This window comes from Manis pentadactyla, chromosome 16 (assembly GCF_030020395.1).
Source record: "Manis pentadactyla isolate mManPen7 chromosome 16, mManPen7.hap1, whole genome shotgun sequence".
Classification (NCBI taxonomy): domain Eukaryota; kingdom Metazoa; phylum Chordata; class Mammalia; order Pholidota; family Manidae; genus Manis; species Manis pentadactyla.
Window position 1 is genome coordinate 25,297,917 of NC_080034.1, and position 72,089 is coordinate 25,370,005.

At 42.3% G+C, this 72,089-nt stretch overlaps 1 long non-coding RNA gene across 2 annotated transcripts; it reads left to right on the forward strand.

Annotated features, from left to right (window-relative positions):
- Nucleotides 1-11,935: 11,935 nt before the first annotated feature.
- Nucleotides 11,936-45,037, forward strand: LOC118933292 (uncharacterized). 2 transcript variants are annotated; one of them, XR_008994367.1, is made up of 5 exons: nt 11,936-12,176; nt 23,574-23,693; nt 39,125-39,246; nt 39,395-39,484; nt 42,986-45,037. It is a non-coding gene; the product is annotated as an uncharacterized LOC118933292 (long non-coding RNA). The 2 variants fall into 2 exon arrangements; XR_008994368.1 differs by lacking the exons at nt 11,936-12,176; nt 23,574-23,693 and adding an exon at nt 36,444-37,926.
- Nucleotides 45,038-72,089: the final 27,052 nt, after the last annotated feature.

Below are 72,089 nucleotides of genomic sequence, written 5' to 3' on the forward strand. Positions count from 1 at the left end.
CCAAATGCATGAGTAAGAAATAAATGAAAAAAAAAAAAAGACTAGGCTTATTTGACAACCAAACAGAACCTCCAGAAAGGAAAATTAGATTGAATAAAAATAAAAAATTATTGCATTTTAAAGGGTGCATTCACAATCTTGTCCTTTAGAGAAAAACAATGCCAGTCCCTGCTGTAGAGGCACATGCACAGGAGACCCTTGGGCAGCTGGAGGGGTCAGCCTGAGGTTGAAGATGCAGGAAGATGCCCAATAGGCAGGGCTGACCACTGTAGAGTGGAGGGCGCCCCTGGACAGAAGCTTGGCCCTCACAGTATAAAGGAGGCTGGTTTTCAATGAAGCTGGAAATATACCTTGAATGACCCCTAGAGGAAGGTTGGAATCCAGAGGCCTTGTCTTCTTAACGTTTATGTACGGGCTGTGGGAAGTACATCTTAGCTGTCCTGGAGCTTCAAGAGTTTAATGCATGAGTGTGGGGAGGTCTGGGGCAGAAAGATATTATTGGTCCATACATGTAATTACTAAGCAATTGTGGGTGGTGGTCTGCAAATAGAACAAATTAGGAAGGAAAGGGAGAAAGGGGGTTTCTTTGCCTGAATCGTGCATCTCAGTTCCATATCCTCAGGTGCTCTCTGATTGTCACAGGTAGATCAAGGCTGGGTGCTTTTTTATGGCCACTGACTCTGCGCAGGTGGGCCTCAAAACTCTATTTCTGAATACCAGTGCTGACGTGATTACCCTGGGGCTAGTGAGAGGGCAAGGAGGCTGGCAAGAAGCCCTGAGATGCCCCCTGGGTGGTATAACCTGCAGGAAGCCAATAATGGAGGTGATCTGGGGACAGCCAAACAAAAGGCTCTCTATGCCGCAGGGTTTTCCACTGAAGATGGACACAACGCCTGGCCTGTCCAAGGATCCCTTAGTGTTTGTGTTCATCCCTCCCCTGTCCTTCAGAATGGGTCAACAAGGACAGAATCGAAAAACAAGGAACTTGGCTGTGAGCAACCATTTTCTGAGCCTCTGTTATATGCCAGGTGCTTTACACATCAATCTGACAGAGTAAATATTAGCTTCCCTATTCTGTAGATGAGGAAACGGAGGCCCAGATAGAAGCATTAAGAACTGTGTTCAGGGCCACAGAGTGAGTTCGCAGTGAACCCTGGTCTCACTCTAATAGGTAGGCCTCATTCCCACACTTAGCTCTTTCTTCCCTACCAACCAGGGACAGCCAAGAGCCACACAGAGGAGGTAACCCTGCTTCTCTGGGAAGAACAGAAGGGAAAACAGAAACTTAAGTCCTGCTTCCCTGTCTCCCCTCATGCCTTTGTCTGACGCCCAGGGTCACTCTGCTAAGGGGAGTACTTGGCCTCCAAACGTCGTTAGTGACCTATCATGGCTCTTTTTGGCTGACATGTCACCTCCATCCTTAGTGTAACAAATGGATGAAATGAGAAGAAAAAAAAGTTCTGTTATCTGGAAATTGTTATGGCGATAAGCGGTCACATGCTGGGAGTGGAGAGTGCAGACAGTCCGCTGAGATTTTCTGCTGGGATAGGTGAACTAGGTGGTTAGCCGTGGGGAAAGCCAGGAGCACCTAACCCTGACGCTGAAGGGGTCGATCACCAGCACAGAATGGGAGGAGCGTTTTGTGGGAGGAACTGAGAGTCCATCAACATGAAAACTCTTAGGTAAGGCGGCTAGTGTGTGGGGACAGACTTACAGGCTTCCTGGTTATCTTGAAAGCTAGGCCTCAGTCTCACCTTCTACTGGAGACACCAAAACCACAATGAGAATTCTAGTGAAGGGGAGAGGGAAGGGAGAGGGAGAACACTGTGATAGTTAATTTTATGCATCAGCTTGACTGGGCCAGAGACTCCTGGGTATCTGGTTAAATATTATTCCGGGTGTGTCTGTGAGGGTGTTTCTAAATGATATAAACACTTGAATTGATAAACTGAGTAGGGTAGATTGCCCTCCCCCTTGTGGGTGGGCCTCATCCAACCCGCTGGAGGCCTGAATAGAACAAAAAGATGGAGTAGAGGAGGATTCATGCTCTCTCTGACTGACCGTCTTGGAGCTGGGACACTGGACTCCTGCCTTCAGACTAGGATTCCCACTAGAAGTGTATCCTTGGCTCTCCTGTGTTGCCAGCTCACCAACTGTAGATAATGGAACTTCTCAACTGCCATAATTGTGTGAGCCAGTTCCTTATAATAAATCTCTTTTTATGCATATTACGTGTGTGTGTGTGTACATACGTATATATATGTATATATAACCATACACAATATCAACTTAAAAATGGAATGAAGAGTTGAACCTTAAGACCGTAACCATAAAACTCCTAGAAGAAAACATAGTGGGTAAGCTTCTTGACACTGGTCTTGGGTTTGACACCAAAAACAAAGGCAACAAAGGCAAAAATAATCAAGTGGGACTCCAGCAAGCCAAAAAACTGCAGCGCAGCAAAGGAACCATCAATAAAATGAAAAGGCGACCTATAGAATGGGGGAAAAATATTTGCAAATCATATATCTGATAAATGTTAATATCCAAAAAACCCCCCACCAGATACAAGAGAAAGTGCTCCACATTACTAATCATCAGGGAAATGCAAATCAAAACCACAGTGAGATATCACCTCACACCACTTGTTAGGATGGCTGTCATTAAAAAAGTAAGAAAGAAAGTGCAGCAAGGATGTAGAGAAAAGGAAACCCTCATGGACTGTTGGTGGGTATGAAAATTGGTGCAGCCACTATGGAAACAGAATGGAGATTCCTCAAAAAATTAAAAACAGAAGTACTGTAAAATCCAGCAATCCCACTTCTGGGTATATACACCAAGTAAACAAAAACGCTCTTTCAAAGAGATATCTGCACACTCATGTCTATTGCTGTATTATTTACAATAGCCAAGACATGGAAACCACCTAAGTGTTCATCTACGGATGAATGGATAAAGACAGTGTTGTATATATCAATGGATCAGTCAGTCATGAAAAAGAAGGAAATCATGCCAGTTATAATAGAACATAACTATGGAATCTGAAAAAACTGACCTCCCAGACATGAGGACAGGTTGGTGGTTGTCTGAGTTGGGGGATGAGAGGTGGGGGTTAAATGGGTGAAGGTGGTTCAAAGGTACGAGCTTCCAGTTACAAGTTCTGGGGTTGTAATGCATTACATGGTGACTGTAGTTAACAATACTATATTGGATATTTGAAAGTTGCTAAGAGAGTAAATCTTAAAAGTTCTCATCATGAGAAAAAAAAAATTTGTTAACTGTGTGGTGATCAATGTTAACTAAACTTATTGCAAGAATTTATAATTTAATGTATATAATGTATAATAACTTATTATGTAAATTATATACATATACATATGTCAAATCACTATGGTCTGTATCTTAAACTAATACCATGTTACATCAATTACATCTATATTATACCACACACACACACACACACACACACACACACACAGTTGTGCATAGAGACAGCCCTGGGAAAGACCAGGAAGAAGCAACTCTTGGCTCTGCAAGTTGAAGCCTGGTAATTTAATGGCGAATGCTGGAAGTAAGGGACACAGGTCCAGCTTCATGAGTATGCAGCCTGTGCTGTAGGCTCTGCCCTCCAGAGCATCTGCTCTTGGCTTCGTGCCCTGCTGTTGCAGTCTTGAAGTCATTAATAAGGTTTGAACCTGGGGCCTCACCTTTTCATGTTGGAAATTGCATGACCAGCTCTGAATGGACAGGCATGGTTGTGTTCCTTGGAAAATGTTAGTGATTGGGGTGTGACAGTGATGACTGTTGCAACATAAAAGCCCAGACAGTGTTCCCCAAATTCCCCCAAGTTTCCGCCACCCATGACTAAGGAGGGACTCAGATTTCTGCTTAAACAGTTACACTAAGGAAAGGGAGAAAGTGCTGATTACATTAAATGGAAGCGGCTTGCCTCATTCTGGGCCCTCAGGCTAAGTTTCATGACCTTTTGTAACAAAGACCCTTCCTCTCCAGGGAGAGAACACGCACCTACAGTGGATGATCTCCCCAAGGCACCAGTCCGTGAGTCAAGGGGCTGCCCTCAGGGCTCCAGGGCTGGGCTTGGCCAAACTGCGCATGTCAGTGCCAGAAGCTTGCAACTGCTCACGGCTTCCTTGGGGGACGATTTCCAGCACATTGTAGCCAGTATCCTAAGCATATTTCACTTTTTGTAAACCTGTCCCCCCTTTCTCTAACAAGTCCAACACTCTCCAAATGACAAAACTTTCCAACTTGCAGTTGCTTTTCAGGTGATTGGTAAAAGCCAGTAGTGGGTAAAGCCTGGGAAATGACACCCTTTGACAGCCACCTTGCTGCCTTAATTTAGGCAACTACTGCTTCTGCAATTCCCCGTGGCCTGCAACATAGAAGGTTTTAGTCAACAGACTGTCTTCTCCCCACTCACAACACACACATGCACATACACATGTGCATTAGCAACTTCAGTATTCCTCCCTCTTCTTAAAAGAGCCCCACATTTCTTTGGGAGATTTTCCTTCCCTATTCCATGTGGTCTGCTTGGGATCAGTGACACCGCGGTGCATTGTCATCCCAAAGATAGTGCCACAAAGGGTTTGTCCATTACTTCAGGTTTCCGGGACGCCCAGAACTGCTTTCCTTCCCATCCTTCTGAATATTCAGTGCTATTTTTTAGCCTGTGAGCTATCCAGGGCCTAATATCAAACTTCTCTTTTGCTTACATTTTTCAGGGTCAATTTATGATGTTTCTGAACAAAGACACCCGTTGATATGGGAGGGAATACCAGTCTGGACAGCCTGGACCTTCTCTACCCAGTTTCCTTAAAAGGGATATCACAATCACTTCCCTCAACGGTGTACTGGAATTCCCTTAGGATGGAAAATAGATGACATAAGATATTAAAAGCTTGCTGCAGTTAATAACACCTAATTTGTACAATAGGAATTCAGGTCATATAAGCAGCAAAACATCTTAATTTGCTATGTGATTTCTCAGATATTTGGTACCATTAAGGTGGCTAGTAGAATACATGGAAGAGTTTTCAGCCTGAGTTTGTAAAGCAAAAAGAGAGTATCCAGGCCTCCTGGTGACTGCCAGCTCCAGCAGAGTGGGTGGTAGGAATTACTATTACTGCAAGCAGGGTGCATAGCCCGTTCAGAGGATTGTTAGTGACTCCATGCTAAGAGGAAAGGATGGGGAGCATAGAAGCTCACAATCAAATGGCATATGATTTTTTTGACTTGGAGACAATTCTGTGATCTATTATTATTAATAGGTAGGAAAAAAATGAAAATGGCATTTATTAAATGTATAAGTAGTACAAAATATGTTAATGTGATTAATAGGAAGCCCAGAGCAAAATTTAAAATGATCTGGACTGAGTTGGTATTCCTTTGAAAGAAAGGGTCTAAGGAAATTAATCATTCATTATTTAGGGAATAAGGAAGATAGCATATTATAATAGAAAGGGTAGGGACTTTGGAGCCAGATGGGCTTGCATGCAAGCCCAGCCGTACTACTATCATGACTACCACCAGCACCACTACCACGATGGTGGATCCTGGCCAGTGGCATTGGTTAGGAATGCTTTTGGGCTGCAAGCAACAGAAACATCATATAAAAGTTCCTAAACCACAAATGGATGTTTTGTTACCTCTCCTAACAAGAGGTCTGGTGGTTCCAATGTATGTCTAATACTTCAGAGACCATGCATGTTAGGGTTTATCTCTGGGCTCTCTATTCTGTGATTGTTGCCTTACCTTACCTCTGTGACCAGAAGTAGCAATCAGTGTTCAGAACACAGATCTGATATTTGAAGGACAGAGTCCTTTTTGCCCATCTTGGGGCTCCCATAGGTTGTGTGCAAGCTTCTCTGGGGCTGGGGGTGGGGGTTAGTTAGCTACTATAGTGCTAAGAGCTGAAATTGAATGAAATTTACCATAGTTTACCTTTCCCTGTTTTCATCTAGATGTTGCAAGCCTTCAGTAGACTGCAGAGTAACAAAATAGTTGCATTAGATAGATTCTTTGAGGGCAATTTTTATTTAGGTGAGGAGTCATGTTTCTGGTATTTCCTATTCCACAGTTTTCCTAGAATCTCCTAGGTTGGTGCTTTTAACATAATTGTCATAAAGAGGATTTGTATGTCAATTTTTCCCATAGGGATTTATTCTGTCTTCTAGATCACTGTGTATTAGTGCTTTGGAAACTGGAGAGTGATGAATTCTAAAAACAACACTTACAGTGACATGACAGTGTGTGCTCAATAGACATGAATGTTACTATGAAGTGCAATTGTGATTATACTCAGAATTCCCACCTTTGGCCACAGTCTCAATGATTTTATAAGTTTCCCCACACCAGCATTATAACTATTTGTCCTTATGTAGCAGACATTGTGAAATAGAACAAAAAGAGTCACACAGAATTTAGTTTGAGATTGGAGAGGCTGTATAGGAAAAAGAAAAATGCCCTTAAGATTTTGAGAAAATTAAGACCACCTCCTTTCTCATCCTTCCTCACAAGTTTCCCACCTATTGGGGCAGGTTGGAGTTCAAGAAATAAATCATGCATTGATGTGGACTGAGGAGTGTCTGAAAAAGTCTTTGCAGAAGTTTGGGGGAATGGTCCTTTTGGCTGTCATAATAATTTCTCCCCTTTTGAAGTATTGTTTCGCCATCCTGCATGTTAGGGAGCCTAGACGCAACAGGAAAATGTTCCTACATCCCTTCAAAATAGACTTTCAACTTGTGACAAAAGGAACAAAATGTCTTCCTTTCCTCTCCCACTTCAAAGTCTTCTATCTCAAGAACAAGAGCCTGATATCTTTGCTTTTCCTAACTCCCCTACTCTGACATTTTTTTGCAAACTCCTGGAGTTCTCTTCTGCAATTATCCCATGTGAAGTTATTTATCTCACTTAATAGTCAATTTGGTTTATTCAGGAAGAATGCTCCCCTGAGCTCTGTTGGTAATCTATTCCAGTGCTGAGTTACTACTGCAATCTCTAAAATACCTTAATTTTTCATGCAGTTGCAGTCACCTCTCCCTCTGCTTAAAACCCTTCCATGTCTTCCCATTGCTCTTGAGCTAAAGTCCGAAGTCCTTAATATGGCCTCGGAGGCCCTGCGTGATTCTGTCTTTCCAGCCTCATTTTGGGCCTTTGTACACTACCCCTGCTCGGCCCTTTCACTCTCAGGCCTTTAGTCTATTTCCTCCTCCTGGAACTACCTCATCTTCTATTCCTAAGTATTTCCTGTTCTTTTTTGCTCTTATCCCTGTTAATTACCAACAATGGTGATTGCTACATCCTGTAGTAGAAGTGTGTTTAGTTTTGTAAGAAACTGCCAAAATGTCTTTCAAAGTGACCATACCATTTTGCATTCCTACCAGCAATGAATGAGAGTTCCTGTTGATCTACATCCTCCAAGCCAGCATTTGGCGTGTTCATCAGTGTTGCAACAGACCTCTCAGCTCACAGCTATGACCCTATGGAGGATCCCTAACAGCTCACAGCTATGACCATATGGGAAATCCCTAACAACCAGCTGATGGGTGAGGCAAAGACCTGAGCTTGATCCAAGGAGGTGGAGGCTGTGATGTGCAAGCCCAAGTCACAGTCCCACCAGGGGAGTTAACCTGCTCATCAGGAGGAAGCACGGCTCCTGTTACGCAGTGGGGGCAGGGAGAACAATTTGTCACCCAAGTGACTCACTGGGGTGCCTCTTGATACTCCCTGTCCAGTGGCAAATGAGTGCAGCAGCCATAGTCTGATAAAGGCAGGATGACCAGGGGTGAGAGTCCTTGGGAATGACAATATAGGTGATGCCACTGAGTAAGGCAAGACCCAGAAGTACTCGACAAGACGGAGACTCCAATCTACATGGTTGAAGGAGGAGGAGACGATGAGCATCAGTCCTGACCTGAAACCAGCAGCAGTGCCCGGGGCTCACCCTCCTTTTCCAAGTTCCCCTCACAGGAATCTCCACTTGCACCTCAGTCCACCCTGGAATCCTAGAGCAGATGCTTCCAGAACTTAGAGTAGTGGATCCAAGTGGGATATAGAGCATCCTAGTGTATGCTGTGAGGCACTGCCTAGATCCCCTATCAGCCCTGAAGGGCTTTAGTCCTCCACCTGCGGGGGTCGCTGTGTGCTCATAACCTCAGCTGTCAGCCCTTTGCAACATTTACTTTGGCCAAAGAGATTTGCCTCCCCCAAGGCCACATGCCTCTTTTCTGCTGCAGCCCACATCCAAAGACGGAAGGATAGTGTCATTGAAGAACACTGGTTTCTTAGCAATTGTTGTGTCCTCAAAACACAGGAAATATTTGCACATGATAGTTTATTAATACATTTCTGTTTATTTGAACTGGAAGCTAGTAAGGAATGAATGTCTGAAGCCTTTAAGGTTAATACTAAAGCAAGGCGCCAGCTAGCGGGACAGGGAGGCCTCCAGGCTTGCAGCTGGCCTTGGGGCAGGGACAGGTTGAGGCTAATAAGCCCAACGCTCTCTACCAACAGCCTTCAAATCAATTCCCCTCTCCTCTCTCAAACCTTACAGCTCTTGTTGCATATGCTATAAAATGAATGACCTATTCTCATTTTATTTGCTCACTCATGTTTCATTTGTGATCATCTTTTTCCGTAAAAGCATATAAGCTCTTTCAGTGTAAAGGCCAGTGTTTAAACATCTCTATTTTTCTACAGCAACTGGCATGGTACTAAGAATTTAGAAGGTGCACATTTGCCAGTCAGCTGACCTGTAACCCAGCTAATGGGTACAGTTTATACCCCCCAGTTCCAGGTATGGTGGCAAAGTGGTTTTCACTTTAACTTGCTGGGTATCTATCATGTGGAGGAACACTGAGGGAGAAATGTGCCACAGCTGAAAGGGAAAAAACCAGCACTATTAATCCCAAAGTTGTCATACTTCTCTTAGTCTCTCTCAGTCTCCCTGTTTGAATTTCCTCACAAGGAGTTCAACATTTCTTTGTTCCCTTTCTAGATGTGGAATTAGTCACCATTAATGTTTTTGTTTGTTTGGTTTATTTAGCAGAACTATCTCCCATGTTCCTAGAATCATGAGATCTTGGCAGAACACACTCAATTTTGGAAAAAAAAAAAAGGAAGGGTTTCCTTTTCTATTTGCTTCCCAGGCTTTTGAAATTGATTCCATGCATACTATTTGGTTGTTGTTTTTAAAATCCCTGGTTTCTGCAAATAGGGATAAGACTCAGGGAATTTTTAAGGCAGAAATCTGGCGTTCCCTGTGTTTTCTGGTTGTAAGCTTTTCATTTATAGTCCATTAAAAATTTATATCACCAACTGTGGCCTGACAGTGTGACAATTATACTTTCTTCAGTTTGCTCCATGTTTTAAGGCCATTTTCTGCTCATGTAAGATATAATAGAATGAATGAGGTGTGCCTTTGCCCAAATCTCCAGGCTTGTCAGCTAGGGAAATAATTTTTATCAGTGATTAAGTGAAATAAACCAATTTAACGAGGAAGCAACTAGCATCTACATTTCTCTAAATACCTCAAATGAAAAACAAATACTCTGGACTTTAAAAGATAAAAATCTTTGTTTATCTTCATTTTTTTTTTTTGCTGTGTACCTCTGAGAAGACGGGCCTTAGTCATAAATTTAATTTTACTATATAGTAGGAACTTGGGGATAAAAAATTTCTGGATTCAAGTCACACTTCTGCTAGATACTCTTTGCTTGTTCTCTTATTGGCTCAATTTGTTATTTGTAAAACCAAAACAAAAAAGATGACATTAAAAGGTTGTGAAAATTGAGTAAAACCTTAAATCATCTGGCACAGAGCCCGGGCGCAGAGCGGGAACTAGGGAAATGTCAGGTGCTTATTTCCTATCCTTCTTTTTAGGGATGCTATGAAGAAGGAATCAGTAATGGTGATGATAGGATGACATCGGCCTTAGTCTGCTTGGGCTGCCATAACAAAATACCACAGACTGAGTGGTTCAAACAACAAACATTTATTTCTCACAGTTCTGGAGGCAGGGAAGGCCAGTCAGTTGCCGGCAAAGGCCCTCTTCCTGGCTTATTCTGTATCCTCCTATGGTCTCTCTTCCTCTTATTATAGGACACTAATCCCATCATGGGGGCCCCATCCTCTCAACCCCATCTAAACATAAGTGCCTCCCAAAGGCCCTGCCTCTAAACACCATCCCAGTGGGGGGAGATGGCAGCAAGCCACAGTGGCTAGCTCTGCAGCTGCCCACCAGCAGGTGGGATAGAGATGGGTTCCTGGCAACAATAGTCCCCTCCTTCCTTCCACAGATATTCACATTTCAATCAGATTTTAACTGTAGAAAAATGATAAGAAAAGGGGAAAGTGAAAAAACTAGCTGTGATATAACATAGGTATTAGATAGGGTCCCAGCAGCTGGAAGTTCACAATGTGAGATGAGACCTAAGTAATTAAGCAGTGAAGAAGAAAGATGTATGAATTAGGGATGGAATGCTGGTGGCAGAAAAGTCAAGGCAACTGTAATTCTAAGTTCACTGTTAAAAGTAGAGTGGTGTGGTTGAAAGTCCACAGAATTGGAAAGAAAAGAGATGCTATCTCAGCCTGCCATGTAGTAGACTTACGCGACTGCTAAGATTCTCTGTGAAATGAGGTTAACGCTGCTCTACAGGGTTGTTCAGGGGACTGAATGAGATGGAGCATGTGGTACAACTTAGGATTTTTGGTTGCAGGCAACAGAATCCAGTTTGGGCCATGTTAGGCTGAGAAATAACTTACTGGAGAATGGATAGCCAAGAGAATCTCCATCAGGCCTAGAGACTTTATACAGTCAGAGATGCTTAAGACTGGAAAGAGGATCTGGTCTGGGGGCTGCAGGACTGGCCCCTCTCTCAGTGCTGGGACACTGGAAGCTACTGCTAGAATCCCTTGTGACCACTGCCACCATCCTCACCAGAATGGAATCTGCCTGGTACCTGCTCTTTTATGTCATCAGCTTCCAACGCACAGTCTGAAGCAAGATGTTCTGACGGCAGCACTAAGTCAGGCCAGGCCCTCGCTGCAGAGAAGCCTAGGAAGGAATGACCCGTGTCTATAGGGAGGAATTCTCCAACCATAAAGGATGTTAAAAAAAGCTAGGAGACAGGAAAACCTCCAACAAATTGACTACATATGTGTATGTCTTAGGTTTATGTTTATTTGAGAGCAAGGTCTTCCATTTGTCAGTGAGGAGGGCACAGCAGGAGGATGAAGGGGCCCTGGTCACGGCTGTGGGCTGGGGAAACCACTAAATGTGGGGCAGTGTTTCTGGAGCGCACTGATAGGGGAAGTTGAGTTTGACTCTAGTTGATGGGATTCGTTAACCTCAATGTTTATCTCTGGTGAGAGTCTGGTGAGCTAGCTTTTCAGGGCAAGCAGAGGCAGCCTTCCGATTAAGTCCATTAAATAATTCAGCTTGTTTTTTTATCATCAGCCTAGACCCTCCTCCCATTCTTTTTGTGAACATTGCAGTATAATTCATAAATGGTGCATTGGTATGTCAGTCTTGTCATACAAAAATACTCACTTAGAATCCAGGCCCTTCCCCTGTAACAAGCAGCTGGTCAAAAACTATTCTCCAGGAAAAGAAAGAGAAACACCTGACATCTACCTGTGGTGCCTGCTTGCAGGAAAAGCAAATCAACTTTTCTTCTCATTCATTTTGCTGCGTATGAAGAGGTTTCACAAGCTGGCCTGCCTTTGCAGTGAGCAGAGAAAAAAGCATAATTCCCGTGGGCATAACCGAGTGAGTTTTCCTTTTTCTCTTATAGTTGCTGACTGAAGCAACTGATGGCTTTTGGTTCCTACTTAACCTCATTTTTTCCCTCTACCAGCCCTCTGAACTTCCCCGTGCCCTGTTTGAAAATTCAGGAGTCAGCATAATTCTGCTTGTGGATCTGGAGCCAAAGTAAAGTTTGTGTGGTGAGTGTTGCCACTGTACCCTCAGATCTGGGCTCTGTCTTGGCACCAAGCTGGCATTTGACATGTGTCTCGAACAAATGACAAAGAGGCAGTGTGACCCAACACTGCAATTCCCAGATGCCAGGCTCTCCCAGAGGACAGTGAACCGGGTCACTGTTCCTGAGCTGGACACTTGGAGGAAAGCTTGGATTTCTTTGGAGCCCTAGCAGGTGGGTAATGGCCGAAGCAGGGGAAGGGGATAGAGGGGAGGAAGCTTTACCGGCCGCTGTGAGTAAGGCAGCGTCTCGTGGGTACAGGATAAGCCCCCAAGCCTCTCCGTCAGGCAGACCCAGACAGGCTGACTGGCATCACCGGCTCCTGTCCTGCCAGGCCCCCCACGGACCGCATCTCTCTTCCCTGATTTCCTTGACCCGTACGCTGCCACCATGCTCTTTCAAACAAGGTTTCAGCTGCTAACATTAAAAAATGTGCAAGCAGGTAACTGATTCGCGCTTTCCTGGGGTAACTGTGCCGGGTGAGGGGCCCCTCTTGCTGGATTTCCTTTATGAAGAATGGTGAGAATCCTCTCCCAAGCTCTAAAGCTGCTCCTCTGCTCTTCTACATTCTTAGAAGTGCAAAGGGACAGGAAGTCTCTTTATAGTCGTCCTGTGCTCTCTGTGCTCCAAGGGAGCTGAGAAAGCACATGCTGTTGCTCGCAGACCCTTGGGACAGGGTTCTGTTAGACTATTTTTAAACCAGGGCAATAACATCTGTGAACATATCAGTAGCTGCCATGCTGTGGCTGACAGCAGATTCATGGAAACAACACGAGGGCTTCCTAAGAAATGCTGCTAAGACTGTTTTCACATTTGAAGGAGAAGATGGGCCAGGAAAATACTAAATGTAGGTTTAGAGGCCCCTCGTCAAATACTCTTGAGAATGACTGGCTTGGTGTGCTAGTTCGTTAATTTTGGTGTGTATCAGACTCACCAGGCTGGCTTGACAAGACACAGACTGCTCACTGGGCCTCATCCCCGGAGTTTCCTATTCATTAGGTCTGGGTTGGGGTCTAAGAATGTGCATTTCTAACAAGTTCCCATTGGACCAGCTGATACCTTTGGTTGGAGGACCACACTTGGAGAACCAACAGCCTAGTGCATTGTTCCTTCAACCTGCTGTTGGCTACAGAGTGTAACAGGAAGATCCTGGGGCTTGGAACCAGAGAGGCATGAGTTCAAAGCTTGTTCCTATTCCTGATTGCCTGTATGACCTTGAGCAAGCAACTTAACCTTGCTGGAAATCAATTCTCCCATTTGTGTTAGTACACCAGCCTCGGAGGGAATTTATGTAAAGCCCTATGCACAGTGCTTGGCAAATGGTAGGTGTTTGAGAAATACTGATCTGCCTCACCGATCACTCCTTTTCCCTTCTGCCTTATTTATACCACTTGAAAAGTCATAATATGCGGGAATGCTAGGCTAGATGGATGCTTCCAAATCCTGACTATGCATTAGAACCCCTGGGGAAAGATTAAAATTATACATGCTCCTGTTTCACTCTTCACTACCTGAATCAGAACTGGTGGGATGAGCCCACACAACTAGAGACCCTCAGAGCTCCATGGGGGATTCTGAGGTATAGCCTTGCCATCTGGCTAGTGTTGTCTCACCCCAGGATTGCCACCCACCTGCTTGATGACGTCTCCTCATGGTGTTCCTAGCTCCGTCCTGACGGGGGCCTTTGCACAAATCCCTCTGCCTCTTGACTCTTTCCTTGTCTTCTGGCTGCTGAAATCCCATCCTACGCTCTCTTCAGATGGCAGCTCAGTGACCGTCTCCTCAGGGAAGCTTTGATCATCTGGTAAGGGGTGACTATCAGAAGCTTTCATAGACATGTGTACAGCTCCTGCTCCATTTACACTGGATTCCTGTCAGTACCTCTGCTCAACTCCAAAGCTTCAGAAGGATGAAGTGCACGTCTACTTTTTTCCTTACACCTGTGTAGGTGTGTTTCTTGAATTGTGCTCCCCTAGTATTTTGAACTGCCTTCTTAAATGTGCGCAGTGTTCTTCATTCTGAGTCCTGCGTCATCGAGAAAGAACCAGAACTCCCTTGCCTATGTGCTCTAAAGTTGCCCAGGCTCTACCAGTCATACTAGCCTGTGTGAGACTGATTGAGAAGTGACTATGTGAAGAAGCAGGTTCCCTGAGGGATCCATCTCTTGGTCAGGATGTGGTGATGGCATCAAACTTTTAGAGGACAGTAGCGATGAAGGTTCTGGCACCTGATGTCCAGCAACATTGGGACAGTCTGTTGTGTTGATGCTTTTCTTGGAGTTGGCATGTGGTTTCGTTGGGAATTGTTCATGGGTCAGTGGCCTCTGAACCAGATTCTCTGTCCCTCCTGCAGATTTTGGGAGATAGCTGATACGCATTAATTGTTCTTCTGATGAAACTGGCTAGAATGGGGTCGTCACTAAGAACCCTGGCAGTTACAGGCTATCCCTGTTGCCAAGTATAGTGCGAAGCATATAGCAGGAGCTCTGTAATAGTTGTGGGATGGAATAATTTAGTAAGTCTTTACTCTGGGTAGGCACTATGCATAGAAGTTATGGGGATTTATTCTCACAGATTTATTAATCTCGTCTACTCTGGTGGACTGTATAATCCCTTAAGATATTTACTGTCTCTCTTTGGGGAGGATTACATTTGTCTGCTTTACTGATACAGGCTTAGCCATATCTTGCCTTGGCCAGTGAAATCTGAGAAGTGATGTGTATCCCTTCTGAACAGAACTTGAAGAGCCTGCATATGATCTGCTGTGTCCTTTTCTTTTTCCTCTCTGCTAAGAGTCAGGCAATATTCAAAATGGGGGGGCTGCTCTGTTAGTTAGGGTCCTGGAAGAACTGCAACATAGAGCAAGATGAAGCTGACCTGCAATGAACATATAGTGTGATGGAGCTGCAAATCTTTGAGTTGTCCTGTTACTTGTTTCCATGGCATAATTTAATCTGTCCTAATGGATATACTCATTTATAGATGAAGACACTAAAGACAAATGGTAATTGAGATAGGATTTGAAACCAGGCATTTTTGCCTCAGAGCCCATTGTCTCTTAAGTATATGCTAACCTGGTTTAATCAAGAATGCAAAAGAAAAAATTATCACCAATCATGTATATAATTATAAATGAGAAATTAGAAATAACCCACATTCTGAAGATATTTAAAGCATTATTAAACAGCATCTTACAAGACAATGTGCAAATGTACTTGGAGACTTGGATGAAAGGATAATTTTCTAAGTAACAAAATTAACCTCAGAAGATACAAAGACAGGAAACAGAACAACAGCTGCAAAAGAAATTGAAAAGATTATTAAAGATCCATCCACCCACCTTCATGACTCCTACACCTGCTTCCCCCTTGCTGAAAATGTCAGGCCTGGATTGCTACATGGGTGAATTCTTTAAAATTTTTAAGTAACAGATAATTCCAGGGCTATTTAAACTGTTCCAGAGCATTGAGAAATATACAAAGCTTCAAAATTATTTTTAGAAATCCAAAGTAACATTGTACCAACATTTTACAAAAGTAGCACTAAAAGGGAAACCTAGCATCCAGTCTCACTGGAGAATAAAGATGACAAATCCTAAATTAAGTATTAAAAATACATAATTTAGCAAAACTTTAAAATACAGCAAGTGAAATTCCTTTTTGAAAACTAAGGATGGCTCAGTCCTTGACGTATGTTATGATAAATGCCCTATGCTAATACAGATCAAAGAAAAAGTGTATACTCAATCAATGGCCAAAGCCATTTAATTGAGTTCAATATTAGTTCTGATTTAAAAACACAGACAAATATAAACACACAGGAAAACGATAATAAAAATAGATGGACACTATCTTCACCAAACAATAATAAAAAGTATTTAAAACCTGAGTCAGCATTAGGCTTAGGGTGAAAACAGTAGAAACTTTAAAAGACAAGGGTTCCCACTCTCACTATTTGGAGACATTTTTTGTTACAAATATAGTCTATTACAGTTAGATAAAAATATGAATTAGAGATTGAATATAGCAAGAAAACTAAGAAAATAAATTGAAAAACTCTTAAAACAATGAAAACTCTTAAAACTCTTAAAAGTTCTCAAAAATGTATATTTTTACAAAAGTAATAAGGACACACACACACACGGAACATCTATTTCTTCCTAAAATGAAATGAGGGACCAAATTTATCTTCCTAACTGATGAAATGTATGAAACAACAATTTTTGAAACAATGAACATCAGGCAGTGAAAGACAAGGATTCCTGAAAGACAGAAAACAAGTAGTATAAATCCTATGATTGCTCCAACTTTCTGCTTTTAGAGAGTTTCCAGGCTGTAGTAGAGAGTGGGGGATCCAGGCAGAGCTCAGCTGAATGTCTGGTTGAGGAGACTGTTTTTGGAAAGAGATAATTCAGGGAAAAGGAGAAATCTATAATTAAAACCTTCAAAAAGTCAAGAGAAGTTACTGTATCAAGACCAACATCCTAGTGAAGGAGCAGTAAAGACAAGAAGGAATTCTTAGGGACTTAAAATAGAAGAAAAGGAAAATGAAGTTCGGAAGATACAGTTGGAGAAATCTTGAATATAGAACAAAAAGACAAAAAAAAAAACCTGAAAAGTAGAGAGAAATAATGGCACCTCCCATTGGGAAGAAATCAATGGAATTTCCATGGGATACAATTCATTTGCATTTCAATGGCAAGAAATATAGAAGATCAATTTATTAGATATAAGAATTCCAGAAATAGAAACCAGAAAAACTGAGAGGAGGGAGATTAAAATAATACAAGTAAACATCTTACAGTAGAACAATTTGAGTTTTCTGATAAAATCTACTATGGACCCAGTAGATAAAAGAAAAAACACTAATACCAATGTGCTTCATCATGAAATATCCATAATCTGGGAGTAAAGGGAAAAATCCAAAAAGTTTCCAGGAGGAAAATGAAATCATTCCCAGAGGAAGGAGACAAGAAAGAGTATTTGTCTTTTCAGGATGAAAAAGGGAAGCAAACAAGACAATGAGGAAACATATTCACAATTCAAAGGAAATTGTTATTATGTGTGTGGAGGGGGAGTTGAGTTCTATACCCAGCCAAACTATTAAAACAGGGCTAAGAGTACAATAAGGATGTATTTCAAGACTGGCAATGTCTTAAAAAATTTATTCCTTGTGAATTGTTTTTCAAATGATACTGTAGGATGTGCATCTCAAAAACAAGTGACTGAACAAAGAAAAAGAAAAACATAGGATTAGAAATATTGAGCTGGAAGAGAAAGTCCCAGGACTACAGTGGAGCAAATAATTCTCAGCAGAAGAGGAGGAAGGATGGCCCAAGTGAAATTTCTTTAGGAAAAAATTGAATTGGTAGATTTTCTGAGGGAAATGACCACTTATAATAGAGTTCAGTGGGGTTTGCAATTCTATAGGAGGGCTTGGTAGGAATTATCATCAGTATATTTATCTACTCCTATGTATTAGAAAAGTCTTGCTCTAAATTCTTTTTTCTTTTTAAGTCAGATTAGTTATCAATTCTTATTATACTTTTCTAATGTTGAAGGAATATTTTCCAAATGGTAAAATTATGACTCTGATACAAATATAAAGTGAACACATATGAAAGTTTTTATTTTAGCCATCAGTTAATGAAACCAGTAAAATGTTACAACAGATTGAAAGGAGAATCTATAGAACAGACAGGTAAATAGACAATAAGTGACACTGCAGTGAATTTCCTAATAAATGCAAAACTGGCAGCTCCTATTGGGAGAAATCAATGGAATTTCCATGGGACATAATTCATTTACATTTCAATGGCAAGATTCATTTGCATTACTATCAGATTTCTATAATTTTTACAGTTGTAAAGTGGCTCAAAGGCAATTAAAGGCACAGATCCTATAGAATCAGATAACGCTGAAAGCTCCACTAGATAGTGTGTAATATTCCATTGAAAAAACTTCCAGTAATTCTTTTGTCCATTTCAGAGTTTTCTACATTTTTTTCTAACACACCAGTTAAATTTAAAACTGTTTTTATTTAAAAGAACAACAGAGGAAAATATGTGTTAGTAACCTTATTAAAATGATTAAAAAAACTGGGCATTTGACCAGATTTGAGCTAGTGAATCTTATAGCAGTGTATTCAAAGTTCAGGAAGAGTTCTAAGAGGGACAAATTTTTGAGATATATTCCTAAGCCTTTATGACAAGAAGCCTTCTGCAATGAATCCTTATTGCATATTCTAAAAGTATTTGCTCATACCTGAAGATCATGTATTTCAGTTTGTATTGACACCCATCTTTTCCAGAGCAGCCAAATGGTAATAAGAGGAGGGAGAAGATGGTTGCCAAAAAGTTCTGGGAGCAGAGACTAGTTCTTATCCACAGATAACTGTGTGTGAGACACAAAACCCAAGTACAGTGCTTAATACATTTAAGATGGGTATGTAGCCAAACATTTGACTTTCACCATGGAATCTGCTTCTTCCGTCACTCTTTGCCTTTCATCTGGACTTCAGGATCTGTCCTTGGAGACAAAGAAGAACACAGAGTTGATGTATGGGGAGAATGCCTCTTAAAAAGCATCACTCTTTTTGAGTAATGATGATCAAGAATGAGGGAAATTGCTGTGAGACTTGGAGGAGGAGTTATTGCCACTCACATTCCAGTAATGATCAAAACTGATAGCAATTTGAGACTAAATAGGCTATTGGGGGTAATGTGGGGGGGGGGTGACCACAGCTATGCAAAACTTAATTTAACAATATTCTTATTTGTAGAGTGCTATTTCAACAATAGAGAATGCCCTTCATTCCAGAAAATAGAAAATGCCTGTTTCCTATATTACTCCCATGAGAGGTTTCTCTTCAAGGAACCAACCTAGAAGATGTTCTACCCTTATACATGCAGAGTCCTTTTACATTTCTACTAGTCCTCTCTCCTAAAGACAGTTTAGATTTATGAATCAAGTTAAACAAAGACATATGGTAAAGTCCTTTCTTTACCTAGCTTATTGGGGAGGGGTGTGTATGTGTATAAGGATCTGGAGGTCAAGGGAAGGGACTGAACTTGTGTGAAGATCTCACCATGCATCACGCCCATTGTTACGTATCTTATCCTGTGAGATCGGGATTTTTATCCCAATTTAAAAATGAGGGCACCGAGGCAGCTAGTCATCTGATTCAAGGTTCTGGCTGCAAGCTCACTCTTTTTGCTATGCCAAACTGCCTTGCTAGGTGTGTGGTGGTTGGACCTGTGCAAGTCTGGTTCCCAGCTATGAATCCTTTTGGAACTCTTCTCCTTGTTCCAAGTTTTGTTTTCTGTGTTGTACATCCTAATCCTCTAGCTAATCACCTTCTGAATCCCTCTTTGTCCCCACTCCCACCCTCCCCTTTTATATTGTTCTGTTTACGATATTCTACTCAGGCCCTGCTCTTGGTATAGCTTTGAACCTCCTCAAAGGTCTTCTCTGTCCTCTGACTTGTGGCTCTTAGCATCGACTCTACCTTTCATTTGGCATTTGCGTTGTGCTTTCTATTATGTGTTACCTCTCCTACAGTTCAGGTCTTAGTTGGATCCTGAACTAGACTGTAGGACCCTAAGGGCACGGATGTTGTCTTCAGCCTCTTTTAAGGCCTCTACTTCAAGTATAGGACTTTGCAGAGAGTAGGAGCAAAATAAACACTTGCTGTTACAGTCAGGAATGAAACTGTTTGCAATCATATCCTTATCTCATTCTCTCCACTGTTAATATGGAAATAACTATTTGTTTCATCAGAATTCCTATAAGAGGGCTAACTTCTGGTAAATAAAAGTTTTCCAAGACATGAATGAGTAATGGAGGCTTAATTTATTCCAATATTCCCAAGAACAACTTCTTTGCTTTTCCACAGGGGGCTGCCTTTTTACTGTTAGGGAAGTATGTAGGGATCTCTGGGCAGGCTACATGGGAAGGTATTTTATTCAGAGGTGTGTGTACTCCCCTTGTCGAGGAGGCAGCAAGGACCATCTTGCTCAGTCCTGTCACAGCTAACGCCACCACCCTTTCTGTGCCTCTCTGGCCCTTCCCCTCAGTTTCCTGATCCCACTTGGTTCTTCCTACCTACAGTGCTTGCTTCTCTCTGTCCATGCAACATGAAGCCATGTGGGGCTGGCGTGGTCCCTGCACCCTTGCTACCCCTTTCCAGAGTATTCCAAGAAGAGGAGACTCACAGTTTATCTTGACTTTTCCTCTACATGCCTCCAATAATGACTGGCTTGGCTCAGTCACTTCCTAGGTATTTTCCCACAACAGATACCTTTTGGGTAACTGTAAAACCCAGATCAGCCTTTGTTAACCAAGACGATCCACTTCATTAACTTTCATTATGTTCCCGTCATTTCCAATAAATTTCTTTCCAAAATACGACTTACAAGAGACATAACCGCCATCAATTAAGTTTTTTTTCATCTATTAAGTTCCAGGAATTGGATTTCCTCATAAGAGTCATTGCCCAACTTCAGGTCTAAACGATTTAAGACAAAGCTTTTCAATCTGACATGGGTTTTAAGAGAATAGGTCCCAGTTTTCTCTGCAAATAATCTGAGATACATGCTCCACACAGCTTTTTTTGCTCCTACAGAAAGGGAAAATTAGTGATTGAATCTCAGGGCCCTTTTCTCTGGGCTCCACTCCCATACCCCCACCCCCTCAGCAGCAGCTTTTTAAATTAGGCAGTCATTTGCATTTTACAGTCTCAAACCATTCATAGAAATATCCCATTTTGCCTTCTAAAAGCCAAGTAATAATGTAAGAATACTTTGGTAGTGAAATGATATTCAGAGCTCTGATTTAAATAAGGGGGAGGGAAAGCTGTTATTTTCAGATCCATCCTTGGGGGGTGGAGTGGGGAGTGCATCTTTAGGAAATTATGGAAGAGAATTGTCCCATTTAGAAATCATTCAAATTTCTTTCTGACATGTCAAGCTTAATATCAATGGTCCATTTTCCTTTTTCTTTGTGCCGCCCTCAGAATTCTTCCTAAGAAGCTAACTTTAATCTGTTTTGTTTCAAGGCTGTATTAGATTAACCTCTTTTTCTTTCCTTTGGGGATGACTGATGAGCAAGCAGAAATTAAATTTGAAAGATATACTTCTCTGTACAGTGGATTTTCTCAAGCCCACTAGAACTTCCTGGCAGTATGAATGGGATCTCCTGTAAAGCCTTTATTTTGTGCTGTGTTGTGGTGGTCAGGAAGACAGAATTGTTTTGGGCCACACCTTCAATAAAAATACCGGGTGTTATAAATTTGCTCTTCTGTCCCTGCAGGGTGAGATTTCAATGTTCTTGAAGTCTAGAGTCTTGGAAAGAAGACAAAAAACATCCAAAGTCCTGAGGACAAAGGAATTTGACAGGAAACACTTCCAATACTTGTAGAATTCAGGACTAGAAGGGTCCAACTATTAGGTAGACATGAACAGCCAGGGAAGGGCGAGACAAGGTTCAAGGAAAAAACTGCCCAAACTCTGCCCGGGTATGGGGTTGCATATAAGACAATAAAGACTTTGCAGGGAGATAACTTCTTTGGCGATTGGAACCAAGCTAAGCTGGTCCCAACCTGATCCCAACGTGGTTCCATTGAACAAGACTAAGAACCGCTCAAAACACACTTCATCATAATCTCATTAAAATAAAATTGCAGTTTTGCTCCCTACCATGGACTTTTCTGTGTGTATTTTTGGGAAAGACAAGCCACAAGAGGAATGGGTGTATAACTAGAGCTGTCAATCAAATGATCTCACCCTGTTAATCAAAATGTGCCTCCTGGCTAGGTCACAAAAAGTAGATTCTTCCTTAAAAGTTTGGGGCCCTTTTCAACTTGACTCTGGCCCTCTCCTCCCTCCCTTGGAGTGAGTTCAAATAAAACTTTTGCTCTGCTTCGCTATCGTGTCTCTATCTTTCAATTATTTGTTGCCGTGGAGACAGGAACCCTGGAGAACAAACTCAACCTGTAGCACAGGTGTATAATTTAAGTCATTCATGCTAAAGATCAGAAAAAGGAGATGTGAAACTAGTTAGTGGTGAAGCCTGGCAGTATATTCAGGTCTGGTGACATTTCACTGTGCACACTTCCTGTAATGCACCCTCCTCTGAGTGCAGGCACTAGAACGTATGATTCAGTTTCCTTCAGCCTGTTCAAAACTTTAATCAATTATTCCCCCTACAGGATGTTCCCTCAAGGGTCCCCCAATACCATAGTACATTGCTCTCTGACCTCCATTTTTTAAAAATTTTCTTTCGCTTTGGTTGCTTTAACTTACTAAAAGCACTGATATGTTATTCAGGCAAAGGTCTGAATAAAGAGCAAGGTAGTAGATTTCAAGGTCATGATAAAGATGATGCTGTTGATAATGGTAGCATGTGCATCCCCATTGTTCTTTCTTGCATGCGAAGCTCTTTTGATTTCATTTTCTCAGCCTATCATCACAACCCTGGGAGGTAAGTTGGGTTGATACTATTTTTCCCATCTTATATGGAACCAAGGCTTGGATAAGGTAACTGAGGTGCCTAAGGACCCCACTCCAAGGAAGGAGAGGGAACGAGGGCTCAGAGATGCATTTTAGGACTCTGAGCCCAGGACTGTTCCGCTTCTCTGGAATGCAGCCTGATCAGAGGGTGAGTCAAAAGGTACCTCACTGCCTGGTAGGACAGGGTGATTAAACTATCAGACAGGTTCTGGATAAACCTAAGGGAAAAACAAATAGTAACAGGTCAATAAAACTTGGGAAGAGTTCTGTAAAGGAGATTATGTAATCTCTGTCTTAATAGAGGGTTTACCTGAAGCAGCAGGTTCCTTAGTTATTCCCTGAAGCCTTTCAAAGTGTGTTTCCACAAGACAATTTGGCAATATGAATCAAAAACATTAACGACATGACTAACAGTAATCCTGGGCAATTTACTCAGTGTCTTCAACGTCAGTTTCTTCATCTGTAAATAATAGGGCTTGAGGGAGAATTAAATGAATAATGTAAGAACCCCGGCACAGAGAGTACGTTCAGTAAATATGGCCAGTGTTTAATGAAGTAAAATTTCTATGTGTATGAGGAAATAAGCACAAAGATTTAGCAGTAAAGATGTTCTTAGCTGTGTTTTTATATAAATAACAATGAAAAGTTGAGAACAACCTAATGTCTAGCAATAGGGGATTGGTAGAACAGGGCCTCCTGTTACATCTAGGTACTTGACTATTAGACAATCATTTAAAAGGTTATAAAATATGTCATTATATGATAAGATGTTTGTGATTCATTGTATTTTAAAGAGCAAGTTAAAATATTGAGGACAGTGTTTCTTTTGTTAAAGTGTGTGTATATATATATAATACATATATATATATGAGGTAAAATAGATAAAAATCTGCATGGGTTTACATTACTATGTTAACAATGATTGGGTAGAGATTTTTCTTATTTTTTTATCTGTTTTAAATTTTTAAACCTTTTTTTTCCAACAATGAACATGACACTCATGTGAAAAAAAATATATATATATTTTAAATTCCAGGTTTTCTTGCCTCCCCTTCTCTTCCTCAGTTTATCCGATCTGTGGTGCAGGGCACTAGAAAGAGATGGCATTCACTAAACCCACAGGAAATAAGTGCTTTCCGTGTACTCACTCCAGGCCAGGTGCTGTCCCGGGCACTGGACTTAGAGGTAAATAGGACGGACAAAGCTGCCCTCAAAGAGCTTCTCTTTGAGAGGAAGACCCCCAGATAAACACATAAGGAATGGGAGTAGAAGGTCATCTAGGCGGGGTGTTCCTGGGGAGGGACCCCTCCCAGCCACAAGGGCTCCTGCTCCTCCGAACACGTTGCTGTCTGACGTATCACGTCCTTTATTTGGATAAAAGCTGTTTATCTCTTATTAAAGTGCATGATTTCCTTTGGGATCACATACTGTGTCAATATTGGTAACTTATACCTGACTATGAGTCATTTGCTGAGAGCAGATCATCGGACCTTGAAGGGTAAAGGGGAGGAAGGGAAAGTACACTGAGGAAAGTACACAACGGGATGAAGGCATCAGATTTCAGAACCTTGCCACCTTCGCAAAAGTAGGGACGAGAGGCGGGGGTGGGGCAGGCTGGGGCCTGGGTGTGCAGGAGACCCCGCAGCAGGAGGCACTGCAGTGGAGAACGGACATGTGAGTGGGTCAAACTTCCTGCACTTATTTTAAGTTTCCATGGGCTGATCTTGGCCCCAGCAGCTTTCCCATAGATCCGAAGAAAGATGTCACCTTTCCTTCTCCCACTGCTTCCCTTCTGTTGTTCAGAAGTGAGGTCCTCTTTTAAGTGTTGTTTAAATGTTATCTATGCCATTAAGGCTGGATTCTCAGGATTCCCTGACACCACTTTATTAGATGACATTTCTTTGATTAATTTTTACATTGTGTTGTAGTTATAAACGTAGGCATTCCACTTCTCTAATAAAAATAGGTGATCACGAAGGACAGGGTTTATGTTTATGGATCTTATATGCTTCAACAACAACTTTAAGCAGATACATAAACAGTTACTGTTCATGCTGGTACAGTTTGGGGTTCCTATCAAGTGCTTGATAAGCATTTATTGAATGAGCAAATAAATGTAAAAGTTGCTACATGTGGTGCCACTCAGCCATCCACCCTGTGATTTCACTCAAGAGCAAGTTACCAAGGCAACAGCCAGACTGGCTCCCCTCCCGTTGCTGTGCTCCATCCCCACCCTCACCTCTGGGCCACAACACTGGGCAAGAGGGGAAGCCTGGGTCCAAAAGTCTTTGAGCTCGGGGGCTGGTGGTTAACCAAGTGGTGGGAAAGACCATCTAGCTGCCAGTCTCAGGGCTCCATGGGGCCATACCGCCTGTGTGATGATTTTGTACAGATCAAAGGGGTCTTTGATATCTTTGAGGGAAGGGGAGAGTCAGGAGAAAATAGATTATGCTTGTATGGCAAGAAATTTCAAATACCAGTGAGGCGTTTAATGAATGAGCTGAATTTCATACGTTTCAGTTGCATGCCTGTGAGGAGTGTTTTTCTCCCCTACCCAGACACAGTTGTCTTTAAAAGCTCTTGAACTCCAGCAAGCAGAGAGGCTTGAGCTTCTGGTTTGTATATTTATAGACCATTAGAGACCTGAGTGCAATCACAATAATTCCTGGAGCGTATATCCTCACCTCCCATAACCTAAATAAACTTCGCCCAGCAGCGTGGGTTTTCTAATTCCTTCCGTGCCCTGGCCATATCCGCAGCCCTTCATTGCTTTCCTAGCAACTTGACAGCAGGGGGAGCGGGATGGGGAGGCTATAAAAGAAACAATACTAAGGGAAGTGAATTACAGCAAAGCTATGTGGCTGGCAGGATTGGCATAGCGAGACGATGGAGGGGCTTGATCTCACATGGACTATTTTTGTATTTCTCATTGTAATGCCTGTTAGTTCTCATAACGGCACTGGAGGGACAGAGTTGAGCATTGGTAACTTCCAGCTTTTTGAAAGATAGTTCAAAGAAGAACAAAGAGCGAAGAGTGACTTTTTCCTAAATCATGAGCTTCGACCAAACTTCTTTTTAGATACTTTGCATTTTTATTGTTATTTTTTATTTCCAGTAGTCCAGTGGTATGGGCACCAGGCAACATTCGCAGAGGAAGTGCAGTTTATGATGTTGTAAAAGGTCCAGTGATAATATATGGTATTGTGGAGGCTTCCAGTCCTACTCACTGCAATTTCCTTCTTCTACTTGAAGCCATATTTTATTTCTTTGTTAAGGTCCTTTGTTGTTGTCTTTTAGTTGCCCATCAAGAATGAATAAATTATAGAACACACACTTATGGAGGATCACACAACATTTTTCAACAGTTATGCAAAAATAATTTCCTTTAATCATTCAACATGGATTGCACATGAACTGTGTTCCAGGCACTGATCTAAGCCTTTGGAATACTGAACAAACAGATGAAAACTCTTGCTTACATTCTAGTTGGGGTAGAAACGATGCTAAACACTGTAAATTAAGAAAACTACACTATATGTTAGAGGGTGACAACTGCTGTAGGTGAAATAAAGTAGAGGTAAGGGGAGGGAAAATGGAGCATAGGATTTTAATTTTAAAATGGTGTTTTCAGGGTGAACCACACTGAGAAGATGACATCGGACCAAAGTGAAATGAGGGACAGAGTCATTTTGAAACCCGTGCAAAGGCATTCAGACAGAGGAGGCCGACTCTTGCTAAGGCCCTTGGCTGGGGCAGTGCGGCTGATGTGTCTGCAGAGCTTGAGCAGCTGTCTGGGACTCTGGCTGCAGCTCAGAATGCACTAGGAAAGGAGTAGGGGGCAGTGGGGGGCTCCAGTGAGACGCTGGGGCAGGGCTGCGGGGAAGAGGAAAGGCTTTGACTTCCAGGCAAATGGGAATGTTTAGAGGACTCAGGCGGAGAAGGGACATGTGTCTTTTGTTTTAGAAAAATACTAAAGAGGATGGGAAGGCCATCTAGGAGTGTACCAGAGTAATCCAGGCCAGCACTGCTGCCGCTCAGACCCGGATGGTGACCGTGGGAGGGGTAAGCAGTCAATTCTTGATGTATTATGGAAGTGTTGCTAATAGGTTCCTGGTGGGTTGGATGTGGAATTAAAAATAAAATCTCAATATGATATGCATATGTAGGTTTGCTTGGTTATACTGAAGTATGGTGGATAGAGTACATACCAAACTGTTAATAATCGTTACTTGGAGGGCAGGGAAGGATGGGAGGGGAGGAGAGTTTTGGCTTTATAGGTATAAGTTTCAATGTTTGGCCTTTGCAAATTGCACTGCTGCTGTTTGCCATTCAAAAGCAAAAATCAATAGCTTATTGGTACAGAGGTTATCCTGGATGTTCCTGCGTCTTGCCCTCACCTGTATTTAAATATCGGTGCAGCTCACTGAGCGACTATCTCTGGCCGTTCCCCAATCCCAAAAGCAAGGCTTTGGGAGTCCAGGATGGTTTCTCCATTTGCCAGACTGCTTGGCACTGCAGGGAATGATGTGTACCCTTTGGCCCCACATATATTAAATACAAATAAAGAGAAAATATACCCTCTTTTTTCCACATTTTTGCTGCCTCTGATGGCACTGGGTGGCTCTACAGGAATGCCTCTAGCTTAATGCCTGTTGCTACACAGTTGTTCGGTAATATCTTGGTGTTATTAGCACAGAAAGAAGAGTGAACCCCGATGCACCCCAGCCTTGAAGCCAACATTTCCTTCCCTTGAAATGTCTTTCTTACTTTTTCTTTTCTCTCTCTTCTTAGCTCTTGCAGGGTCTGAAGCAGAGAGGACAGTCAGGGGAGACAGTGTGGCTTAGTCCTGTGGCCGCCCTCCACAAGCATTCCCGCTTGGCTCACAGAATTACTTATCATTGTGAGAGGAAGGCATGGCTGCTAAGGGGCCAGGAGTTATGTAGCCTCTGTTCATCCCATTCCTGAGGGTGAGTGTGGGAAGTCATGGAGGACCAGGGTGCTATCCACATTCTGCATAAAAATATGTCCAGTGTGCTTCAAAATATCTGTCACTCACACAGAGATGCCTGTGTAGCCTCACCAAGGAGCCTTGGAAGGAACACTGAAGTATCTGCTGAGAAGGGCTTCCTCTCTCCTGTCTCTCCTAGTGGCAATTCTAGAGAGTGAAGGTCTTTGTCTTCTAGACCAAGATCTTGGCTTTCTACATTTTTGCATCAAATTTTGCTCTGTGTTCGGCTTATTTTGCTAAATGCAAACTTGAATGAGGCACTCAGTCTCACCTCCCATGAGCCCAAGATCCTTCAGGGCGCAGGGTGCACATCACGCCTGGGGGATAGTTCTGGCTTCCCTTGTTCAGGTGTTGACTGGCCTCCATCAGACTTGCCAAAGCCTTCCAGGTCCCACCTGATCAATGTCAACTGTCTCATCTTTCAGCAGAGTATTCCCCAGTGAGGTCCCCTTTGACACACTTGACCCTTTTCCCAAGTAGTAGGAGCTCAGTTTGTGATGAGTTAAAACACTTCCTACTATGATTGTAAATTACTTCTATTTATATTTGTGTGCATTTTCAAAAGATGTTCGAATTACTGAGTCTGAGGCAAACTCTTTGGAAGTTCTCAAGAGCTGTGTCTTCAGACTTAAGTTTGCAGAGCACACTGGCGTGGCTTGCCTGCAATGCTTTGTTTTCTACACACTAGTTTTTCTACACACTAGTTTTCTTTTCTCTTTTTGTCCTTTTAGTTGTTGCCAAATCCCTAAAAGCAATGTTTCCCTAGCTTTCCTGATGTTTGACAAGCTCGTAATTTCTTCCCTCAGCTCTCTTTTGATGTTACTTCTGTTTTTATTTTTTTCCTTAATTGTAAACATTAGGAGAAACATTAGAAATTATTCCTTTCCCCATCCATCCTAACTGAGGGCATATTTCCCCTGTACAAAAATAAAGTTAACCTCTGTCCTAAAGAGTATGCTCGCTGATTTGAAAGCTCAGGGACCCTCCCACACTGCCTTGGTTTATCCACTGAAAGGCTTTGAACCATGCCCTTGGGCATAATTGATTTTGACTCTGATGTTTTCTCATTAAATAGTCTATTTGTTTATTGACCCAACTCTTCCACTACACATCCCTCTGATTGGTCTAACTTACTGCCTTGAATCTTAGCTCTATAGTTAATCCTTTAGTACTCCAGTTAGTAAAATGGGAATTGTCCTTTATTCAGTGGGAATGTAGAAGATAGGTGCGAATTGGAATGTGTGTTATGATCCTCAGAACAAAGGGCCTGGTAGAGTAGGAGTATCACTATGGTTATTGTAATAAATAATTACAGAAATTTATATCACCAGCATGAGTAAACATAGCCTCTCTCCTGCTGGCCTTTCACCTTATACTTGTAACATTTTGTGGCAGTTTTTTTGAGCATCAAATGAATGCTCCCTGGAGGATCTAACTTGAGTACTGGCCTTGCCGTTAACAAGTGTGAAGTCAGCCAAATCAATCCATCTTATTTACAACCTGGAAGATCCACAGTTCAGAACCCAAAATAATGGAATTATTAGTGATCTGGTTAAACAGAGCTGAGAGACACAGAGAGAGGGAGAAAGGGAGAAAATTTTACCTGTAGAGAAATACCACCTTTTGAGAGATTTGGGGGCAAATTATACATATATCTTCTATAATATTAGGTAATTGTCAACTCATTACTTCATTTTTTATAGTGTTGATAAGAACAGCAAATACAGCTGACCCTTGAACAGCAAGGGTTTAGGGGCTCTGACCAGGGTGCAGTCAAAAATCCACATATAACTTGACTCCCTGACAACTTAACTAGTAAATAACAGCCTACTGTTGATTTTATGGTAGTAAATGATAAAATAGACCAGTAACTACATATATTTTATGCATTCATGACAACTTCTCTTAATTTTTTCACTGTTTCTAGGCTACATGGCTCATCTGTGAGTTTTTTCAAATTGTCACAAATCTCAAAAAAATTTTTCAATATAGTGATTGAAAAAATCTGCATGTTAGGGATCCATGCCATTCAAATTCATGTTGTTCAAGGATCATTTCTAATGGTAAATTTATTTATGATTGTTTCTGAAAATCCATGCAAAGTAATTGTCTTGCCAGTGGGTTTCAGCCCTGGGCAAGTTTGCTATGGATTCAATGTGACCAAAGAAAATGATAGTAAAACGTTCTCGGGGTGAAAGGGTTATACCCAACTCTATTTCCAGGTGGCAAGTCAGTCACTAAAATCCCGTTCACTCAGAGCGAGTCTGCAGGCAGCAAGCTGGTCTCTGCCTCTGGGCCCCTCTGCACAGTTGTCCCACACAGCTGTCCTCCGGGCCTCTGTACAGTCATCCTGCACAGCAGTCCTCTGGGACTCTGTCCTCGGCGCTGCCACCACTCCAGCCTCTGCTTTGCTCTCCTGCAGCCTTGCAGCCCTGCCACCATGTTGTGCCCAGAGCACTGGGCAGAGCTCTTTATATAGAGTGAACAGCCATGTATTTCCCACAGGTGTGCAGTGAGCAGGTCAACCAGGGCCAGGTGAGAATCCTGGCCACAGGAACTCTCATTTTATTCACAGTAATAAATGGAAGAAGATTATTTCTCCAATATTAGGGACCATTAGGAGTCTAAAATGAAATTTTGAAAAAGCCTATCTTACCTGACACTTTCATAAATTTCTAGCAAATAAAAGTCCTAAGTATAGTGGTTAAGAGCATGGGCTCTAGAACCAGAGTGTGTGGGTTCTAAGCCTGGCTACTGCTGCCTGGGTGAGCTTGGTCAAGTTGCTTAATGTCTGTTTCCTCATCTGTAAAATGAGTATGATAATAATAAGTAACTCACAAGGCAGTTGTGAGGCTTTAATAACAATCATCCTTTCTTGAGCATGTCCTTGTTTAAGTCCTTAATTTCCATACCACCATCAAAAAGATTATCCATGTAAATAAACTAAGCCATGCATATAAAGCCCTCAAGACTGTGTCTGGCCATACTAAGACTCAATCAAGTCTACCCAGTATTTTGTGTCCCCAAAAAGGGTGCAAAGTGAAATCAGCATGCCTTTGCAGCAAAATAAATAATTTAACAGGAGGAAGAATATTTCAGTAGGAGGCAATCTCCACGAATCTTACTTGTTAAGTGAGTTCATTTGAATTTGTCAACAAGCTCCTGCTAAATGAAATCAGCTGGAGAACTATAACTTCAAGCTATAATTAAAGGGCAAATTAAAAACAGTGCCAGCAGGTTAGGTGGTACAGAGAGGCCTCAAAGAGAGTGCCCTGTACCCTGGCTTTTGCTTCCTGCCTGCCTTAATGTGACCTCAAAGCGCAGAGGATTAAAATGGTGGAAAAGCAGTGATCCAGGGTTCTGTGGCCAGTGTGTGAAGCAGGTTGGATTGAAAAACAAAATGAAGAAGGGAGATTAAAAACACTGGAGAAGTGATTTTCAAACTTTTATGTGTCAGGGTCCCTATAGTCTTGAAAAATTATGGAGTACCTGAAAGAGCTTTTCTTTATATGGGTTAGATTTAATATGCTAGAAATCATATTAACTTTATTGGATATTAAACTGAGAACATTTAAAATATTTATTAATCACTTCAAAGTAATAAAAACCTATTTCTTGATAGCATAAATAACCCTTTTTTCCCCCTGAAAAATGGCTTTATTTTCTAAAACAAAAGCAGGGAGAATAATGTTATTGTTTTACATTTTTGCAAATCTCTTTAATGTTTGGCCTTTTAGTAAATAGCTAGATTCTTATATCTGCTTCTTCATTTTATCATTTTGGTTGAAAATCTAGCTTCTCACAGATGTATTCAGCTGGAAAAGAGAGACATATTTTAATAGCCTTTCAAGAAATTGTGGATGTTCTTTAAAATACCCCAAAATTTGACAGGTGTTTGATTCTTAAGTTCTAGCTGCAATGTGAAATTTCAGACTATGTCAATGAACTTTTTATCTTCTGTACACATGTGAGAAAATGAGGGAAAAAAGGAAAAATGATGTCTTTCCCCTTCCTCTCCCCCCAACACCTTCTCCTACTAGTTTTGACCTAAGACCTGGGAAAGGGGTTCCTAGAACACACTTTGAGAACCTTTGTCCTAGGTAAATAATCTTCCCCCCTTGTCTCTTCCTTTTGGCTCTTGTAAAGGCTTGTTTAGGTTATCTCAGAAAAGGCAACCTACAAATGGCCTGAACTTGACCCGGGCGGTTCTGTCTGGCTCCCTTCCATGGACTTCCGTATCTTCTTTCCCATGACACCCGACCATCTCCATTCTGTTCTTTCCTTTCTCTCATACTTCCTACTCTCTCAGCTTCAAACTCGGTGCTGCCTTCTCTAACTTCCCTCTCTATACCAAGACAATTTTGTTCAAGCTCATCGCTTAGCTGTACATTCTCTTCACATTTCCAGCTAAAATTTTTAGGGGAAGAACTCCAACTCTTCACATATTTGTGCCAGTCACGGCATATTCACTGGCAATGCTGTGGATCGCCGACCCCAGGGCCAGGTGCCACCGCTGAGCCACCGGCCATGGGTGGTTGGATGGGGGTCCCCTGGTACAAAGCTTATTTCTTCTGTGTTCTTTCTAAGGTGGCTGAGAATGTACCCTGTTATGATTAGACTTGTGCTACTTTTGAAACTTTCATGTATCTCAGTATCTTCAGGGGATTCCCCCTAAGACTCCATCTGACTATGAAGTATAACGTAGCCCCTGAAACACAGGGGCTATGGAGGCGCTTGACTGGATTTGAACCATCTGGGTCACCTGCTACCTGTGTGATGTTGGCTAAGTTCTTTAACTTCTTAGTGCTAAAAGGGAAAGTAAAGATGGTAATGGGACCAACCCTTAGGGTCACTGTAAGGCTAAGTGAGGGGACTGATGTAAAGCACTCGGCATATAATAACCATAAAAGCCTACGCCATCATTAACTTTTCCTCCAGCATTGGAGAAGTGGGGGCAGCTCTGCCGGAGACCAGCCCCTGGGCCAGCTCACTGACAGGCCTCTTTTTCTCTTGCTTGTAGCCTTGACTGATTCAGGCCACCTTTTTTCACAATTACTAGGTTTGGTTATTTGGAAATATACCACCCTCACCACCCAAACTGCTTTTGTTTTCTTGTCTTATCTCTCACACAGCCTCCCTGATCTTTTCCATTCTCCCACTTCCTTTTCCCTTTCCAACGTTATCCCTCTTCTACTTTTGCTTTTTCTTTGTTCGGGTATGTGATAAGCTGCTATAACAAAAAGACCCCAAAATGTTGTGGCTCATGAAAGGGAGAAGAGTTTGTTTGTTTCACATTATTGAACTAGTCCAGAAGCAGTGGCGCCAGGAGTCTGCTCCCCACCGGGCCGTCTGAAGACCGACGCTTTCGTTGGTGTTCTTCCATTGCCTAGGATATTGAGTTCATCTGCGTGGTTGAAACTGTCTCAACTCCATATCCACATATTCCAGTCCACAGGAAGCAGGGGGAGAGGAGGTGGAGCAAATTCCTTTTCTCAAAATGTATCCTGGAAGTTGGCACTTAGTCATAAATTGACCAAAACTTAGTCATAAATCTGTGCTCAGTTTTAAGGGAATCTGGGCAGGGACGGCTATGCGCTCAGCTAGAACCCAGAGGAGATCAGAGGCCTGTTCCTAAAAGGAAGAAGGGGAGAATGGGAGACGATTCTTAGTTTCTGCCACATTAGGTCTGTGAGTGGAACTCACCAGGACACAGAATTTAAGCGTTTAGAGGCACACTCCCAACCATCATGGTAATGGGATGCGCCCTCTGCTCCCTCTGACTGACATGCTCCTACCACTCACCTCGTCCTTGTCTGGCCAATTCCTTCTCCTCCTTCAGAGCTCAATCTAGAGGTGTCACTTAACTATGGAGACAGCTCTGCCGCCTCCCAGGGCGTCCCATAGCTCTCAGAACTGTATTCCCAACATCCCTCTTACTGCACCATAGCACTCTCCCTGGTTTGTCTACCTCACTTCCCAGGCTGTAGATTGCTTCAGACCTAGAACTTAGTCTTATTCACCATTGTGCTCCTGGCACCTGGCATGGCGGGATGGAGAGTGATGGTATAAAGACCGTCACATGTAAAGATCAACAAAGACTAAGCTGAGGCCTGCTGGGTTGCCCAAGTTAGAACCGATAGCAGATGTTCAAGTACTAAATGGCCAGTCCTGTACTAAACATTGTATGTTATGACTCAGTTAATTCTCACAGCAAATATATGAGGAGGGTTCTGTTCTTATTCCCCTTTTATAAATAAGACTAAAGAACAGAGAGGTGAAGAAAAATTCTCCAGGTCATAGGGCATCTTTGACTCCGGCCGTGTGGGACCAGAGTCCGTGTTCCCCTCACTGTGTTACTGGCTCCTTGGATAGCAGCCAATAATAAGCCACTAATCTTGCACACCCTCGGGACCCCATAAGAAGGTGTTAAATTCAATATCTTGTGCTTTGATAGACATTAAGAACAGGTCTTTAAAAAAATTTTCCATAATAGTTGGGACTTCAGGGGGAGCTAAGAGGAGGGATTTGGTGCCTTGAATGAACCCCTGTAATCCTACTGCTGCCTAACTGTGTGTCTGAGGCAGAGTCACTAGTTCATCCCTGTTTGCAGGGGGTTTCTCCACGTCTAGTACTGAAAGTCCTATGTACCACACAGTATCTCAGTCCCTGGCAAACTGGGATGGTTGCTGCCCATAGTGTGGGGTTCCTGTGCATGAATCTCAAGTATTGCTGCCACATGCAGGCCAGGTGGACCCAAGGAGGGAGGCAAAGAGTCAGTGACCTGCCGTGGGTTCCCCGCCCAGCCCTATGCCCTCTTTCTGTGCCTGTTTCCAACTTTCTCACTAACTTTGTCAGGACAAGGGGCCCCTTCCCATAAACTTACCAGCCCAGGGAGGCCGCAGCAGGGCTGGAGTAGACATCGGTCAGTAAGTGAAATCTTGTGATTGCCCCAAAACCCTTTCGTTTTCTGTTCCTTCTATGGAGACTAGAGGATATAAGGGGTGGGTAAGGCTGGAGATTATTTCACTGAGGAGCAGTGATTACCCTTCAGGAATCCATAGCTGAGAGGAAACTCAATTTAATTCATTAAAAAAAATTATTAGGTGAATATCAACATATTCACAAAGTTTTCCTCTGCTCCCTTTATAACTGTGCTAAAACATGCCACCCAGTTACTCCAATTCCTTAGCTTATGCTCAATGGGAAACATCATTTTAAGAGGGAAATTGTATGTTAAATGGTCTCTTTTTGTGACTCTATTTAGTCAAGCCCCAGAGTGATTCATGTGCCTTTGCAACCATAAAATGTCCAGGAATGTCACTTAGTGATTGTGATGTCACCGCACTGCTGAGGTTTGAGTAGTGATCTCTTGTAACCCACGTCAGCACTCATTCTATGTGTTCTCAACTCAAGGCCCTTTAGCCTTAACTTTTGATCTAGAGCTAGGAAGTGGTTATATCATGGGCCCCAATGGGAGCCTCTGGTTGAATACTTTATTCTTTTTATATTCCACTTTAATAACATTTTTTTCTTATAATGAAATACTTATATAATTCTTTAATCCAATGACAATCATCAAACAGTCATTGTGAAAACAATTTATCAAAATTTCAAATCCTTATATAATATATTGGGTTATTTTTTAAGTAAATGAAACATGTATCAACAATATGCTCCTGAAGAAACCAGCTGAGAAGGAGGAAAATGATGATCACCTGCCACAGTGATCTTGGTCCCCCTTCCTCCCAATTCAATATGTTTATCAGGCATTTGAGAGAATTCTTAAGTGATCTGATTATTAATTTGAGAACGACACAAAGCTGGGAAAGATGGTTACTGAGAAGTCTGAACCCAGATTCAAAGTGCTTCAATAAGGTAGATTGGTGGGCATCTAAAATCAATGTAATATAATTTAGCAGGCGTAAATTTTGGCCTTTAATTAGACAGAAACCAAACCAAACAACAGGAACAAATAAACAAGTATAAAAAAGCAATTTGGTGGCAAAAGACAGAAAAAAAGGCTGTACAAGTCATCTGTGATGGCCACATTGCTGCTTAACAATCCAGTGTGGCATTAGGTTGCATTAAGGTGAAAATGTGGCCAGCACAAGGTGGGTGATAGGCCTGTTCATTTTTTTAGATCATGCTCCAATTAGAGACTTAATATATTCCAGGTGATACATTTTCAGAGGCACATGGGCAAACTAAAATGTATTCCGAGGAGAGTGAGGGTAGAGGGTTTGGGAAACAATCACGCAGGAGGAGCACTTGATGGCATTGGGGTGGTTCCATTTAAAAAGTAGAGGCTTTGAGGAGGCTTGGGATTAGTTGAGAACTCAGGGTTGTCCTCAGGAGATTAGTTCTCCTATAATCTCCCCTATGATTTCCCTTTACTTTAGAGATTATACTAAAAACGGAAGATGGTTATTCTTTTGTTATACATATGAACGTCGAGCAATTTTTAGTGTTTTCTTGTAGTACCTCTTTCCTATTCTTTTAGCTACCTCCTATGACCAATAATAGCTGATTCATCCTTTCTGGACTCAGAATGAAGATCTAAATGCCCTCTAAAATATCCCATTCCAAAGGAACCCACGAATCTACTCTATTGTCATCCCCGTGCGCTCAACCTTCCTTGACCCTTGACTTGCTAATTCTATCACACACCGTGCCTCAGTTATCCAGGCTCAAAAACCTCACAGTCACCTTGAACTCATCTCCTTCATCCCTTTGATCTCCTAGAGACTCAAGTCCTGAGGTGCAATTGGATTTTGTCCATCACACAGTGACCTGGTCCAACCCAGGGGCTCTGACCGGAAACTAGCAGTTTCTGTAACGTTTGGCGGCAGTGTATGTCATCAAACACTGCTGTTCAGTGCAAAGCGGAGCTTCCGCACGTCAGAGGGAGGCAGAGGAATAATCTGAGGAAGAGCTCCTTTCTTCTGACTCTGCGTCAGAACGTCCAAGCCTGTCATCTGTGGAAGCGTCATCCTGGAAAGGGCCTGGAAGATGTTGAAGGGAGTCAAACTCACAAGCCACGAGTGTATCTCATGCTCTGCGTGTAGCTCCTAAGAGGAAAGGGGATGACCTGGGTGACCCCTAGAGTCCTTCCCAGTCTGAGATGGGACTGTGTGCCTTGTGAATGCCTGGTGTAGAGAACAGCTGCAGCTTTGATGGGAAATTGTATCTGGTGGGAATTCGGCAGGAGGCAAAATGTCTTGTTTTGTTGCTCTCAGTCTCTGGGTCTCCAGGCTCAGGGCCAGAGTGGTGGGGACTGGGAAACGCAGGGAAGTGTCATGACATGTATCTGCAGCTCCAGTTCTTCAGACTGAGGCTTAGATGATCAGTTTCTAACATCTATGTTGTGAAAACTTTTCCTAGACTAATATTGTGAGTTGAGAGAGTAAGCAGAGGTCACCGTTTACTTTTCTCCCTCTAAGGACCAAAGGCATTTAAAAGATCAGAGAGCTAGACTCAGGGACACCTGAAGGTTTCTCCCTCTCTGTTATAGGTGGTCTACATTGAGTGTCCCAGCCAAGAGGTTATCTTTTCATTAGGCCTGATGAACTTGGGACCAGCTTTCACACCCCCTTGAAAGCCTGCAAGGAGTTCTCAGTTACCAGGAAGCCTGGCAGAAAACTGTGGGAGCTGGTGACATGTGTGACACCCTGTTCCCAGCTCATGTGTCCCAGCTTGTGGTCTAGGACATAGGGTCAAAGTTGTGGAGTCTGGGGAAATCTGGGTGACATTATAAAACGTGAGCTGCAGCACCATCTTCTTCATCCTGCCCCAGATGATCTGCTCCTGATAGCCACGTGGGGGAACTTCTCCCCACCTGATGTGGGGCATCTTTGGGGCGCCCATTCACTCAGTCTTACTCCATCGCTAATAGTGTACTTCTTCTGCCAGGAGGGGCAGGTGAACTCTCTGGACCCCTTAGCCCTGGGGAGTCTGGAGAAGCCGGCCAGTCACATCTGAAGGTTTTGACCAACCACTGTGGAAAGGTCACTCAGTCACAGTTTCTTCTTGGAGGTCCTTCTGATGCTGGGGTTCTTGTTTGCGGAGTCGAAGAATGAATCTCGCAAACAGTCAGGGTAGGAGAGTCAGGGCAGAGGCTTTTATTGAGAGATACAGTGAGAGGACAGACAGAGCTCCTGGCGTGAGCCAGGAGGGGACAAGAGAGCCCGTAGTGGTGCATTGTCTAGTGGTTTTATAGGCAGTTGAGGATTTTTGGGAACAGGATAAAAGGCTTAGGAGTGTGGACTTGTTAAGTGGTCCCTGAATATTAAAAATAAACTTAACACAAGAAATTTACTGCTCTGATTTCTCCCTGGGATACTGGCGTCTTGGTCTAGGAGCCGCCTAGACCAGCTCCCAAGGTGGGCTGAGGTATTGTCTGTTTGCTAAAGGGTAAGTTAAGAATTTTACTTCTTAAACTTCCTGGGTGTTAAAATGCAATCTTATCTTTAAGGTGGAATCCTTCCTGCCTTTTACTATGTTGTTTATGCCTGGGCTTACTTGCTAAATTAGTTGCCCAGTTTGCAAAGTCACTTTATCAGATCTGAAGGAGGAAAGACAGCACACAGGCCTGTGTCTTTAGCATGCTAAAGTGAATCTTACACACGATTACAAATGATTAGCATAATAAAAACATGTGCTACTCTTCTTTATCTGGGGAATATTAACTGATCTCACTGAAGAATGACTCTAGAGCTTAATGTTTAACACAGAATTTTGGTAGGGGGTTTCCCTGCATGTAGTTACATTGCTCTGACTGCAAACAGTCTTTTTCCAGAGGCCTTCATCCTTTTTTGTCTAAGCTCATGGTCCCTGTCTCACTTCCTACAGCTTACTCTCACGGGACTGGCTGTTCATTGGTGGGAAGTTCCTGGTGGGACTGGAAGTGAAGGGTTGTCTCTGGGGTGCTGCTGAGGTTTTCTATCCAGGATTATGGGCTCTGGTTTCTATGTTTTTGTTTTGTATTTTTGCCATTTCTACTGCTCAAACCAGCAATTCCTTTAAGACTTTATTTATTAATAGCATTGTTTAGTTCCTAATGGAGACAAATGCTATTGGTGCCCCATCTGTGATTCCACGCATCCTCACCCAACTTTTTTTAAGAAATGGCTTTATTGAGATGTAATAAAAAAATACTGCACCTATTCAATGTATACAATTTGATGGGTTTGAACATATGCATATACTTGTGAATCTGTCACCACAACCAAGATAATAACATTTCCATCACCTCCAGAAATTTCCTCCTATAGGGGCTCTAGCTTAGGAGGAGGGCTCCTATGCCAATAGGAACAACAACAATAAGGACAGTAATAGTAATATTTGTTGTGCGCTTGCCTGGGAGGGACGAGGGTGCTAAGTGCTCATCAGGTTATCCCACGTAGTCCTTCGCAAAGACACTGTAATATACTATTATTAGCCTTGCTGTCCTGATATAAAAGCTGAGGCTTAGGTAGGGTAAGACACCTTCCTTGAGTCACACAGCTACAATATAACAAAGGGAGGAGGGCCTGAATCCAGGTTATTTTCCCTTTAATAACTACGCTACGTTAAAGTGCCCTGTTCTTCTGATCCTGCCTTTGATACTCAGCTATGAACACACCAGCTGTGATGAATCCTCCTACATAAGTGTTTGAAATTTTAAGAGAGAAGAGTGTAATTTCTCTTAGACATTAAAAAAAATCCATCACCTCACAATTTAGAGAAGAAAAGGTAGGAAATTCAGCAAAAAGGGAGGAGGGAGGGAGGGAAGGAGGGAGGGAGGGAAGAAGGGAGGGAGGGAGGGAAGTTAGGAAAGAAAGAAAGGTCAATACTATACCCCCAATATTTTAAGGCTTTCTTTCTCTTCTATTTATGTAAGGCATACTGTTTGAAGGATAGAGATTCAAATAAAATTATAAAATTTGGAAGAGTCAAGAGAGAACTTAAACAATCTTAAACTACTTGCTAAGTCATTGATATGTGGCCCTTGAGCAACTGTCATTAGCAGCATGGTGAAGGGTAAGTAAAGACAGGAACCAGCAGGACTGGCTATTTATTTTTGTTACATGTTTGGCTCAATATCTCTTTTCTGACAAACTTTCGCATACTGGTATAGACCTTAGTAGAGAGATAATTTAACATCTGATTATCTTCTCTTACTTATGTTATAAAATTTCTTCTCTAAGAATATTCCATTGCTTAAATTTTCTGCGAATATAAATTGCACCCCCCAAAAAATGTTTGAGAGGTCTTTGTTTCCACCACTATGATAGAAAATAATGCAAGATTCTAAGAAAGCATACAATTTTGTTATCAATCAAAAGATATAATTCAGGATGCAAAATGAAGAAATGTAAAAAAAACAATGGAAGGTGTTAATAGGTATCAGAATTGCAAAGAATGGTTGTGCTAATGTCTCTTCTAGACATTCATTCCTCAGGACTTTTTCTTTGATGGCCCTATGGTACCTGTTGTTCAAACTGTGGGTCTCAACCACTTAGTAGGTTGTAAAATTAATTGAGTGGATTATGTCCACCATTTAAAAAGTATAATAGAACATATCAAAGTGCACTGCATGTAGGAAAGTTGTGCATTATTTCATGAACCATTTTTTTAGTTATAAACACACACGTGCACACACAAAGTGTATGTGATGGGTTTCACTATAAAATGTATTTCTTTTAATGATTCCATCAAATTTCAAAGATACTCCATTAGCCAAAGTAATCTACAACCTAGATCTTTATTACTACCATTTATTAAATGCCCCACATTTCTCAGGCCCATTAATAATAATGCTTTAAAATTTATTTAGGATACTACAATGACAGTAGTCCTAGTACAAGTCAGCTGGAAGTCTCTTCATAATAGAAACATCTAACGTGTACTGAACACTGTTAACGTGTTTGGGAGTTGTGTTAATATTTTTCATACATTGTCTAATGTACTTCTCAAAACAACCTTATGAGAAGGCTTCTGTTACTCTTCCTATTTTTCAGATGATAAAGTTAAGGTTTCAAGAGGTAGAGTAACTTGCCCCAGGTCACTGAGCTAGTAAAACTGAAGCCCGTACTTGTCTGGTCTGACACAAGCATTTTACCACCATCCCTACAACATTTTTCAGGAACGGATCCCTCATGGAAAACTTTGTGATTTGCTGTTTAACACTTTTGAAATGTTCCTCAGCTGTAGGATAATTCAACCGCCCCCTTGATCCTTGATCCTTGATCCTTGATGAGGGATGTATCTGTGGTTGTGGGTGTGTAAGGTGGGGCAATAAGGAGGAAGTTGATTCCTGATCCGATTCTGAAGAACCTATTCCTTCCTCCTCCTCTAGACTCCATCTTAACTGGCCCAAAGTCATAGATTCCAAGGTAAACCTGCCTTCTCCACTCAATACTGGGAATTCTCCTCATTCCTCCCTTCCACCAAGAATGAATTTCCTCCCCACCAGAAAACACCACTACCACCACCACACTAGGAATCCTAAGTCCCTGGGACTAGAGTGAATTTCTCTAGGTCAGAGATCAGCAGAGTTTTCCCACAAAGGACCAGGTAGTAAATAGTTCAGGCTGTGAACCATATGGTGTCTGCCACAACTCTTCCATTTAACCATTGCAGGGTGAGAACAGTGTGGATACCCTGAACAAACGAGTGTGGCTGGATTTAGCCTATGGGCTGAGGTTTGCCAACCCTTGTTCAAGAGCCTAAAATGATTCTCCCTCATGGCCAGTTTTGCTCTTTTTTTTTAGTTTTATATTCGCCTGGAATACTTTTTGCTGTGTGTCCTCATCCTCCGATATTCAAACAGCCTCCTACCAGCAGTTACGCAGCAAGACCTAGGAAGCTGCAGGGTATGAAGTGTACCTGGGATTTGTTCACAAGATCCTAGTGTCTTTGTAGGTTCACCCATCACTGGGTCGTGGTTTTAGGTGTGTAAGCGCAGGAGGGTCTGTCCATTCAACTCCAAAAGAAGGACCCCCTGTGGGGCTCTGTGTCCTTCAGGAGTTTAGAAGATTCTTCACCAAATGAGCCCAACATCTTCCTCAAATAACTGGCAGTAAAAATGACCCCACATACCTATGTCACTGGTAAGGTCTATGTTAAATAAGGCCTGGGCTCTCAGAATAGGACATTTCCCTGGACTGGGAAGAAGTTCTCAACCAGAAGGCTGCTGTTTGCATTTTCACTCTGTGACACCATTCCTGTACCTGTCAGTAGTGTTGATCTTGAAAGTAAGGGTACAAAATTGTAGGTAATATGACCTAGTGGTTTTCTAAAATTATGTGTATTTGTATTTGTTACAGGATTCATCTCTTTCCTCTTTCCTTCCCTCCCTCCTTCTCTTTCTTTCCTTCCTTCTTTCTCTCTTTTTTATACAAATAATCTCCTAGTACTTTGTAAAACAGTGTTTCCTAGGAAGCAGACGGTCCTTTTCCCACCTCATCAAAGGATAGGTGTGGAATGTCGGCTTAAAGGAATGAAAGGTGAGCTGAATTGCTCTAAGAAAGGAACATGTAGAAGCTGGGAGAGAGATCCAGGAATGGGGAGGCTGGTGCCACGGGAAATGAAGTTGAGCAGGGTGAGAAGACGCTGAGGAGTGGAGACACACGGGGATCGGGATGGTGCTGGTGAGAGCTGTGCGTGAGCAAGGTGAGAGCCCTCCTCCATCTCCTCTTTGGAATTTTCTAGAACATCTTCAGTCTAATGCATTATGGGATTGAATGTTTATTCTTTGGGTATATAAAGAAACAAGTTAGCACAGTGTGAAGACAGCGCTCTTCACCACAAGGCAGTCAGTATGTGCCTTATTCTCTCTCTCACACACACATACGCACTTATTCATGTATACATTGTACATATTTGTGGGAACATTCTCCTCACATATATATGACAACACCAAAATCTTAACAGTTGTTAATTCTTCGTGGTAGGATGACCAATCGTTTTTATTTTTAATGCTTTTGTTTTTGTTGGTATTTTCTCAGCTTTGTATAAGGAACATGTATGAATTATATCTCACCCCCATATTAAAACAAACAGCCCTTTATCAGTTATCTTCTTAGTATTTATATGGGGAGAGAAAAAAGGGAAAAAGGCTTTGAGGACACTGAGGATTTGAGAAGAGCTAACGGGAGAGCTAGAAGGGGAAACTAAGGGTCCCAAATCTCCCCACATTCCATTTTTACTGAGGACTGGTAGGCTAAGAATGTTAGAAAAGCATAAATATAGCATTGCATTTCCTTCCCGAAATCTCTCCAGGGAAAAGGCGCGCAGTGGGAGTTGACGTGTCTGGCTGATGAGGTGCTTTCCCACGTTCTGTGTTCAAAAAGAGAAAAGGTTGCTTTAAATATTAGATAATAGGGAAATAGATATTTAAAATGAACTCCTTCTGCATGTTTGATTTACCTTATTTTAAAATACTGTTATCATACTTTTATGTTCTTCTGCCTGTGCTGATTTCAGACAGTCTGCTTCCCTAAATCCATCCTGTTCAATGAACACCTCATAAATGCCTACACGGGGCTCGCCGCTATTCAGGAGGATAACAGATCAGAGAGTGAGGCAGCAATCCTACCCTTCAGAGGCGCTGTCTAGTACAGTGCATCATCCTAACTGTGGGACAGTCACCCTGGAAAAACACAAATGCCAGAGTCTCACACAGACCACCTGCTCAGAATCTCAGGGGTAAGGTCTGAACATCAGTATTTTTTAAAATCACCCAAAGTGACTCTAATACACAGTGAAGATTAAGAACAACAGTCTAAAAGCAAAGAGAGGCCAGGCAGGTCATTGCAGCTCCACATGCTGGGTCTGTGAGAAGAACGTGTGTGTTCTGCTGGTCATGGCAGAGGCGGGGGAGTGGGGGGAACAATTTTGCCTTGAGAGGGGATGTCCTGTGAAAGAGTCACAAGAAAAGGGACACTTTAGTCAAATCTTAAAAGGCAAGTTGGAGTTTACTAAATCAGACAAAGGAGATGGGGCAGGGGGCATTCCATGCAAAGCAACAAGCCAAAGCTGAGGCTGGTGGTAGGAAATGTTGGGCATATGCCCTGGGACTGCGTAGGAAGGGGCAGCAGTGTATTCATTTGCTAGGGATGCAGTAACAAAATACCACGCACTGCATGGCTTGAACAGCAGAAATCTATTCTCACGTGCCAGGAGCATGTCGAGTGGGTTAAGGCAGGAGGCGAGGAGAGAAGGAGCCCAGGGGTGTGTTCTAGCCCTCCAGCCCAATGATGTGGGCAAGGAAAGAAAGACTTTCCCAAGGGGAGACTTAGTAAGACCAACCGATGGACCAGGAGGGAGTGGGAAAGGGGGACTGGATCAAAAAGTAATTCAGAAGTGTAAGTGTGAGAAGAGAAGTAGGTCTTTTGTTTGTTTTTTCACGGAAAGGGAGAAGTCCATCTTCCACAAGGAACAATGAGCTCAGTTTCAGGTTTGGTGAGACGTCAGCAGACCACTAGAGATACCGACCTGTAGCCTGGGACAAGAGTCGGGGCTGGAGATCTAGAGAGGAAGCCAGTCACCATGGGGACGGTTTGTGATGTTCATGGTGCAGAGGCAACCCCAACAATGACAAATTGGGGCCAGAGGGGGGCTCCTCCATCTCACTGTCCTTGCACTTGGGGCGTCTCCTGCCCCCTCAGTGCATAGGGGCTGGTCTGGATGGGGCCAGTTAGGATGGCTGTGGCCACGCAAGGCACAGAGTCCTTTGATATCCCCCAAAGTCACAGTTCACGGTGCAAAAGGGTTGGCAACCAGTGTACCAGGGCTGGAAGGTGTGCTGTGGGATGATTAGAAGTCGGGCTGCCATCAAAATCATGGCCATTTAGTTTCCTCTAAAATATATTTCAATATCCTCTTTGAGACAGGGACCGTGGATGTAGTCAGAGTATGGTGAGGGCTTCCGGAGGGGGCAGGGCGGGATATTTGCAGTCAGAGCAATGTAACTACATGCAAGGAAACCCCCCCTGCTAAAACTCTATGTTAAACATTGAGCTCTAGAATCATTTTTCAGTGAAATCAGTTAATGTTCCCCAGGTAAAGAAGAGTAGCACATGTCTTATTATGCTAACCACTTATAATCATGTGTAAGGTTCACTTTAGCATACTAAAAGGCCTAGCCTATGTGCTGTCTTTCCTCCTTCAGATCTGATGAAGTGATTTTGCAAGCTGGGCAACTAATTTAGCAAGTAAGCCCAGGCATAAACAACACAGTAAAAGGCAGGAAGGATTCTACCTTAAAGATAAGATTGCATTTTAATATCCAAGAAGTTAAGACGTTAGAAATTCTTCACTTACACTTTAGCAAACAATGCCTCAGCCCACCCTGGGGGCTGAGCAGGTGGCCTTGTTTCATATGCCCCCAGACCAAGATGCTGGTCTCTCAGGGAGAAATCATCAGAGGAAGTTGCTTGTGTTAAGTTAATTCTAAATATTCAGGGACCTCCTAACAAGTCCACACCCCTAAGTTTTTTCATGTTCTCGAAAAATCCTCAGCTGCCTATAAAACCCCTGAGACAGCGCACCACTACAGACTCTCTTGTCTCCTCCTGGTGTGAGCCAGGTGCTCTATTCTCTCACTTTATCTCTAAATAAAAGCCTGTACCTTGCTCTCCTACCTTGATTGTTTGTGAAGCTCATTCTTTGGCTTTGTGAACAAGAACCCCGACATCATCTTCACCTCCAAGGGAAGGCAACATGGGCTCTGAAGGTATGGGGGCCCCTGCTGGGTACAGAATGACCCCGAGGCTTCCTTAGGAGGGCCCTATAAAAGTTGACTCTCCAGAGCTTCCCTCCTTTCTGCAAGTGGGTCTAGCCTAAAAGCCTCTGCTCCATAATTTGAGCCATTAGGCCAGGAAATCTCCTTGAATGACTATTGGAAAGATTACTGGGTTAGCCCTTAGGAGATCCACGTTCTTATCCTGACTCAGTTTCTGAGACATTCAGCAAGTCACTGTACAGCTACTGAGAAGAAACAGCCCCTGCGTCTATTTCTTCATCTGTGGAATGAGAGAGGTGGACTATATGATCTCGAAGGCTCCTTGAAGCTTCAAAATTCCATGATTTTCATGTCCTAACTGGAGCTCGAACCAAGGATATTAAAACCTGTTGTACCTCAAACTGGCAATATGTTTGCAACAATGGAGGGCGAGTTGGCTCTTTCTATGCTTTTCTACCTCCTTTGGCCCAAAGCTGGTTTTCTTCCCTGCTGTCCTCTGTCACCCGATGTTTACTCAGAGACCTATATCAACAAAAATTGTTACAGGCAAGCAGTTTTGGCTAGATTGACTTCTCGGCAATTAAACCAAACAGTTGCTCTAAGGATATATTTGCCCTATTTCAGCCACTGTGGCACCACAGACAAGCTTCTCCCATGGCAATGGGCCCCAGTGCCAATTCGTGCAGGTAACACACAATCTTTTTTCTTGGCAATGGGGTTTTTCTGTTGTGGCATGAAAGGAAGGCATTGTCAGATTTATTATTATTTTTGAATGAAAATGTTTTGAATCACTTGTTTGATGAACCCTCCTCTAGACCTGGGTGGAGTGATGACTAAGTTAAGAGAGGGCCTTACAGGGCAAGTTATGGTAAAGCATTTATTTTTTGAACAGAAAATACCTTGCTTGACCAATTCTAGGGGGCCAAGGGATAGTCAGTCATTCCACGGGCTGCTGCTTGATTTTTGATTCTTGATATATAAACACGAAATCAGGGCGTAATAGACCCATGTTGCATTAGAGGAAAGTACAACCTTGAGATGTGAAGTACAAGCACACCTCGGAGATTATTGGGGTTTTGGTACTAGACCACCATGAGAAGGCAAATGCCTCAATAGAGTGAGTCAAATGGGTTTTTTTGTTTCCCACTCATAAAAGTTATGTTTATGCCAAACTGAACTCTATTAAGTGTGTGATAGTGTTATGCCTAAAAAATAAATAAATAAATAATGCTTTGCTAAAAAATAGTGACCATGAGTTGGGCTGTTAGTGAGTCGTAATTGCTGATGGAAGGTCTTGCTGCTGACTGATCAAGGTGGTGTTTGCTGAAGGCTGTGACAACTTTTTAAAATACGGCAACAATGATGTTTGCTTCATCAATTGCTTCCTTGCATGAGTGGCTTTTTTGTAGCACGCAATGCGGTTTGATAGCATTTTTATCCATGGTAGAACTTCTTTCCAAATTGAAGTTAAACCTCTCAAACTCAGCTACTACTTTGTCAACTAAGTTTATGTAATATGCCAAATCCTTTGTTGTCATTTCAACGATTGTTACAGCATCCTCACCAGCAGTAGATTCCATCTCAAGAAACCACTTTCTTTGTCCTTAACAAATATCTCCTCATCCATTTTTCAAAAACTGCAGTATCTGTGAAGTGCAACAAAGCAAAGAGCAATAAAATGAGGTGTGTCTGTAAGGGGCAAGAACATCTTAGAGTTTGGGAATGGTTTCACTTCTCTTTAGCGATTCAGCAGAAACCAAGCTATGAAAGAGATTAGACCTAACTGTGAGCTTGTAGACAACATGCTTTACACATGTATAAAGTTGTAGGAGGAGCATGGGGAAATGATATTTCTGCATTGTGAGGTTAGAAGGAAATTGGAGAATCATCATGCCTACTCCGTGCCCTCAGGCCGGACTGCATGTAAATTTATTAAGTTGTGCTAATTGTAGCCAGCACAGGCCTGGTGGGTATAACTCCCATGGGAGGGGATTTCAAGTAACCTTCATAGTCATATTTTTTCCTTTATACATTCTAAATTTCCTTTTCTCTAATAATGGCTGCATAGTCTCTAAAAAGTAACAAGTATTTGAAAAGCTAGATCTAATCATTCATCAGACTTTTTAGTTAAATAGCCCACGTTTCTTAATCTTTTCTTCAAATCCTTGAAAATATTTTTTGATAACTGATGAATGATCAGTTTGTTGCTAGTTTCTAGAACTTGCTCATTTCATGACATCTCTCAAATTGTGAAGATAAGTTCCAGCATAACTCAGGGCAGAAATATACACTTGTACAAAAGCCATGAGTGACCCCTTACCTCCCCAGAGAGAGGTGTTTTTTTGTTTTTGTAATTTCACCTTTAGGAGCAAGCATCTTGACAACTGAAAGCCATCATCAGCAATGCAGGTGACAGAGAAGCTGCCAGGAGCAGAGACAATAGACCCATTAAATGCATCAGTTTGGAGCCAGTTATAAAAGGACCAAGTAGCGCCATGCATCTTCTTGGCTCCTAGGCAGTCAATGGGTTTAAAATACCTTAAAAATCAATAATTGATTTTCATAATGGTGCCCATGGGTCACTTAGAAAAGATGCTGTTCACAGAGGGCATGAGTATCATCCATTGAAAGAGTTGGATACGTGTTTCCTCCAGAATGCATTCCAATCAAAATTTATTCAAGTAAATTTAGCCTTGGCATGAAAGAGGCCAATTAGCTAGAAATTTTACTGATGCGTATTGTCAGACAAATCTAAGTCAAGAAATTTTTCTGTTAGCAACTCCCCAAAATAAGAAAAGTATGGAAAAAAGGAAAGGGACAAGTCCCCTTAGGCACTTAGCAATAGTTAAGGATATGAGCACTTTTTTTGCATAGAAATTTATTTTGAACACTCAATTTGAAGTCACGCAGCAATCTCTGGGTTAAAAATAGCAGTGTAAGTACTCTGAATGTGTGTGCTAGTATGGAGTAGGGTAAGTTAAAATTGGGGATTCAGCTCCGAAGTATCTCCCCAAGGCCTTGATTGATGTCTTTAGTAGCTTCCTGGCTTTTAGCATAAAGTCTAGTGTCATGTACATCAGGCACTGAAGGACAGAGGGGGGAAAATTCCAGGGAAACCCTAGTTTGAAATTGTACCTATATTCAGCAACTTACTCAGCTTTGATGATGAGTTCATCTTTCTCTGTTAGAATCACTTTTTGTCTGTTTAGATCTTAATCACTTCTAGAGCTCAGGTCATACCCTCCTTGAGGTCACAGACTTGAACTAATCTAAGCCCTACAAAGTTCTGCAAATGTTCTTAATAAATCACCACTCAACATGCACTTAACAAATACTTAAGGAGTGCCGGCTATGTGCCAGGCAATGTTCTAGACCTGAAAGAAATAGACCAAAATTCCTACCTTGACAGAGATCACCTTTCTGGAGAATATATATAGTTGTTGTATGTGCTGTATTTTTTTCTTTTTCTAACCAAAATGAAATCAAAGAGAGTGAAATGTGAAGCAAGAACAAAAAACACCGATGAGGAGAGCGGGCTGAGCTGCATAGAGACCTCCGCAGTGAACTCTTCCCCCATCTGCTGCGCAGCAGGATTAGCAGGCAAGCTGTTAGAAATACTGAGTGGGGGGGCTCATCCCAGACGCCTCTGAATTAGTCCTGCAGGGCTGAAGGTTCAGGAATCCATGTTTTCATAAAGCTCTGCAGGTGATTCTGATGTGGTCAGTACAGAATTGTTCCCAGACTTAGGTTCAGAAATCACTGAGCTAGATGTTCTCTTGATGTCCATATCTGTCAGCATTCCAGCTGGAAGCAAAAGGCATGTGCAGTTGGATAAACTGAGGAGATTTTACAAAAGGGTGATTTACAAATGTGTGGTCAGGCAGTTGGGAAACTCCAAAGGGTGGTACAGAACTCTGGGCTGGTCGCAGGGGGTAACTGTAACATCTTGTCTAAAGGAGTGAGAAGAGAAAGAAACCTGGAGCACAGAAGGCTGGGTACAGAGGGCCTCTTGGCAGGAGGTGCGACCTTCAGTTGAGAAGAGCAGCCAGCTGGTTTGAGCCAAAGCTAGCTGGAATTCAGAGGGCCGGGAAGTCCACTGATGGGCGCCAAGCAGGCCATCCCCCAAGGGCTCAAAGGATGGAGAAGAAGGTGGAGGGTGAAACTGGAGGGGCAAATGAATCTGTTTTCAGCTGTGGGGACTTCTGAATATATAATGGTACCCCAAATCCATCTGACACTGAATTCCTAACATTGTATGGCAAAGTTGTTTTCATGAGCAGTCTAACTTGTGGAGACAATAAAATGCTAGCTTTTTGTTCTTTCTTTTGTTTTTTATTAACAGTTAATATTTATTGAGTAATCTCTATATTGCACCTACTATGATACTTTTATTTTAGATTATAGAACACTGCTTTGAAGTAGGAATTACTATTTTACAGAAAAAAAAGATTAATGCACAGTGTGGGTAAAAAATTTACCTGGGTCACACAGTGTATGAGCACAAAGCCATGATTTGAGGTCAGATCTACCTTATGTCAATTCTTTTGCTATTCACCTTCATGCTCTTTTGCTAAGCCTCTCCAGGAAAATGTGTAAAACCCAGTGACTTTCAGTAACTTAGAAGGCTATGTTCCAGGCAATTTTGTCAAGAACAAGAAACCACAGTTTCTTGTATTATTGAATACAGTTTCATAGTCACTCATTACTTATCAATATTTGTGTTTGTTAAATATCACACATCTCTCCATTCATACTCAGGAAGCAGCTTGGGCCTTGTGGATTGACTGTTTAAGATTTTTGCATTCATGGTTCTGGGTTCAAGCACTAGGTTAGTATATTTGCTCTGTACTTTGCTGGTGTTTCTGTGTTCAGAACAGAGTTAGGATGACCAACCATCCCAGTGTGCCCTGGAATGAGGGGTAGGACATGGAACTTGCAGTGCTAAAACTGAGACAGTCCAGCGAAACCTGGGTGGTTGGTAAATGCCAAGTTTTCTTTTTAAGGTATCATTGATATACAATCTTATGAATGTTTCACATGAGCAATATTGTGGTTACAACGTTCACCCATATTATCAACTCCCCCACACACACTCCATTGCAGTCACTGTCCATCAACATAGTAAGATGCTGTAGAGTCATTACTTGTCTTTGTACTGTACTGCCTTCCCTGTGACCTACCTGAATTGTGATTGCAAATTAGTGCCCCTTAATCTCCTTCTCCCTCCCCAACCCATTCCCTTTCATAACCTCTAGTCCCTTCTTGGAGTTCGTGAGTCTGCTGCTGTTTTGCTCCTTCACTTGTGCTTTGTTGTTATACTCCACAAATGAGGGAAATCATTTGGTACTTGTCTTTCTACACCTGACTTGTTTCACTGAGCATAATACCCTCTAGCTCCATCCATGTTGTTACAAATGGTAGGATTTGTTTTCTTCTTATGGCTGAATAATATTCCATTGTGTATATGTACCACCTCTTCTTTATCCATTCATCTATTGATGGACACTAGGTTGCTTCCATGTCTTGGCTATTTAAATAGTACTGTGATAAACATAGGGGTGCATATGTCTTTTTGAATCTGTGATTTTGATTTCTTCAGGTAAATACCTAGGAGTTGAATTCCTGGGTCAAATGGTATTTCTATTTTTAGTTTTTTGAGGAACCTCCATATTGCTTTCCACAATGGTTGAACTAATTTACATTCCCACCAACAGTGTAGGAGGGTTCCCCTTTCTCAGCATCCTTGCCAGCATTTGTTGTTTCTTGTCTTTTGGATGTTGGCCATCCTAACTGGTGTGAGGTGATATCTCATTGTGGTTGTAATTTGCATTTCCCTGATGATCAGTGATGTGGAGCGTCTTTTCATGTGCCTGTTGGTCATCTGAATTTCTTCTTTGGAGAAATGTCTGTTCAGATCATCTGCCCATTTTTTAGTAGTGTTATTTGCTGTCTGGGTGTTGAGGCATGTAAGCTCTTTATATATTTTGGATGTTAACCCCTTGTCAAATATGTCACTTCTGAATATATTCTCCCATACTCTAGAATGCCTTTTTGTTCTGCTGATGATCTTTTGCTGTACAGAAGCATTTTAGTTTGATGTAGTCCCATTTGTTCATTTTTGGTTTTGTTTCCCTTGCTTGAGGAGATGCATTCAGGAAAAAGTTGTTCTTGTTTCTATTCAAGAGATTTTTCCCTATGTTTTCTTCAAAGAGTTTTATGGTTTCCTGAGTTACATTCATGTCTTTGATCCATTTTGAGTTTATTTTTGTGTATGGGGATAGACAGTAATCCAGTTTTTCATTCTATTGCATGTAGCTTTCCAGTTTTGCCAACACCAGTTGGAGAGGCTACCATTTCCCCCATTGTATGTCCATGGCTCCTTTATAGTATATTAATTGACCATATATGCTTGGGTTTATATCTGTGCTCTCTAGTCTGTTCCATTGGTCTATGGGTCTGTTCTTGTGCCAGGACCAAATTGTCCTGATTACTGTGGCTTTGTAGTAGAGCTTGAAGTTGGGGAGCGTAATCCCCCCTGCTTTATTCTTCCTTCTCAGGATTGCTTTGGCTATTTGGGGTCTTTTGTGGTTCCATATGAATTTTAGAACTATTTGTTCTAGTTCATTGCAAATGCCAGTTTTTTTAAAAGTTAGCTTCAGTTTCATAATGAGAACCTCAGAATAAATTCTAAAAACACATTTTAAAAAAATTTAGAAAGTCTAATTTTCTTCCCATTTTCCTTCTGTTTAGGCTCTGGTTAGATCCATCCCTACAGTGCCCTAAGTCTGGTTTCTGGCCCTTCCTGAAGACGAAGAAGCCAAGGCACACAAGCTGCATGATAGGACAGGGACAGGGAATTCAAAGAAGTTTTAGCCCAGACATGTTCTCTTGGCAGCCAAAGATGGCAAGTGATGAAGGATGGGGATCGTCCTCAATATAGCCCAGACCTCTACCTCTTCCACTTTCAGTCCTAGACATGTGACACTTGGCTCCAAATGCATGCAGCTTATTGCACGATGTTGTCATTGCTTATTTATCGCTTGTCTCCCTTGGTGGACAGAAAGATCATTGAGGACAAGGACCCGGCAGTTTCAGGATTTAGAACTGGGCCTGTTCCATGGCAGCAGCTCAGTGACTTTTTGGGGAGCATCCAGGATATGAGGGAGAAACACTGCTCAAGGTTTGTTTCTGAACTTCCTCTGCTCATCATGAAACTTGGCTTTGGTATTATTCTTGAAACATGTAAGGCACTGGTGGGCATGGGAGAGCGGGCTGTCTCACGTTATGGGATAATTTCCTGCTAAGTAAATTTCCAATCTCTGTTGTTCTGTCCTGGAGACTCTATTCCCCCCAACTCCACAGAGTCAGAAAGGAAAATGAAGACAGCTCCAGGCCTGTAGGTTAGCTGACTTTCTGGCCCTCTCGTGGTCTTCACACTTCTTTGGTGTTTAGGGAATGCCAGACAGGTGGATAAAAGTTTACTTTTTAAGGAGGCAAAGATTGGGTTCAAGTAAGTGACTGAGGTTTCTGTAGGAAAACCATCCTGTGTGGCATTATTAAAGGTTGAAAGAAGGATAGCGGGTGAGGAACTGAAACTTATAAAGCACTCGTATGATGGCACAGTGATAGCATTTTACATGTCTGAATGAATTTGTTCCATGCCCAAATATTATGAGATTATCATTTCCATTTACAGGTAAGGCTGAGATGTGGTCACAAAACCCACCCCAAGTCAGAGAGCTAGTAAGAGGCAGAGAGGGGATCGGAACCCAGGTCTGTTAAACTCTCAAACCTCCTTCCTTGTTTGCTCCCACTATCCAGAAGCCTCACAGGTGCCTCCTGGTGGCACCGAAAATCTCTGCACTGGCTCCTGAGCCACCAGGTTTCTTCCATTTTCTGGTATTTCTCAGTTACTAAACATGACCAGGAAATGTTCGGTTATTTCCCGAGAAAACCTACTAGATGCATGGAGCTAATAGTGGGGCAGGCGAGGAAACCTCTCAAAGGAGGAGGTGAAAAGTAGCAGACACCATGGCTTTGGGACGTTTCCTTAAATTGCTTGGGTGAAGATACCCCATTTATAAGTGCTGATACAGTCTTTGCTTCAATTTCACCAGTATCAATTATTCACAGAGAATTAACAACTGCTGAGGATCTGTCCTCCCTACAGGGTGAATGACCAGCCTTCTGCAGGGTCCTGCTTTGGTGTTTGGGTTTGGTCTTCTGAAGATCAGTGCCCTCTGGAGGTTGAAGTCAGCAAGCAAATGCAGGAGAAAAAAAAGGACACCGTTTTCTGCCCCTGCTCCTTCTTATTTAAGTTTCTGCCTCAAAATACATTAGAACAAAGGCTAGGGGACTTTGGAGGAATTTTTTTTTTTTTAGCGTGAACCTGGGTGTGAAATATCATGGAACCACTGAGCTAGTAGTGACGAGGAAATCAAGTGGGGCCTCCAATCCACCCTCAAGCTGCTGGTTCGTAACCCCTGATGGAGCTTCCAGTGTGTTCTGTCTTGCTTACTTGTCACAAGCTAATGGGGCCTGGTATTAACGTTCACCAAGGGGGTGAGATTCCCAGTGAAAAGGCAGTACTGCCGCACATGGAAGACTCAGTCACTGGCTGTGTTTTCTTTGTTAAGATGTAAGAGGGTCCAGAGAGCACATCAGATGAGCTCTATGGCTTTTTGTCTGGAAGTCCCAATCAGTGGTGGCAAGACCTGTGGAGGAACTGCCTAACTCTTCTTGAGCACCTGCTCTTCACCAGGCCCACCTTTAACTCACTGATTCCCTTAAGAAGAAGGATGTTATCCTTTGGTTCTTTTAAACCCCTTTTTTGAATTTATTTCTAAAGGATTCACTTGTCCCTTAAATAGGATGGCTCATAGCAGGAAGAACTGCTTTAGGTGAGAGCCAGCAGCCACGAAAGGAAGTGGTATAGCACAGTCCCAACAGAGTAAGCCCAGTGGATCTTCAGCCTGTGGTTAGGGCTGAGGGGCAGGAGGGAGATTCCCCATCTCTCAGCCACCTGCTTTTTCTTCCCAACGAGAGTGATTTAGGAAGTTCAGACATACCATCAGGTCCAGGAAGCCTTTGCTACAAGTCTGGCCCTGACTTAGACACCCATTTGGAAAGCAGGACTTTGACTGTGTTCCTAACTCTCAGAAACCATCTTGCAGCCACAGTTCTGATGAGCAGATCTGCCTTTTTCCTGTGGCTGAGGCCCTGACTGGGTAACTGAAACAGATAGTTGGTGTCCCCATCCACAACCTCTCAACCCATCCACACAATTTCTGAGTTTACTAGTTCAACTTGCAGCCACCAGCACCTGAGTCCACTTTCCCTGCTGGCCTTCTCTGGAGGCAGGAAACCACTCTGACCATGTGTAGAGAGCCAGAAGTGCCAGGAAGGTGATGTCTACTTTTCTAGTAGCCTTCAACCAATAACTGGAGGAAATCCAATGTATAGAATGTAAGGACAACGTGAAACTCAGTACATCTGTAAGATCATGCTTCAGGGCAATGCTTAGATGTCTTGCTCCTTTAGAATGCCCACAAGCATTTTAAAGGCTAAGATTGGGCCTTTATTGTTACTCCCAATCCAGTGCCAATTTCAGGCAATAATTCTCTCAGAATCACTGGTGTGGTGCTGGGCAAGATGGTACGGCATTCATTGGAACTAGTGCTCAGTGGGCTTAGCCCCTATCATCTCCTCCATTCAATGCTGGTATTTCAGAATAGGTTCTGTATTAGTTAGCTCTTGCTGCATAACAAATCACCCCAAACTTAGTGCCATAAAACAATAATTTATTGTTTCTCCCAGTTAGTATGCGTCAGAAATTTAGGTGGCAGCTCAGGGTCGGTATGAGGTTTTAATCAGATGTTGGCCAGGGCTGCAGTCAGTGGAAGCTTGATTGGGGCTGAGGATCAACTTCCAGGTTTGCTTACGTACATGCTGGGCTAGAGGTGAGATGCCCCAGCTGCTCTTCATGTGAATCTCTCTGCCAAGCTGCTTGAGTGTTTTTATGACACAGCAGCTTACTTACCCTGGAGTGAGCAACCCGAGAGGCCAAGGTGGAAACTGCAATGCCTTTTCTGACCTAGCCTATGAAACCACAGACTGTCACTTCTGCTCTGTTCTGTTGGTCGCACGAATCAGTACTGATTCAGTGTGGAGGGCAATGCCACAAGGGCATGACCGGCAGGAGGTGAGGATCACTAGGGGCATTGTGGAGGCTGGCTTCCACAGAAGGTTTTAGGTGAGAAATGAATGGAGCAACAACAGATTCAGATTACATTGGGAAGCACCTACTGACCGGACAACTAGAGACATTTAAAATGTTTTTCTTATTTTGTAATTTGCCATAATGCTGTCTATGACAGTGGGTATAATCAAAATGGGTAAGATATTCTATAACCCACAGTAGAGGTGGAAACTTCTCAGAAAGGCATATATGGAATCACACTTGAGAAAAACAGAGTTTTGCTTCTGATGAGGAAGAACCACCTCTCAGACAACTGGCTTCCATCTAAAACCCTAAAATCCATGAATTCTCCAAGATGTAAGTCAGAACCTTGAACCCAAGAGTCAGGCCAGGGCATGGTCTGGGTAAAGCTACCTGCAGGCATTTTCTGGGTCAGGATGTGGCTACACAGTGGAGCCCTTTGTTGAACGCTGGGCAGAGGGAACCCACTAGTCTGACTGCATCAGGGCTTATTTCCTGACTGGGAAGGTTCTACCTCCCGGTGGACAGATCTCTTCAAAACAAGCAAGAATAATGCCTCCAAGCCTTGAGCCCTGAATGGTAGGAAACAGAGATGAACCCTGGGTTCATCATCAGTAGCATCAAGTACCACTGCTCCTGAGAATTTTTTACATTTATTAAGTTCCTGCTACCAGAGATTAAGTTCCCACTTCAAGAATGGGGGGGTACCCCCCCAAAACCTGAGAAAGCAGCATGGAAAGAAAACAGGGGAAATGAAATGGCAGCAGCTGGCATGCATAGCATTATTTCTTAGTCATGGACAGAGCCTGAGAACTCCATTCTTACCTTATGGAAAGTAGTCCTTGTAGCCAACATCCCCCCACCAATAATAAACAGAAAACAAAAAACAGTCTGGCATGTTTGCTTCATGATATAATCTGTTAAGTTACCTTTTAGCATTCTTACAATGACCTTCTGAGACTGTTATTATTTGGCTCTGGCCACCCTAACTAACATGGCAAACTTTCCCTCTTTCCCTATTCTGCTCTATTTATTTATTTTTCCATAGAGCTTATTACTACCTGATATTATATCCTGTGTCTACATATTTGTTTGTTTTCTCATTACCTATTGCCCATCTAAAAGGTAAGAGCCACAAAAACAGGGATTTGGTCTGATTTGCTCTTTGGCTTATTTGCAGAGTCTAGTAAATGTTCCACAAATAATTAATGAAAAATAACTTTGCATTTAGCCACATCTGAGAGGTTGAATGACTTCCCGCAAACCTTCGAGTCTAAAGTTGATGCACTTTTCATTTTGCGGTGCCTCTCTGTTTTATGCATCAGGAGCCCAGATTTTAGGACACTGAAGTCACAAGGTTGCAAAGCTGGATAATGGAAGAGCTCATGCTAGGACCCAGATCTTCTGGTATTTAGTTACTCAGGATTTTTTTGGCTGACTAGCCAGGAATTTTGCCCCATTACATAAAGCTAATGCTTAGGTTAGAAACCATCCTCTTGCTTTCCACTGTGGCTCACTGGCTTCTGGGTTAGTTCATGTGTCTGTAAATAAACTTCAGGTGCAACTCAGCATTGTTACATTCCATCCCTACTGCCCGCTCCTATCATCCCGCGGCCTATATGGAAATAGCTTGAAAACAGTTACAATGGCTGTTCAGATGTCTTTACCTAAGTCTCTACATGGGAAGAGCTTATTTCTAAAGCTCTGAGTAAACCGTATGAACCAGTACAGGGGTTGGAAGTTCAGAATAGATCTCATTTGTCTTGTTTGTATATTTTCAGGGTCATCTGACAATTCCTTATCCATCTTCTGCTTAACCTAAGTCTTCTTGTTTGCCTACCACCTGACTCTCTTCTTTGCCGTTCTGCCTTTGTCTCTCCTGAGAGCTGAGCGGAGCTCAGTCGACGCCCAGGAGCTTTGGTTGCCAAGTTGGGAAAGCCGCAGCAATCGGTCCCTTATGGCCATTTGCTTGTAGAGCCAAGAAGAACCAAAATACATCAGCTGGGAGTTGACCCTCCCAAGCAAACAGATTGGCCCAGCTTTCATCTGTGCAACAGCTTGGTTTTTTGGAGGAGGCTGATTCTACGGAGAAGAAACACATGTTTACACCCAGGCTTCTCTGTTCCTTGTGTTCTTCCTGAAAACAGTGTGGGAACCCACGGACATTTAGCACTCATTTGCGGGGTTTGTTACACACGACCTGCCTTGCCCCCCACTGCCGGGTGAGCTGCCTTTCCAAGCCATCCTCTGCTTGGCACTTAAGAAATAGACAGAAACAGCCCTGACTGGTAAGCTACTTGAGAACAGCAGTAACAAGGCAGAAAATAAATGAGCGATTATTTGTTCCCTGAATACATTGCATCATGTAATTGCACAGTGTAAATTTCCTCAATGATCCATCGTATTTCCATGTTATTTTTTCCTTTGGAAAGAGAGTATAAAGGAAAAAGAATCAATGGAAAGGGATCATGAGTCTTACCATGTGGGTTCAAATCCCAGATCTGCCATTTACTGACAGCACTTGAGCGCCTTGGCCAACTTTTCAAAATCTCTTTTTGTGTGTGTGTGTGTGTTCATCTGTAAAAATCAGGTACAATCGCGATTATCTTGCAGGGTTGTTGTTTATGTTTGAATAATGTGAGTATAGAAACTGACAGTGCCTAGCAGGAAGCATGGCAGTGAGTAGTACTATTATTATTGTTAGTTGTTAAGTATCTGCAGTGCTGGTCAGGATGAGGGCAGCCACAGTCTAACTGAAAGGAGGTGGAGAGGAAGCTGGGGGAAATCTCTGTCCCCTGCAACTTTTCTGTTCCTTAGACAGTTGCCCCTGACTGGGCCTTAGTTTTCACATCTTAAAAAAATAGGGAAAAATGCCATTTCCCTCACTTAAAAACCAATAAATTTGTATTTTGGAGAGTATGTTGTACCAGCTACTGTACTAAGTTTTCCTGAAATGTAACCTTACTTCTCACAATCCTAGATTGTTGCTTAGATTTTACAGATAAGAAAATGGAACCCCAAAGAGGTTAACTAATTTGGCCAATATCATGACGGTAGTGATTGGCAGGGTTTGAATTTTTTGACATTTGTTTATACACCATTTATAAAATGAGATATTGTGTTAAAATTTAATAATTAATAGGTTTTTTATGATTGATTCTGTCAAATGCTGATTGTTATAAATACAGAGCTAGATGATTGAGATACAAAGAAAATAAGAAGCAACCCCTGACACTGAGGGACTGAGAATCTCTTAGGGACCTTAATGTTCTTTAAGATAAAAATTGCCTTCCTAAAATAGAAATAATGTTCTGTTTAAAAAAAAAAGACATTTTAAAATATAATTAGTGTTTCATTTGGAGAAGGAGAAAGGAAAACCGAGGGTGACTCCAAAGTGCTGTGCAGATCAAATGAAATAATGACATAAAAATAAGCTTGGAAAATAAGACATGCTTTAGATATAAGGCATTGTTATTGTTTGTTATTATTTTTATTTTTGTTAGATATCATTGTTGCATTTAAGATGCTGCAGTCCTTGCAAGAAGAAGACTGAAAGATCACATACACCAGAAGGCATATGTATTCAGAAGTGCAGATGTAAAGAGCCATAGGTGTTCAAAGAAGGACACACCAAGGGCAATGTGTCCAGGTTTTCTGAAACTCAGAGATTCCTAGATTAAAACAAAAGGCCTTGGAGGTGATTCATCCTTCTAGCATTTGAAGGGTAGACCTGAAGTGTTTGTCCTTAAATCATCTGGTCTATCTTGGAAGTGGGGGGGGTTAGGTACCAATTGCACCATGAATTTTATCTTTACAGACAAGGAAATTGAAGTCCCTTGATATGCTAAAAGTCAGATAGGAAGGGTGAGAGGGAGAGACCAGATATTTCCAAATTTGGTTAATAGAAGTGGAAAGAAAACAGAGGTTAGAGCCAATTCCTCCCTTTATTAGCCATGTGACTTCAGACAAGTTATAGCAGACCTGTCAGAACTTCATCTTTCTCATCTGTAAGAAGAGGTGAAGAACTATTGACATTGACATTGACTTTGGTATGGGGAAAAGTGACAGCATAGTTGAGGATATATCTGGTACACAATTATGTTTCTACCCACCCGTGCCAGTTACACTAATGAACTTACCCTCTTCTTTTCTTAGCAGAAGCCAATCAAGAGTGCACATTCTCAGGCCAAAGGATGGGAAGATTTTATTTCCTTCTTAACTGGAATGAAAGTGTAACCTGCCTTAAAGTTCAGGCTGGTGGGCTTTGTTTATCTTTGTATTCTCAGTAACTGTCACAGTGCCCAGAGCTTAGAAGGTACTCCAAAAATATTTAGGAAGCTGAAAATATACCAGTTTATTAATAAATAAAACTTCAAATTGTCCCTCTGCCTCCCCCATTCTTTTTCACATTTGAAGAAATATCAATCCAGTGTCATTTGAAAGAGTTCAGCTTCTGGTTTGGTCAAGAAGCCCTATTGAGCCAACCCTTATAAAGATAAAAACTATAAATTGGACAAAACATATTTAAAAAAGACCAATTACTTGAAGGCACTAGAGAGTGGGTAAAAACGGATACAGGTAGGCAGTTGATTCATGGACAAACGATGTTGGGTGTATCCCACCCCCACCTTTTTTTGTAGCTTTCAGCCTGAGAGCAGCTCCCAATCTGTAGCCTGTCGGGTGAATTAAACCAGTGGAAAAAGGTATCCTACTGGCTTGAAGATCCAAAAGCCAGAATCAGGGCAACCAAAGTGGCTGGAAACTAAAAAGAAATTCCTGAAAAGGAAGGAATCAGAGAGGAAAAGCCCCAAATTCTGTTTCTAAACTCTGCCTATATCTCTGATCTCCGAATCACACATATACAAGGAATTAATTTGGAAAAAAAGAACAACAACAATACTTTTCAGAAGAATGGAACATAATTCATAGTTTCTATAACATATTCTTCATACTGTTTAGGACATAATCCAAAATTAATTGATGTATGAAGAAGCAGTAAAGCATGATTTACGGAAATGGAAAAGCCAAATTATAACACTGCAATCTGGAGTTTATAATATATGTTGATGTAATACATATTAGAACTATAGAATAAATGATGATATGGGCTTCTAACTTTATGTGAAGTAGTACAATAGTAACTCTAAGTTGGCTGTGAAAAATTAAAAATGTATATTGTAATCCTTAGAGCAAATGTTAAAGAATGCAATAGGTCTGGCTAAAAAGTCAATAAATAAATTAAAATGGAATTCCAAATTATCTTCCCTTGATTCAGATCTGAATCCCACTGCAGATTCTCAGGTCCACCCAACAGCAGCCTCAGATTAAAACTACAGAACAAATGGGTAACAAAATCCAGATATGAGCATCCAGAATGGCTCCCCAGTGACCTGACCCCCTCTAGCCTTAATGAGAACAAGAAGGAAAGAAGTAGAATTCTGAAAGGACATCCCAGATTTTGGGGATATGTAAAGGCTAAGGGCATGTGAACAAAGAAAGGCAGAGTCACTGGAGCGGAAGGACGGGAAATGTCTAAGAAGCTCAGGAGCTCATGTTTTTAAGCCTGCTTCCTGCCACTGGTTGTCCCAGGACTGGGAGAAGGCTGGGAAGGCTGAGGGAGGTGAGTGCCAGCCACAGCCAACCGCAAGCTGCACTTTGGACTGGTTTGGTTAAACAAGTGGCTAAGCAAGCTGCTAATTACACTTCCAAGATACTGCACAAGGAAGGAAAAGAGCAAAACAACATCCCTGTCCCTGTCCAGCCTGGTGTTTTGCACCTGTACTGGTTGTCACAGAGCAGGGGAAGTTGCATCATCTGGTTGCCATCAATCCCTCAGTTTATTGACATACCACATATTCCCTCAGGACACAATTTCCAAGTCAGCTGGGTATTTCAAAATCAATAGCTGTGCGGGAATGGATTTTCCAAGACTGAAGAAGCTTCAGGGCTCCCCATGAAATGGAAAACTCTAAGCCATAGAGGAACATACTGGAAACTCCTTCAGGTACTTTTCTGGAATCTACATATCTGACTCAGTCCAAAGGGAACCAAGTCTTGCCCCAGTTCTGATTCAGCACCCACAGGAAGAGGAATTGCTGGACAGAGCGAGAACCTATCCCTTTGCAAAAGGAATTATGATTGGCAAGAGAATTCCTTGTTTGAAGCTGCAGGGCATTGGGTGGTGGGGTGGTGAGGGCTGAGATAAATAATAAAATTAAAATGTGGGCCTTCAGGATTTTTAAGGAGGACACAAAAGATAAAATACTGGCTGGCTCTATGGGCTATTGTATCTTTGGGTTCTGTATATGACTAGACAGGGATCTGGGAAACCTTCGGTTGTGGGCGATTGCCAAGACTGTGCAAGTGAGCAGTAGCTCTGAGAGTGAGGTCAGGCAAGTGAGGCACACAATTTAAAAGAACACCAAAAAGAGTTAGACAACAAGAGTCAAGTAATCAGGTAATCAAGAACTTTTTATCAAAAATAAAAATTTTCATGCAATACTTAATCAAAATTCAAGTAAAAAATCCACGATGAACAAAATATCAAATCTTTGCATGACAATGAGCTGTTGCTGTTTGTTTTGTGACCCTGTTTGTGTTGGTGTGCTGCAGAGACAGCTGTTTCTAATCACCCTTGTTTCCTGGGTCTTCACTGCAGTTGTGCCCCCCCTGGGTGGGTAGATGAGGGTTGATAATGGTGAGCAAGCAAATTGGACATCACAGTTCTTGCTGTATAGATAATTTAAACATTGTGGATCTTTCACTAATACGGCCACCTGGTTAAAAATCTGGGAGGATGTTTTGGTAAGGGTATATAGGTGCACCCATCTTTGCCTTAGGCCGCAACAGGACTCAGCCTGGCACTCAACCAAGCAGAATGTGCTCTGAATGGGCAGAGGAGGGAAAAGCCAAGAGCGCTTTTACTGAAAGCTTGCATCACGGAGGGGCTTTTGGGAATTCAGGACGAGCTGATTCATAGCTGAGGGTCTGGGGAATAGCTGGCTGCAAATTCATAAGAATAAGGTCCAGACAAAGTAAACAGGAGCACTTTGTGTGGTAATGGAGCCCAGAGAGTAGAGAGAGCTTTGGCCAAGGAGTCCTGCCACTAACTTTCCACATGGTGCGACCACATCAAACCCTTTCTGAGCCTCAGTTGCTACACCACTAAAATGAAGTGGTTCTCAGACTTGTTTTAGCTGGGAGCCCTTTCTCCCAGTGAATTTTATGTGATAGCTATAGATAGAAGAAGGATTGATCTGGTTGAACTAGGGGTGTGAAACTAAGACCCTCACCTGCTCAGCTGTCCCTGATTCCCCACAGGGGCCCCTGTGGAAACCTCCTCCACCATCTCAGGGCTCCTCCGAGCACAGTTTGAAACACTGTGCTGGGAATCAGTGATGTCGATTCTAGTTCTAACATTGTCTTCTAGCCCAGAATAAAGCCCTGCCTGTATTTATAAGTTGACAATTTGACAATGAAATGTTTACTCATGTGAAGAAACCAGAGGAGGCTCCAGGCTTTGGGCTGCCTTTTTGGGTGTGCCCCGCTCTGTCTCTGAGTTCTCCTAGCCCGCAGGGCCCATGGAATTAGCAGAAGCATCAAGAGGATTTAGTCAGCCTTGCAATGGCCAGTGTGATTATACAGTGGAGTGGGGCACAGGCCAGGCTTTGAACAAGAAGCAGGCACCCCGGGGAACACTGACAAATGACCAAGGGTTGTCTGCACATGGCCAGGAGCCAGCAGCAGCCAGCTGGGCCTTACTTCCTGATGAATGCGATGGCTCCAGACCTCTGAATGTTCCAGGCCTGGGAGTGAATGAATCCTAGTGGTATTCAAAACAACAAGGAGGTGTCTGCCATTTTCATGAGGATTGTTATTCCCTCCATTATGGGGGCTAGTGTTCAGTCGTCATGGCACTTCAAGGATGTAACAGCCTATTCTTAAAACACAGATGGTGGGGAAGCCACAGGGGCTGTGGAAAAGGAAGGAACTTTAGGGTCTGACAGATGCAAGCGGGAACCCCAGTTCTACCTCTTATTAGCTGTGGGATCTTGGTCTGGTTTTTTAACTTGTCTGAGCTTCAAGTTTCTTAGGTATACAGTGGAAGTAGAGTGTGGTAGGCTCTATAAATGTGATCACATGAATAAAATACATACAGTAGGTGCTCAGTAAATGCTTCCTTGATTTTTGTTTTGTTTTGCTGCAACTCGCATGTTCTTGAAGAAATAGGTCAAGAAAAGTTTTCTGCTTAAATCAACTTTGAGATCTCTTGTGTTGGTTTATGCTGATTGTTTTTTTTTCTTTTTCTATTTTCCAAGATTTCTTTAGTAAACATGTATTGGAATGTTTGAAGCTGAATACCTGAACAAAATTGGGTTTTAGAAGCAGAATGAGACTCGTGTCCTTGATGAAGTGCTAATTTCCCTAGCATATAAAGGGATCCTAGAAATTAATAGAAAGAAAACCAACCATCCGATAGAACTAATAAAGGAACACAATACACACTTCAGAAAACAAGAAATGCACATGACTCTAAAGCATGTAAAATAACACTCATCATCATTCTGAGTAAGATCAATATAAATTCAAATTACACAGATACCATTTTTCACCAGTCAGATCTGCAAAAACACAAGTTTGAAAACACATTCTGTTGGCAAGATTCCATGGACAGCAACCTGTTTACATGTATTACAGATATATCCACATCTATGAATGGACATGGAAAGATCTCCAAGATATAAATAGCAGAGTATGGAAAATAAGCTACCTTTTGTGTAAAAGGAAGACAAAAAGAAAATCTGTATTTTTATTTGGTTGATATACAACAAAATTCTGGAAAGATACGCTAAGAAAAGTGGCAGGAACTGGGTAGATGGTAAAGGTGGGAAATTTTTCACTGTATATATTTTTATCCTTTATTTATTTTTACTTTTTTGAATGTTGTCCCAATTTATGCATGTATTTAATAGAAATGGTAACATGTTAAAAAGAAAAAATGGGGAATTTTGTATAGGAAATCAAAAGTAGTTGCCATAGTATGTATTAATTTCTAATCAGATAAAGAATAATAAAAAAATACTTTTAAAGATAACCATTTCCCAATGTGGGGAACTTTATTCCTGAAACACAGTTGTAGCAATCTTTTAATTTGCTACAGTTCAGATTTTGCTTGTGAGTTTAAACAGTACTTTATTTATGCCAATTCCATCAGTGCCTTATTTTTATAGCATACTTTCTCTATATCTACACACTTTATATAACACGTCATCTATCTTTAAGAATGAATGTTTATTATTATTAAAAAATAATAGCACATCATATTTCCATCACCCAGAACCATGGTGGCTTCAGAATTTTTGTGTAGGAAGAGCTTAAGGACAACAAACGAATCGGAAAGTGACAGCTAAGGAGATGTGTGCTAAAGTTTCATTTGCAAAACATTTTATTTTAATTGAATCATGATGAGTCTTCAGATGGTTCCCATCCCCGGTTTGCAAGCTACCCCAACTCATGTAACACAGAGACAAACTGTCCTGGATAAACCTTGCTCAAGTTGTAGATTTGTAAGGAAAATAAGTGATTGTTGTTTACAGCTATTAAATTTGGGGCAGTTTGTTGGGCAGAGTCCAGGTCCCTTTTATCAGCCAGTATATCCATCCTTCAGCTGCTGTGAGTGTGGGTTGCTAACAGTTCACGGCTGCTCCCTTCTCTGGAGAAGCACCCTGGGCTGGTTGCAGTCCCAGGGGAGGTTATGTCCACCCCCCCCCCCACCAGGTGCCGCCTGTAACCAATGACTGATAGGTCTGAAAGGTGGTCCCTTGCCTCAAGGCAGAAGTGACTCTGTGGTCCCATGCACATTCCAGTGTTCCTGTGGGATTAGACTAAAGCTATTCTCCTAGGGAGACAACATCTTTGTCACATTTCCTGCCCCATCCCTTTCTCTCCCTTTCTGCTGAGAGCTCCCTCAAAAATTCATGTGTGCTGGAATCCCTGTCTCAAGCTCTGCATCTAGTTACCTAACCTAGAATAGGCACAAATGGAAGTGTTATGCAGCATGGCAGAGAAATCTTTCTAAGCCTTCTCTTGATGCCTCCACTGCCCAGAGATAATTTTTTTAGTGTTTTGGTGTAGATGAAATTACCTGATACTTGCAGGGCATTTAGTACATTCTCTGGCAAATAGTAAGCACTCAGGAAATGCTAGACACTATTATCATATCCACCAGTGCCTTTTTCTATATTTAATTATCTTATTTATCGAACACATACTATATGTCAGGCACTGTTATATTTCACATATAACTCAGTCCTCCCAACGATCCTGTCTAATGGGTACTGTCATTGCAAATGAGGCAACTGCAGTTCAGAGAGATTAAATAACTGATCCAAGGATATAGAGCAAATAAGTGACAGAGCTGGCAGAATTGTATATATGTCTGAATTGCATTTCAATGGTCGTTTCACTGATTCCCTCCTTGTGGCCAGTTGCTTCAGTGTGGGGCTGGATAAAACTACAAGAATGTGGAGTAATTCACTCCAGCTGTGACTGTCTCCTCCCTGTCATGGAAAGTACTCGGCTCATAATCTCGGAAGGGTCTTTCTTCCTGGAATGATCTCACCTCTCCTCTCTGGTTATCTAAACCCTAACCACCCTTTAAGAGTCACATTTCTTCTCGTCCCTCTGGTGTTTTCCCTGATCTCTGCCTTTACTTGCTCATCTTCTATGCAATGAACTCCTATAGCATTTGTTGGACATTGAAGGCATTTCTGACCCCTACAATTTCCTGCCCCAATTGGCTCTGACACATTCCATTTCAACAAAGTTATGTTTACTGATGGATCTGTTTACATCAGCTAGAATGTCAAGGCTTTCAAAGACAGGATAAAGACTTATTGATTTGTTATTTCTCTAGTCTCTTGTATAGTGCCTGGCACAAAATATGGATTGGATGAATAAATCAACAAACTGTTTCATGGTGTATGTTTATCTTTTTGTCTGGATTTAAGGTCCTTGAGGCCCAGACCTGGTTTTCCATTTTTTGTGTGTGATTTTTGTGCTTAGCAAATGGTAGGCAGGGCAGAAATATTCATGGAACTGAAGCAAAGTTGTCTGTCCTAAAGGATTAGTCACCTTTTGGTCTTGCTCTGAGAACAGGACAGCTCTCTGTCAAAGGGAAGTCATCCCATGTGACATCCTACATGGAATTAGAGAAATTTTTAATCTCTGAATTTGTTGCATGTGCTGTTTCCATAACTCTGCATGTGACTAAATGTCCTTGACTTGACCTTGTGGGAATCTGTAAACCATGAGATTCATGGAGGGGTGTTCATGGGAGGATGGGATCATGTGATGCAGAGCAAATTTTATTTGCAATTCCCTGACTCAAGAGTGATTTCTGGGAAGTGGCAAGAGGTGACTCCACAAAGAGTTTTGCCAGCTTCTACAAAGACAAGACTTTTTATGGGGATGGCCCTACGCCAGCCTGACAGGAAGTACAAAACAAAGAGGGTAGCTAAGTCCACGTCCCATCCTGACCAGCACCAGCTTTTTCCAAGCTAGTTTTTAACATGAAGCTTCTCCTCCAGGGGTTGAAAGCTAAAGGAATATTGGCATGAACCTTTGCATGAGAAGACCAAATTCACTTATTTCTATAAATGAAAACTATTTTTTAAAAATGTATCAAAGAGCTTGCAGCTCAAAGTATCCCAAAACATACTTTTCCAGTGTGAACTATTTGACCACCCCTTTTTCCCAAGTTTATCTATTTTGTAAGCAGACATGATCAATATTGGGGTTTGTTCCAAAATATGTATTTATCTTTGAAGAATAGGAAAAAGGTAGTGTGGTAAAGGGGTTTAGGAAAGTTCATTATGCTTCAGAGAATATTTTGACCTTGCTCTCAAGGGGATGCCCAGATAGCTTCACATTCAACCTCGAGGTCACTGTGTGTACATGTGGCTTTAAGCCAGAGAACATGAGGGCTCCTTGGGTTGGGTTCAGGGTTGGGATAGAGTAGGGAGAAATTCTGGGCGCCCGCCGCTGTAGGATGTGCTTATTCTCTCTTAATTTGTTTACTTAAGAAGAGAAAAAGAGTCCACATGTCTCTTTGAAGCCCTGTGGGGCTGTTTTCACTGTGAACACACAGAGAAAGCCCATGATTGTTCCTATAATGCTGGTCTCGCCATTTATTGTCCTTGGATTTCATGTCTGCTTTGCAACTGGGATAAAGGTTCATTCATTCCTGTGATGAGAAATAAAGAATCCTATTGTCTTCCTGCCCAAATTAGTTCCAAGACCATCTTTTTTTCTGAGGCTGACAAGCCCTGATAGCATCTTGCTTGGCCCCATGAGCTGGTCTCCAAAGAAGCTGTTGTGCCCTTCTCGTCAGAGCTTTCCTGCCACAATGCTGTGACACAGAGCAGGCCTGTCCCCTCAGCACCAGGAGCCTTGCCCCTTCACGGGGAACCAGAACGACCTCTGTGAGTTGCCAAACCAGACTTACTGTAATTTGTCAGCACACGGACGGTGGTGTCCCCTGCCTGGGCGGAGTGAGGATTTGCCCTTGGTGAGTTGCTCACCCGATCCACAGGGAAAGATGAGTGTAGCTCTTGTGCGTGTTCTGACAAGTTCCATCCCAGAAGGTTCTTGATTACTTACAAGAATAAAGGCCAATTAATTAAAATGAACACAGAAGTGTGAAAAAACAAAGGGCAAGAAAAGTTCCAAGTCAGTTATTTCTCTCTTCAGAGGAAAATCAACCCAGGGGCCGTGGCCTAAACAAATCCCTTTTACATTTCTAACAGAATGTTCTTCCTCACGGAGAGGTTTTAATTCCAGCCATCCTGGCAGTGGCCATGCTGTTCCTTCCACATCTGCCCTCCTGAGCCTTCCTCCCTCCCTCAAGCCTTCCTCTGCCCACAGACCACAGAGGGACATGGGTTCCCCCACCCCCTGCCGTTCCCTGCCTTGGGGTGGGCACAGAGGCACCTTCTCCAGGGTACTGCTGGCCCCTCCTCTTGGGCTCTCCATCCAAATGCCTCCTCCAGGAGCTTGTTCCAGGTTATTTCAGCCCGGTATTGTAACGTCCTTTCCTCTGGCAAATGCTTTCATTCCCACATCCTGTAGGAACGCTCAGGTCTCTTATCTTTTGAAAACACCCCCTCTTAACCTGGGCATTTCTCTCCTTCCTCAATAACTCACTTTCTCTTCCTTTCCCTTCCCAGATAAGACCCCTCAAGGGATACTTTATATTTGGCATCTCTACTTCTGTCCAGCCTCTGCTGCTGCACTTTTCATGGCTGTGGTTTCCTCTCTAAACCCTCCACTTTCCCTAAACACCCTCCCTACTCCCAAGCCCTTGATTCTAGTAAACTGATCCGGATTAGGGCACTAAAATCTGATCGTCAGAGGCAAGGGGCTCATTTTAGGCTCGCCGTGTTTGATTTTTATATAGCCCTTGTCGCCACTGATTATGCCTTTCTTCTTGAAATTCTCCTCTTGATTCCCATGACACCACCACTTCCTCACTCTCCTCTGCCCCTCTGATGATTTCTGTGCACCCCCACCCTCAAATGCTGATGTTCCTCAGGGTCCTTGGGTCCTTCTTACTCTCTTCCGGTAATTTCTTCCATGTCCATGGTTCCACCTTCTACCTGCATCCTGAATCCCCCTATATACATATCTCCACCCTAGACTTTCCCCCTAAGTTCCAACTGCTTCCTTCAAGATCGCTTCTTCCAGATGTTACACGTACAGCTCACACTCAACATAGTCACATTGCTTCTATCTTTCCTGTGAAACCTACTCTTCCTCCTGTGCCCTAATCTGGGAAATGATACCACTGTCCATCTACTCACCCAAATCAGGAACCTGAGGGGTCATCCTGGCTTCCTCTTTTTCCTTCATCTCCTATAGCCAATCAGTTCCCAAGTCTTGTGGGCTGGATCTCCTTGCACGGTTGGTATGTATGTGCTGCTCTCTTTTTCCCATCTCCTGACTCTCCCTTGGATTATTAACATGCTCTTCCTGCCTCCAGTTTTTTTCTTCTGCAATCTATGTGCCTCAAAGCAGCTGCAGCGAACTTCTTTCATTGGCTCCCTATTGCTTTAGGATGTGGCCTATATTCCTTAGCGGGCCAATAAAGCCTGGTATCGTGTAGCCTGAGCCTACCACTCAGTTCTCCAGTTTCATCTCTCACTTAAATCTTTTGCACACCACTCACTGCCAGACACATGCTAAATGTACACTCTTTGATCATCTTGCCCAGGTTGATGCTCCTCCTTTCTTTACTCCCCTTACTTGTCATTGGTCCATTTCCTTCTACCCTCAACCCACGTTAAGTGTCACTTTAATAGGTTTAAACACTCTGTTCCCGGGTAATTTCACCTCTGACCACTAGGGGGCTTTTCCTGACTAATGCCCCACCCCGTCCCTCCAGGTACAACTGACAGTTCCTTCCTGTGAGTCTCCTGGCACACTGTACTGTGGCATCTATAGCTCTTTACTACCAACTTTGCTCATTATGGTTTCAGCATTTATCACAGTGTTAAACTAAGTAAGGGCTTCTGTGAACAAACAAACGAATGAGTGAATAAATAGACTCTTCCTGCAGAAGTGTAACTTAAAAGTCTGAAGTGTTCATGACTAAAGAATTTTGTCCTAATGGGTAAGTCTGCTATGACAAAGGAGATGAAGCCATTTGGTTTACTCAGTATTTTTAACAATTAAGACTATGATTTTTTCTCTTATTTAGCATTTGTGTAGTGTTTACTGAGTGTTAGGTAGGACAAATGGTTTCCCTGCTGTTGGTTCAAATTAAAATGGCTTGAGGGAGATCCAGCCTGCAAGACTTGGGAACTGATTGGCTATAAGAGATGAAGGAAAAAGTGTTTTTATGCTTTTTGATGTTTTGAAGATAAAATCACAGTTTTTGGTTAAAGAAAACATTAATAATTTGCATTATAAGTTTTGCAAAGGGATTTGTATTTGACTTTATCAGTACAGTTAATTTGACTGTGCGGTCTGTTATTCTCCACAAGCACAGGCTCACGCCTTGGGAGCTGTGAGGAATACATCTTCAAGTTTACCTTTGTAGCATATTTGCCTAAAGGTGACAGCGGAAAGACACATCAGACCTGTTACTATGTACTGAGCCTTTACTCTGTACAAGGTACTTTCTAAGGATTATTTCATTTAATCCTTACAACAACCCCAGGATGCAGCGGTTCATTTATGAAAGAGGAAACTGAAGATACATGAGTGCTATTCAGTGGAACAATTCCTGCCCAGCAGTGAGTTCTCATCAAGAGTCTGCTTTGCTTTTGCTGATGTTTTTGTTCAGAAGGTGGTAAGGAGGCAAAGGTGCTTGCCTGTGAATCCCTGTCAATCACTGGCCTGTAGTACCTGCCAATCATCCTGGATTTGCCCTGCCCTGAGACCATCATCCTTCTGTAACTACTGAGTGTAAAGACCTGGTTGTGTTATCCTACCTTGCTTCCTATACCACTAGCTTCCTTGCTAACTACCTGGGGGTCAGTTTGTTTCATCCTCTGAAAGTAAACATGTACGAAATTCAACTTGAGCCAGATGTTCTTTTCATGATCGAATAAAGTAACTTCCAATCTTATAAACTAATCTATGTTAATGGGTAATGGTGGGAGAGGGTTAGAGAACCTCTATCTTCCCTACTCATATAAAAAATTCATTCCCTATTAAACGCTTTCCTGAAACTATGTCAGTGGGGTAGGGCAAGCTTAACTCTTAAAGGCTTTCCAGCTCAAATGTTCCATATTTGCTCCAAATATTAAACTGCCACCTTAAAGACTCAGTATAAACTAAAAGTGAAAAACTTCAAAGAAAGAAATAGGCCACCTAAATTGGTGAGTCATGTCTTCCTGTTCACGTTATAGGACCTAGAATTAATTAAAAGGGGAATTTGTGATGTTTCTGTGTAGGTCCACAGGTTCCCCTTGCTACAGTTCTTAACCCACTGCATGATGTACTTTTCTCTTCACAGACACTACAGCCCTGCATCTGGTCTTTCATTTATTTCTCCCTATGCCATCCAAATATACAAAGCCCCCACCCTCCAAAAAAAAAGCCTCCCGGAGAATAATGAGTGAGTAGTCATTTGTTAGAGTGAATTGAAGCCAGTGAATTCCTCTCTCAAGGATAATTGCAATTAAAACCTTATCTCTAATTTTAGGTGGAGAGTCAGGAAACCTTTCTCATCCATGAAATCATTGATAGAAATTCAGCTATACCTAATTTTAAGCAAAAATTCATATTTAAGTCTTTGGTTTGTCTTATAAACTGAACAAATGATATGACTTAAGTAAGCAGAACAGACTTTTTTTTTTCATTTTATCTAGACCTTTTGTCTATGTATTCAACAGCTGCTCGCTTGTAAAAGGCTCATTATTCCCAGGCCACGGTAGTTCCAGCAGTGGGTCCTCAACCAAGAGCTTTGGATGGCTTTCCCACATTCTTCTTTCTTTTTTTTTCCAGATAATTATTTTTTATTGAAGGGTAGTTGACGCACAGTATTACATTACATTAGTTTCAAGTGTACAACACAGTGATAAAACATTTATATACATAATTCTAGGTTCCAGCTATCACCCTACC